Here is a 72,089-nt window from a genome sequence, read left to right on the forward strand (position 1 = left end):
ATTTATTGATGTGAAAAGGATGCTTATAAGAAGATACTATGAGTTTGCACATGCATGAAAGATCACATGACAACCTTTAGAAATTTGCAGGGGATATGGTATGGGATGCTGCTGTCAATGCTAAGGAGCTAGGATTTACTTCACAAAGGACTTTCATTCATTGATTAGGTTCAATATGTACTTCTGCAGGAACGTCAATGAAGTCTTCTACTAGGCTGTAGTAAGCCAAGTAAAAAAGTTTTGACTACTCTTCTGGACATGGGGAAACTAGGCAAATCTGATGTCAAACTGTACTCATAAATTTTAGTATGTAAATGCTATAAATACCTGCATTTATGAAACCACTAAACTTTCACATTCATGTAATCAAAATGGTAAATGTAAAATATTATATAACATCAACTATACGTACTGTTAAGTTTAACAATGGAAATATACGTATAATGTACATACGTAACAAAAACACATCTTTGACCAGCTTCTGCATCTTTCATCCAGCAGCGGGCAGAACGAGTCTGTAAATGAAAAACAATATATCATGTACATGTATCTGGAAACATAGACATTTGTGAAATGTGCCTTGTTCTGTATTTATTAGGGATGAAAAAATTACTCGCTAAGGAAATTCACTCAGACAGTCTTTCTAGAATCCACTCAAACTAGCTCATTATGTCACACGACCATACAAATCCCCTTCTAGCCTGAGTATTCCTAGGGTTTACAGGTCGAGACATGGTCGGGGTTTACATTGTCAGTGCTTACCCGGTAGGTGGGAAACTATAATTTTCAGTGATGCAAATCCCCACCTTGGCCAGGCAATAAGAATGTAAAGCTTCTCTAATTGCAAGTACTGATTTTGACTTGAAAGGCAAGCCATGCAAATGGTAACCCAGAACCTTTGCATTATGCAATATTTCAGAGTCTAACTGTTATGCTTTAATTTATAATACAAATACTGTATTGCCTTGAGTTATGCACCTATCAGTGTAATCCCCGACTATACCACTGATACGGGATGAGGTGGAGGCAAACAGGCTGTGTGAAATAGTTCACTTGTGAAGGTGGGTTGATATTTCCCTGGTTGAGAATATGTAGCTGACACAGATAGATAGTCTGGGCATGTGAAACTATGTTGGGTGGAGGTGCATGTGTGTAGAGTATTTTCTGTCCAGCTTTAGACTATAGAACAAGTGCCCGCAAACAACATATGTGACCGGATTTGCGAAAAGGTACCTTTTTCACACATAAAATTTGACCCATTTTTTCAACTTTCAAACTTTGTAACTTTTGTATCATTGCAAGCATGTGTCTGTAATATTTCATGAGTATGCCTACATTATGTGGCTACAGTTTGATACAAAAAGAAAGCCAATCAGTGCAAGGAGTCAACAGTTATGGCATTTTGTCTGCTGGTATGTCAAATGTGTGAAAAAGGTACCTTTTCGCAAATCCGGTCACATATATGTGACCAGATTTGCGAAAGGGGGTCTTCCATACATCTAATTTACCAAATTTAATGACTCATAACCAGACCTCTTAACTATCACAATTTGGTCATGAGACGCATGATTTCAGCCTTCATATCACGACCACTTGTTGATCTCACGATTTCCAATAAAATTTTCTAAGGCACGCTAAACCTCCTTGATTTAAGCCCCAAAACGTCTTGTAGCAGGTGTCACGTGATCAGATAATTAGAATAGTGGGGTGCCTCTGTATTTTGAGCTGAAAATTTTGGCAGTTTCCCATACTTTTGAATGTGTCACAATCAAGTCACTTTGCTGCCAAACTCAATGAACTGACCCCTATTTAAAGGTGAAATCCTTTGAGAAAAGACTCAGTACACTGAAGAATTAGGTGAAATCCTACCAGTTGTGTTATTACAAATGTTTATTGCTTAATTTCGGTTGTTGTGAGATGTACTTGTGCGGAAAATCTGTGCTGAACACTAAATCCACAGCTGGATACTGATTACTCAAGAGATGGGAGGTGATTTCAACAACGAATCACTGGTGAACCAGTACATCAGCTGAGTTGAAAGACTGATATCACGTGATTCAACGATGGAGCAAAATAGTAGGTTCTTGTCATATAGTAAGCTACACTATAGTATAGAGATATTATAAGCTGCAGTAAACAGCAGTACTGCGCTCACATAGCTAGCTAGTTGTGCCTTTTAAAACATTTTTTTGTTAAAACAAATGTAACTATGTGCATGAGCCCCAGCACAAAGATGGTAGGCTTCACAGCTGCATGGGGATGGGTGGCTGGCTTTCTCACAACCAGATCTGCTTCCAGGTTGAGAGGTCTGTGATATCTTTAGACTGAAAAGGCTATTGATTAAAAAATTGGACAGTAGTGAGCACTAACATAGTTTAGTGGATGGACAAATTTTCAAGTTAATACATTCCTTGAGCAATGAGTTATGGACTTCTGAGTTCATAGAATTGGATGTGTGTGGAAGACCCCTTTTCATAAATCCAGTCACATACCGAGTAACCATTAATTATCTATGAAGGAACACACCTAACACTCACACTTAAGTTTCATGATGATTCTGTATAAGGCCACCCCATGTAGTTTCCCATCATCTGTCCAGCATCATCATGACTTAATATATGCACTCTCATAGCGTATTCATTTACACATACTTTTGATATGTACTTTCATAGTGTATTCATATTAGTAATAATGTACAGTACTCATGTAAACTTCACACTAACGTATTTTAAGGAATATACAGGATTTTACGCTACTACGTAAATAAACCACATATAGTCTAAAATTATAGTACCTTAACATCTAAGATAATAATGCTGAGTATCTGGTTATGTTTTTAAATACAACGTAGCCACCCTGAAGACACATCCTTTGCCAGCTTCTTTCCAAGTTCCAACTTCTTTTTTATCTTTCATCACGCAGTGGCCATTACAGATCTGCAATAGAAAACAATACTTTAAACTGAAAAGATATAATGAAATAATTGCACATATTTTGTGACTTTGCGTATGTGATTGGCTGAGCAAAGACCGGTTATTTTTGCCCATTCCTTGGATTCTATTTTATTGCTTCTCCGTTATCTATAGTAACAAAAGGAGTGGACAAAGAAGAAGACCATTCCAACAATGAAGCGACCATGGTAAACTTAATTTTTACCGCATCACCCATAACTCACATGGCTTCTGATGTATATACATGAAATAAAGATTGTCTTACTCCCCATGAAAAGGCAAATCTGATGGTTTATATAGGTTTTATTGATTCGTGCTTTGTTTCAGTACATTAAAACTAAAACATGCATAATTTTTTATGTAGCATGCATATTTTTATACTCAATACTTTTTTACTACAAAATAGAACCATACAAAAACAGCTGGTTTTCGCTCACTATTATAACTGTGGATACTCGACTCTGCTATATCTGATTACTAGAGATCCATTAGCTACAGTATTAAGTAACTCTTGATACCTCCAAGTTTACCCTTAAAGCTTCTGAGAAAGCTGGTACGTGTCTCAGTGACACTATCATTTGGCAGTGTTTCATGTAGGGTTGGTGGTGAGAGTATTCATGGCAGCAGGCAATCACATATTATATGCATAATTCAATTATTTGTGAATGGTTATCGCTATCATACAGAAGCGATCATGGAATTGAATTGAATAAAAGCCGATGGCATATAACAGGTTTAGCATCATCCTGTTTCTTGCAGTATTGAAATGTTAAATATTTGCTCAGCACTTGCATTTGCTGGAAGTGATACAATACAGACTGGAAATACGGTTGGTCAAGTATAAACACAGGGGCAGATCCAGGGAGTTCAAAGGGTTCCATGGAACCTCATTCTGGAAATTCCCCATGCTAAATCCGCCATTGCTTTGGTTCCATTCCAAGAAGCCAAAATGCTCCAAATGGCTCTCTATAAATTCTCTCTTGAAAAGCACCCTAGTGATATGACTATGGTTGACAGTCTCACAGTAAACAATGAAGGTGCAAGATACTCTAATAGAGCATACCAATACTACAAGAACAATGGCTGGTCTCCGTAGTCAAGCGATGAATAGATGTTTGGTTCCCCTTTTGCATTGATCCCATCAGCAGCATATGGAGAATATAGTAATTGTTTAAACAGAACGACTTCAGAATTTACTTCTGGGGGCCGCACAATGTAAGGATTCCACCCATACCCTACTAGAAAGAGTACTACCCTGGCAGCACCCACTCCTTCACAAAAAGAGGAAGGGTCTGGTCACTCTCACTATAGCATTACAGAGTTGCAACTATGGAAGATAATTATACAATGAGATCACAATGGCAGCAAGAATGGCATGTTTAACAACCATACGAAGTAAGCATAGTTATAGGTTAAACAAACTCAACCAAAAAGCACAACCAAAAAATAGTTTTTATATTGATTAGGCATCACGAGTACATCAGCTCCAACTACATGGCCCTCTACCTCCATCTTTTGTTCTTTTAAAGAACACCCTATTGTTGACTACAAGCAGCCATTACATCTTCACAAAACATATTACATAATTCCAAGAGCTATTATTAACTCTTGATAATTCTATAGTATCATGCAATGCATGATAACTTAAAAAAAATTGTGAATACCAACAACATAATCTGATTGGCACAGCCTGTTTTCTGTAACATGCTACTGATTTGAATGCTAGAGTAACCGGACCAGGATGGGCACCGGCACATTATACAGTAACTGAATTAAAATAACTTGACCAGAAATGAAAATCTTCCAGCACTTGCAAAGTCGAGGCTTCATATTCTGGGAATGGCATTACAAGACCAGTGAGCTCTTTAGAATGTCTTTGGAGTGAGCTCCATAAAAAAAGTTATCATAAAATGATCTCAGTAGTATTTCTGACCCTTTAAAGAACTCTTAGATAACAACGGAAGAACAAAAATTTTGGTCTCAACAGTTATGGTTAATACATTTTTTACCCCTGAAAGAGGAAAACCTGCAAAAAATGGATAAAAATTCTGGGTCCCAAAATGTCCAAAATAGCACATGAATAAATAGTACATGAAATCAGTCAATAGTGAGGACAAACCTTTCCATAAATATTAATTGAGGTCTGGCTGACATTGACCACAGTTGCAGGTCGCACAGTGGACTGGCAGCTAGTATCCTAATTAATGCCTGCATATCCACAAACTTTGGCACAGTCGCAATGTGTCATTGGGTTCAGAAAAGAAAAGAATGCCATAAATTCATTTTCCAGGTCAGTAGTTTGGCCATGCAAGTATATATATAATAATAATAGTGAGAGACTATTGACCCCGGGCCATCAATAAATAATGTCAGTAGTATATAGACCCTTTGCAGGTGAGCTGCTGCCATAGCAACATTCACCATTTTGGAGTACAACCTGATTTGCAACCCTGATAGCCAGTGTTGGGCAAGTTACTGTGTAAAAGTAACTAGTTACATATTACATATTACTTGCAACTGAACTATTTAGTTACAGTTACATATTACTCATAAAATAAAGTTACTATAATAATATTACATATTATATTACTTTGTGTCCACAGCCTTAAGCTGTCACGTGTGAAACTACCACTTTATCACGTGACATGATTGCGTTGTTGGAAAATGTGCAAATCTTGGTTTTAAGTAAGAAGCTGGTGAATAAGCTTCATTCAGTAGGCTTCGTTACTTCGTTGTGGCTAGGCATTACTCAGAGGACAATGAACGAGATTAGTAACTTCGTTACTTGTAGTAATAATATTACGTAATATTACAGTAACTATATTACATAGGTAACGTGTTACATTTGTAAGCAAAGTAACTTGAGTTATATTAATCATTTTTATAGCGTATTTCATTATATTTAGTTACCACAAAAGTAATAATATTACGTAACGCGTTACTAATGTAACGTGTTACTCCTAACACTGCTGATAGCATAGGGGAGAGTGTACATTTAACCTACATGGTCAACCTTTGCTGTGGAATGCAGGAGAAGCAGCCCTAGGTATTGTTTTACTCTTATGAAAAGCAATGCTATCAGGTTTGCAAAACTGGTTGTACTCCAAGATAGCGGATGCTGCTATGGCAGCAGCTCACCTGCGAAGGGTCTATAGCCATACCAGGGATGGCGATGACCAGGGTTAGAGCCCTGGTAATCAGTCAAAGCACCGGTAATTTGTCAGTGTAAAGTGCTATTAGCCCTGGTAATAACATCTTAAAACCTTCGTAATTATGAAAGGCTGGCCATAGACAGTATATTGTACGTAGAATATACTATCTATGGGCTGGCTAACGCCCATTAATTCAAATGTGTGTTTACAGTTACAGCTTGTTTACTTACGATTTTAAACAGACTAATCAGGAACGGTTGATTACAGACGATAAACACTATAGATCTTCAGATACAGAGTGCATAGCACTAAACAGTAGCACCCGGGTAGCACCAGAGGTAGCACCTCGAGTAGCATCATGTCAAGGAAACTCTAAATAATGCTACATATAATTGATGATGTCATCTACTTGGTAACATCTTGGTAACATCGTTGCTCACTTAGTTACGTGCTGTAGAAGTCGTGTAAGTGGAAGATTAATAATTGTTCTTTTACTTCTGTTTTCTATTGACTAGGGACTGTTTCGTAACTGTGACGTGCGGTCAGGTGGCCGCAGCGAGTGGTCTCTCGAGTCAACTGAGTAGGCTAGGCAGCTTAGCACTGCGTACCTAGTAGCTGTTGCATTTAACAAGTGGTTAACAATTCAGAAAAGTAAGTCTTAAATTGTAATTATTTGTTTTACACTTTTGCACACGTAGACTACCCCAGCCTGCAAAGTTGGCTGCCCGCCAATTTCCCGGCGCGGGCACTGTAGTACCAGAGCTGAGAGGTGATGAAGTTTGGGGCTTTCATTTTAATATACCATAAGGTATAGCACATAGTAACTGAATTGAGTGATGGAGTACTGACACTTATGGTGTGACTGGCGGTTGCTTACAAACTGGATTGTCACAGTGTACACTGACGTATTTTAGCTTTCTGACATACCTGAGCTTCACGGTTTTACCACTACTAGCTAATCACTTTTTTTTTGTTTTCTGTATGTATGCATGTTTGTCAGTTTTGTTCTTGTATTTACCTTGCCGTTCCCACGCAGATCTTTTACTACGATCTGATTGTGGTTGCATGAGACCGAGGTCGCACATACTGTAAGCTAACTCTACTTATTGTGTTTTCTCATTTATAATAATGATGGTTCTCTCTCCATGCAGTAGCCGATTGATATTCATTGCAGTGGTGTATACCTGTGGGGTACTGCTGTGTGTCTGCAAGTGTTTAAGGTTTGTAGCTTTAAACAACCATTCTGCAGTTAAAATGTTGTTTGGCAGTTTAGGTAATACTGACTTTCCATTGGTAGCAGTTTTAAACAGGTAAATGCTTTAGCTTATTACATTGGAGATCGTTTACGATCTTTGTTTCTTGATATAGCGAATACTGCAAGACTAGCAAATGAAACAATTTGCTATCACTATACTGTGGTTACTAATAGGAACTGATCTAACATATCAGATGGTTATACCATGCACCCATCCCTTACGCACAGTTGTGCAATAGTTGGTAAGTGCATATATGTTTATCTCATATTACATATCAACAATTATTTTATCACAGCATAAATCATGTACATCTGCTCTATTGTAGCTATGCTGGTAAGATTTATTTAGCTACCATAGTTTGTATTATATTGTTATATATATCTTGCAGTTCAATGAGAAAACTTGCAATATACACTGCACAGTATCTGATGCATCTTTGCTGCTGCAGAATCTTCTCACAAGAAATTTCTGGACTAACATGTATGCACCTATACAAAAAAAAACTGACATTTTGTATACATGTATTTTTACTTGTATGCAGTATTGTTTTTAATGGATTCTATGGTGCATGAATGCATAAACTGGATGCAAATGCGATGTAGTGAAATCACTGCAAATAAGTAGTGACGTTCACTGTAAAACAGTAGTGAAGTTCACTACTAATGGCACTGCAAGTAGTGGCGTTCACTACAGTTAGTAGTGACGTTCACTACAGTTGGTAGTGACGTTCACTACAATTAGTAGTGACGTTCACTACTTTTTTGTAGTGACGTTCACTACAAAAAAGTAGTGAACGTCACTACACAAAAATAGTGAGTATTGTGGCAGAGGTTTCACTACTAATTAGTAGTGACGTTCACTACTTTGTTTTTACTGTGTGGAGTCCCACTTGTCAGAGTAACATGCTGGCTGTGTTACTCTGCTTTTTCTTTTGTTTTTTACAGTTGTCCAGCACGTGCCTTTGTGCTGGGGGTGGTAGGCAAGGGCAGTCCATCAAGCCCGGGTAAAAAAAAAAAAAAGGTACTGGGCCCTTCAGGGCTCGGATGATGATGAAAATCCTCTTTTCCCCTAGTAATAGTTTTCCCCCTGTAGCTAGCTGTAGTTTATGTAGTTGTAATAGTTGCTTGTAATTGTAATAAGTTTCAGGCGGTTAAAAAGTATTTGTTGGATCGCGGAGGAATTTTTCGCTAAATCTGGCGAGGTTGGTCTCAGCCAGATGGTCAACAAACTTCAATCCACACCATATTCTGCACACAGGTACTTGACTTGGAGGTGATCATTGCAGTAAATGTTGCAGTATTTCCTGCAAGTCTGCTGTGTTCCAGATCACGAAACGTTTTTTTTTTCGCCGATCGGCGATGTTCGCGACGCCACCACCAAATATTAATTAATTATATTAAACTACCTATACTCCATAGTAAGAGTGGACAACCTCTCCAAGCTTGGGAGAGAGAGTTTTGGCCCAAAAGAATAACATTTCAAATTACGACGACGAAAACTCGATTGAATTCAAGGTATTTCGCGTTATTTTCACTAGAAGAGATGGACCAAATTTGCTGCCACTGTAGTGTTTTCTTGATTAGATCTACCCCTACACATGACTATAGTTTGTAAGTCGATTTGAAGATATCGATTTTTCGGTTTGCGGACCCTAGCATAGGGTGATTATACGCTCTTAACTTCCTAAGTAGTTCCTTCACTTCTTCGAACGAGTTGAACTTTCTGCCAACCTGAACATCATTCATCAAGTCACCATTGCTGTCCACTATTTCTTCAACATCATTTCCTAAATTCGCTGGGTCGTCCTCAAAATCCGCCGACAAAGACTCCAGGTTATTGTTGAACTGCCAACAATCAAGTGTGGGCCAGATAATTCACGTCTGTACACATCACGTGATTTACTTCCGGTGTCACAGTGATATATGTTTCCCCGGGTAACGTGTTTCCCGCACACATATCCCTAGGGATCCGTGTTTCCCCGCACACATATCATGATATCACTAGGGATCCGTGTTCCCCGCACATATATCCCTAGGGATTCGTATTTCCCCGCACATATATCACCAGGGATCCGTGTTTTCCACTAAGATATAGCCATTGTGCAGTAACTCCAAGGTCCTATGGCTAGTTGCAAACAGTACGCGATCCAACCATTCAGTAGATATATTGCTATATCTAGCTAATAGGCACCCATGCATATTGCATGTATATAGCTATAGTTAGCTAACTAGCTATATAGCTACTATATAAGCTAATACAATAATTATACTAGCTAGCTATACTAATAATCAGAACTATAGTCATTTAAAATAAACTTTGTTGCTCTTCTCTGGACCTGCTCAATAAGTGTGATGTCCTTGACAGGGACGGATCTAGGATTTATAAAGGGGGGGGGGGGGGGGCTAACTCAAGGTACTAATCTCTTGGGTAGAGGTGTGCAAAGCACACTTCCCAGCAAAAGCATACTGGAACTAGAGGGGCCTGGGGGCATGTCCCCCCCAGGAAATTTTGAAAATAGATGCTAAAATACTGCAATTTGGAGACATTCCCACATAAAATTCATAATATTTTCTGCCTGTAGATTATATATACTGCCTTTAGATTATAGGTATGGCTCTAGTTTGGGTAGGTACAGACAACCAAGTACATGATGCACCCCTCTCACAATTGCACAACACTGAATAGGTGCATGTTAGAATAATAATGTTGAAAGTGGAAAATTTTGAAATTTGAACAATACAAGATAGAATCTGAGAGCATTTTCAATGGAAATTGTGTACCTGAATTAAGTATTGTCATACATATTAACTACACAAGTGGATGAATGAAGCCCTTTAAACAGACCAATACACTTCAATGTATGTATAGGTGTAGGCAGATTTGGTAACAGAACCAACTACAAGTTTCCAGTGAATGTTCTATTAGAGTAGTTAGCTGACTGCTCTATTAGAGTATCTCGATCTTGTACACCTCCAATGCTGATCCAGGTCCTTGTCAGGGGCGGATCCAGAGTCTGGAAAGAGGGGGGGGGGGGCACCTTGCTGAAAAAGTTGAAGAGCAAAAAAAAAGGAAAAAAAAAGGTCACAACAATAATAGCTAATTATCCTTTACCAAATATATTATATCACGTATGTTATGTAAAATGAAATCCTATTTATAGCTTCATAAGTAAGTTGCACTGCCTCATAAACATTGTGACTGCTTTATTAGAGTAATTGACTGCTCTATTAGAGTATCTTGATCTTGTATGCAATTTCTTGAAGGGGGGGGGGGGGGAATTTGCCCAAAATGCCCCATCCTGGATCCGCCATTGCTTGTTGCATAAACTTTAGCATAAATCCACTGATAATACCTTGGAAAGATGTTTATAAGGTGATTTTATGAGTATTTGCATTATTATAGTGATCATATAATTATGCTAAGACAAAAAAAAGTCTTTGAGCAGGCTGTTTTTAAAGTCTTTGAGCAGGCTGTAGGGCCAGGTGTCCTACAGACCTTCAGCACTTGTGCTGTAAAGCATTAATAAATAAACTAGTGTCCATTTGGTTCTATTTGGGGTACTTAGAGATAATGAGTTACTCTCTAGAATTCCTATTCCTATGGATATAATTACATGAAAATAACAAGGAGAAGACATCCTGACCACCTGGTAGACTCCTGTAAGAGTTTGAGCGTAAACCGGATGGCTGCAGGTTCGAGGCTACCTAGGTCCAGTCATGGATTTTTTCTCCTTTCTCCAACTTTTCAAACACACCTTAAGTAGCTAAAGTCTTTGAGCAGGCCGTAGGACCAGGTGTCCTACAGACCTTCAGCACTTGTGCTGTATAAAGCATTAATAAATAAATAAAAAATAAATAAATAAATAAATTTCATTATAATTCTCAGCATATTGATCAAGTAAAGCCTAAATATGAAGGGGGGCTTCAGACCCCAAAGCCCCCCCCCCTCCCCCTGGATCCGCCCCTGCTTGATATGGTTAGGTTTCCAAATCACTGAACCGTATATAACTTGCGATCTCACTAAGGAAATATACAAAGTTCTCTTGGCTGTCACTGTTTGATGTTTGCTAAAGCTGCGATGGAGCAGTCCTAGCATTCTGTAGGTCTTAGGGATTATGTTTTTGTAGTGTTGATCCCAAGATAGGTCTGATGATATTATAATTCCGAGATTTTAATGTGAACTATTTGTTAAAACCTGTGTGTCAGCTATTTTGTAATTAGTGATGACTTTTGCATTAATATAAGTGGACACTCTTTTTTTGGATTAAAGGACATATTATATCTCGTACTCCACAAAATTGCTGAGTCTAAATCATTTTGAAACAGTGAAATATCTCCAGGACTACAAACAGTATTATAAATCTTGGTGTCGTCAATGAATAGTAAAGTTTTACTGATGGTAACACAAGATGGTAAATCATTCATGTAAAAATACTCCCTTGGGGAACCCCAGATAGAACCGGCAAGGGGGTAGATAATGACTGACTGCATGCCAAAGCTGTAGCTACATTGATTAGTTATACATAGCTGCAATCACATGATTTACTCTATATAGCTAGAGATAGTATTTTATTGTATATACATGTATATACTTGTAGCTACTGTTTTATTAAAACTGATGCTATAGCTACATAGCCAAATCACAGCACAGTTTAGCAGTTATAGTTGAATGCCAGTGAATGGCTTGATTTCCTCCATCAAAATGTATAATTATAGTATTAGTTGTATAGGTATGGCTAGCTATGATCCGAGGGGTCCGTCACTAGCGAAATCATCGACGATATTTGGAATATGGGCATTGTATTCCATGATATTCCATATTCCTACATATTTCAGATTATATTTCAAATATTCGCGATATTCTTGCATATTCCATATTTCAATTGGATTCCTCAATATTCCTGAATATGATTCCTCTACATTCCATCCATGTATTATTTATCTAGGCTACTGGTTCATATCAAATGAAGTACTTTTCACACAGTTGGGAAGATTACGCCGAGGATTACGCAGTACGAGCAATGATGGTTAGCCGGCATGTTGCAATGGAGCCAGCGAGGAGCGGGCCATTTTATATAGACTCAATCAGTAACTGAGCTGGCCGAGACGAATGTAAGTATAACCCCTCCAGCCAAAACAACTGCTTACCAACAGAGCTACAGCTACTTTCCGCAAACCATCAAGCAGTGGAATAACCTTGAGAATAAGCGAGGAGTGGTAAGATAATTCTGAGGGAAGCAGCTACTTTCCAAAGCAACAAGTGAAGTCAGCCAACTCCAAACAACATGTACCTGTAAAACCATGTGATGAACAAAATTAACGAAATCAAGCTTGATGTTGTGTTTCAACATCTACCACTCTGTAATTATAGAACTCATTTGTACCATTATCTGTGTTATATATTCTCTGTGAGGTTTACACAGTAATAATAATAATAAGAACAAGAAGTTTGATATAATTGACGCCCGCCGCAGATTATTAAATGACGTAATCTTATATCACGTGATAAGAACAATATACGAAAATACACGTACATATACGGAAATATGATTTGAATATATTCCACATTCCATATTTCAATTCTGATGTTCGACGATATTCCTGCCAGTGACGGACCCCTCGCTATGATCATTAAAAGTGCATGCGCGCCTATATGCTATAACACTACGTACGTTGCACATGACTTTATAAAGGGGAAACATATTACCCGGGGAAACACATATCACTGTGACTTGTAGGTCGCTTGCGAGTTAGTGATATGTGTGCGGGGAAACACGGATCCCTAGGGATATGTGTGCGGGAAACACGTTCCCCGGGGAAACATATATCACTGTGACACCGGTGTCAATAGTTCGTTGTTACAGTCTATTTTTTTAAAAATTTATTTATTTTATTTATTTATTTATTTTAAATTTTTCCCGGGGTGCCTGCACCCCTTTCCACCACCCCCAGCACCAGATGGTAAAAGTGCTAGACAAAAAGACCGTAAACTCAATGAGATGGCAACACTTGGCCTTCCGAAATAGCAAGGTCAAGTGCTCCAATAGTCACAGGGCTGCTTACAGTCTATTTCAGGTTGGTTGTCCACGTAAGCTAAATGCAAAAATATCACGTGAATAGAAATAACCAATGAAATTTCACGCCAGGCGGACGGCGCTAGTTTAAACTGAAGGCTACTGATCTAATTTTTTTAATTTTTAAATTTTTTTTTAAAGAAAGAAGAACCGGCCCAAGTTGGCACTCCCATCCACCACAATCTACTCTACGCTAAGATGTTCTATAAAATGGGTTTAGCCTATTCCTACACCTACAGAGCTACTGAAACAGAACCTACAGGACATAGAATAGAAAAAAAAGGAAATGGGGCTCAAACGGCCCCAAGACGCCCCTCCCCCAGTGCAAGGTCAACTGATGCTGGAACATGACCCTTAAAGGGATGACCAGAGGAGGAGCGAGAACCCCTTATGCACATGATGGCAGAGTGCAAAGTGCTACTGATCGCAGTGCAGAGTGCTACTGATCTCATTGGCTACTTTCAAGCACGTGACTTTTAACACTTCGTTTCTCTAGTTAACCAACCGGAAATAGACTGTACTACAGTCTACTGAGGATTTCCAAATCTTTGCAACACGTCTGAAACGCAAAGCGGAAAAACGTGATCCAGTACGTCACTTCCTGCCTTATACTCATTCGACGGTTAAGGGTTTAGACCTCGCTTTATACCAGACCAACGGTTGTGATTCAACCAAGTGGCTTGTTGATAGATTTTGTACTCGTGTGTCAGTGTTTCACTGGTCTCATGGCGCGTTATAGGAATTTTAAACTTCACGTGATAGGCGTGCACGTGAACGCATTGCGCTTTGGCGTTACAAAGATTTGGAAATCCTCAGTATCGCGGATTGCACATCCGTGGTCACCAGTGTCTATGGTGTCACGTGAAAATGGGCCAATGAGAACGAAATTTGAATGGAAGTCCTCAAATTTGATTGGCTATTTGGTCAAATCAAAAAAAAGGTTAAAAACGGATGCGCAATCCACGATATTTCCGGTTGGTTGACTAGAGAAACGAAGTGTTAAAAGTCACGTGCTTGAAAGTAGCCAATGAGATCAGTAGCCTTCAGTTTAAACTAGCACCGTCCGCCTGGCGTGAAATTTCATTGGTTATTTCTATTCACGTGATATTTTTGCATTTGGCTTACGTGGACAACCAACCTGAAATAGACTGTATTAGTTTTCACGCCTACCAGGCAAACCGCTTAGAGCAATGAGCTGAAAATCGGTATGTTGCTGGAATAATCATAATAGAAGGTCCTTGCAGTAGTAAAGAAGAATCGGATTACAAACCACTGAGTTATGATTTGAAAGGCAACTACGTGTAGCAAATGCGAGATCGAGATACTCTAATAAGTAATAGAACAGTCACCCTAATAGAACATTCAGCTACGTTTATAACTTACTCCATTATAGAATTATATTACATTGCAAATTATACTGTACGGAATTCAGCTACAAACAGTTAATCTGATAGACAATTCAGCTACACCAAGTCATCCTGTAGAAAGTTCACCTAGAAACAAGTCACCCCGTAGAGAGATCAGCTAGAAGAAGTTACCTTGTAGAGAGTTCAGCTACAAAGAAACCACCATGTAGAGAGTTCAGCTGCAAACAAATCACCCTGTAGAGAGTTCAGCTACAAACAAATCACCCTGTAGAGAGATCAGCTAGAAGGATCACCTTGTAGAGAGTTCAGCTACAAATAAATCACCAAGCAGATAGTTCAGCTACAAACAGATCACCCTGTAGAGAGGTCAGCTAGAAACAAGTCACCTTGTAGAGAGATCAGCTAGAAGAAGTTACTTTGTAGAGAGTTCAGCTACAAAGAAACCACCCTGTAGAGAATCAGCTGCATTTCAAGTCACCCAGCAGAGAGATCAGCTGCAAACAAGTTATCCGGTAGGAATTAATTGGCATGCAATAAATATATGTAATTTGTATAATATTACTGATAAAATCAAAAATAGTTGAAGTATTAAAAATCTGCTTTAAATCTTGATTATGATTAATCTTTTTATTCTTCCTGTGGTAAAGAAAAAAAGATTGGCTAAAAAAGCCCCAAAGCCAGCCATAGGCTGGATTTGGGGTATGCAAATACAAAAAGAAGTGATATCTAATCGAAAACAGCCAAGCGGTAAAAAAAGAGTGTGGCCCCCAAAAAGGCTACGGTGAAAAAAGATGTGAAATCCAAGGTGGTGGCCAAGAAATGTCTGTGATGGTAGGTTAATGGTAACAATTGTAATAACAACAATTCAGGTGAATTTTGTGCCAATTAGACCAAGCGGCATTGTCGTTATTAAAAGTTTTACCATTAACCTACCATCACAGCCATTTCTTGGCTGCCACCTTGGATTTCACACCTTTTTTCATCATAGCCTTTTTGGGGGCCGTACTCTTTTTTTACAGCTTGGCTGTTTTGGATTAGATTAAAATTTACTGAACTCACAATAAACATGCGCTAAAACACCTGAAAGGTGTCCCAATTTTAACTGTACATTTAGGCTATGCCTTTTGGTGTCACCCTGTCTTTTTGACAAATTAGGTAACAAATAAATAAATAGAACTACATGCAATCCAGATGCATTCACGTGAGAAATCCATTGTGCATATGTGACCCAGTCTGCAAAAAGGGGTCTTATAGCCTTTCCAAATTGTCAAGTTTGACTAATCATAACTCCTCATGTTTTCAACCTATCACCTTCATATTACACCAAGCCATAGTGCTATGTTAGGGGTATAAGGGGACTAAATTTCAGGGTGATACCACATTCACAAGTCAAGTTACAGGTTGCCAAGTACATGTAATTGAAAAGGCTATAAGACCCCTTTTCGCAGACCGGGTCACATATTGTGATTTTGAACACTTAGTAACATTTACACATTTTTATTCCCCAAACTTTCACTATATATGAATAATCATCTATATAGTAATGATCATTTTGTGATGTTATTTAGCTCTTGCAAAGTATTATTTGGATTTATGCAATAATTTTGGTATATGTCTAATAAAAAGTTCATAATGTTTAACGAAACATTAAAATTAGCTGAGTTGTCAATACATACACATACATGTATAATTTTTATACAAAATACATACTATGATGCAGAGTTATAATACTTGTATATTGGCATATCTCTGCTGGATGCATGGATGTTTCTCAATGGTAATATGTATAGCTGAACGGAGCAGAGAAAAACCAAGACAACACCGAAGCCAACCTAGGAAAATCTTGAACTCCGTACTTCATCCATAAATGATTCAATAGGCTGCACTGACTAAAACATTAAACTCATGTAACTGAAATATTCCATGGATATGTCCATTCGTTGTAACCAGAATGTACTAGCTGCTGGCCATAATCAAAAATTTTAGGTATGCGTCTATAATACATCCAGTGGCTGCACTCGTATTGGTTTGGGCGACTGATTGTCCTGTACAGGCTATCAGCCTGATAAGTATTACATATTATTAGCTGTAACACGGGGAATTCGGGCTTTGCCTGATATGTATGCCCTCTGCCCTCGAGAAGTCGGGCATACAATCAGGCAAAGCCCTCATATACCCGTGTTACAACTATTACATGTGTAATGTCTAATAAAAGTACATGATAACATTAAAAAAAAAGAAGAAAATTAGCTGTGTTGTACATGAATAGCAATATATATGCGTACATATAGAATTTTGTACAAATGAAAGCACAGATGCATACAGCTATACACAACATATCCAGATATCCTATTATACTAAGAGTATTTGACTGCTAGGACATACATCAAGAGTTATCTTCAGCATACATACTATGATGCAGAGTTATGTTGGGATATGGCAGTTTTGACCTTCGCTGATGTTAAAAATATTATCAAAAGAATGGACATCTGTATACATGTTCCAATAGAGGTACCTAGAAAAGCAACGTTAGTACTGCAATCTGATAATTTCATCCCAAGAAATAAGAATGCATTAAGTCCAGGAGTTGAACCCAGTGTGAGACAGACTCGTGTGTTTATTGACCTAAATGCACAGCACTTTTCATTGACCAAATAATAAAGTATCATGCCTATAACAAACACTACTACTTGCATGACAAGAACTGATGCTAACTGTGCAACAAATAGTATAAAACTGCCATCCTTGTTATAAAATTCAGTTGTACAATATCCATTATCTGTATTAGAAGCAGATCTGGTCACAGCTAAATCATATGATATGGCTATTGCAGAATAGATGACAGTAGTTGAAATGATAAAAGTGACATATTTTAATATCAACTTATTATTTCTACTGAATTTTCCTGATCTTACTCTGTAAGTATTATACATGAGGTATGCAAAATGAAACAGAATTGTCAATCTTGTAAACTGATAGAGTAAACTCAAAATTCCCCTACTAAATACAAGCGCAGCACACACCACACCAGCATCATTAATTTTGTGTGTAAACTGGTATCTGTTGTGGACAAATGTTACTACACTATCCATATTAAAAAAGAAGCAGAATATAATGGTTAGTATACCGAACACAGTTCGCAATTCTTTGATGTACAAGTGTAGGACAATGATGCAGTTTGTCACTAAAAAGATAACAGCATAGATGGAGGTCTGTAAAGCATATATAACAATGTCAGGATTGTAGGCGTCATCTTCACAATTTGGTCCGTTTGAAGGGAACACAAACAGATTACTGCCATTTGTCACTAGAAGCCAACCTCCAGTGTCATTTACAATAATCAACAAACCATCACCAGTCTTCTTTTGAATAACAGAATGATTAAGAATGCAATACTCTAATTGATCTAGTAGTTTCTTCTCAGTAACATTGTTGTTATTAATCATTTCAGTACTCCACACTGAGTGAATACTATCTAATAGTAGCAAGCTTACAATTGTTACTAACAATGACAGCTTTATCATTTTGAAACTACTTCAACTTCGAATTCCAATGATTGTGACAAAATGTGTCAGCTACAGGTGTTCTTACAGTACATAGTCTTGTCACATTTCTTTAATATTTATTGACTCCTTTGTTACTTACCGACCGCTATATATATACATGGTGACCAGTAGACAGGCTTCCCCTTTGAAACATACAAAACTACATGCACATGAAGTCCTACATTTTCAACTACACCAATTATATACTGGTGTATAGTTCCAGAGTCTTGCTAGTGTTGTAATGTTACCCAGTAGTCTTGTTGAACTATCACACAATGTACTATGAAATGTACAATGCACACTTGTGCTGTCTTATCCATACCACCGTACAAATAATAGACAACGGAGACCATATTCCTTCTTATTTTGGTGCAGGATACATACATGGAAGAGTTAAAAGAACTGGTCTAGGTAGTTATATAGCGATTATTAATAATCCATATGCGTAGAAACATAACAATTGGGTATAATTTGGTTGGCATTAATATTTACTATAGTATGTACACATTGAGTTGGATCCTCAAAAACATTTAATAACTCATGGATGCAATTACACATGACCTTGAAATTTGGCTCATTTGTAGTATTGTTGACCCGCTAAAAATATTTCAAAATATTTCAAAAGCTCAGTACAATGTAAGTGTATCTTAGCAAACATTCCAAAAAATAATACTTCAAATGATTCATTGCTTTATCACATTGCTGTAGTAATGTGATAAAACAATGAATCATTTGAAGCATTGTTTATTGGAACGGTTGCTAAGATACACTTACACTGTATTGAGCTTTCAATTTAACCAAATATACCTGTTTCCTTCATGGCTAAACCTGTGATGGAAACAGATTCAGACTTGTATATATTGGCATATCTCTGCTGGATGCATGGATGTTTCTCAATGGTAATTATGCTTACATTGGTACAGCTCTTATGAAAGTTGTGCAATTTTGTTTGTAAATTTTCACTCCTGATTTTACCACCAAATGTGAGACAATGTATTTGCACTAAAGACTTAAAAATTTTAATGTCAACTTATTATAGTTATACCAGACTGATATATACAAGTACATATTACTACAACATAACATATAGCTAGAAAAAACACAGCATGATAATTAGGATCCTTGACACAGTTTGTAGGCCTTTGAGGCACAAAAGCACAACAATAATGTAATTAATTACGACTGAGGCTAATAAGGTGGTATTGAGTGTTCTTACACTTTAGATACCATTTTTCTACACAATTTCACTGTCACAATCGACCAGAGTAAAGTGGTCTTCTTTTGCTAGCTGCTTTTTTCAAGAACAGTAGCAAGCGGTTCATGGGGCCTTGATAGAGCCCTGGCCAACCAGGGGATGGCTTTGTGTGGCTGTACAGCTTCGTGGTATTGGATAATTCCCTGTGCTGTAAGTTTCTTTTAATTTTAGCCAGTTTTGAGCCCTGGATGGTGCCTAATTCATCCTTACATGTTCCTCTTTAATTTTTTTAAACAGCCTCTTGCCCACCTGCCAGGTCCCCGCCTCACACCAGTTTTAGAGGTTGCCTGATACAGTCAACCTCGGTTTAGAAACTATCTTAAAAGGCAGGAAACTTAGCTATTGACTACTTCAGTGGAAGGTAATAAATTGTAAAACGTGTGAAAATTTGGTACGCTAGCTACCACCATTGGTAATCTAAAACAATCTGAATATTTAAAACCAACGTTTCTCGATACTTTTAAATGGGCGATAAGACCAGTTTTCCCAGAGACAGTCACATAAATTATATTGATGTTATGTTTAATTGGAACAGATACATTAAGTCAATGATATAACAGTGAAATCTGTGCTGTGCTTATAGGTATGCTTGAATCTCTATCTGTAGCATGACTGAAAGGAAAATATGTAAATGTAGCTGAAAGAATAAAATGCATCTTTTATTGATCAGCTTATTTTGAACTTGTGTGCCTCTGACGAAAACCAAACCATATTTTCAGCTGAAGATGCCTTTGTCAAGATAAAAAACACAACTGAACTGTTTTTTTCTGGATTAGATAATACTGCAGCTGTGTGATTATGAGTAGTTACTGGCATTTGTTGAGTCCACCGAGTGTGAAGAAGCAATTAAGCTACTGGATAATTTTCAAAAGAGTTGCACTCTTCTACTTTGAAGGACCTAGACTTGTTGTCTGAGGATGGAGAGTTACGAGATATCAAGAGCTTCATGCCAGCTATGACAACCATAGAATATGTAAAAGAATTGAGGATCAATCATTTTCTAAGGTAGAAGGTTGTGTTACTTTTATATATCAAATCTCAACAACAGTGAAGTCTCACTTGGCACAGTATCACATGTAGGATGTTAAAAAGCTGGTAGATTTTAAAATCAGATACATATAAGTTGATGATACTCAAACAGAAATATCTCCTGGAATAAAGCAGGTATGTAGAGTATGTACTCCAATTGTGTATCAGTTGTGCAGATGATCTAAATCATAAGAAAACTGTAAACAAGTCGTTGGTTATGTTACTGCTGCAATAGGTGTACATCTAAAACTGTTCAGTACTTGTTAACTATGATCAATATTTCATTTACAAAAGAGTTGACTCAATACATTACAAAAAGGTCATTCAGTGATCAAACACTGGGATTACAGAAATCAGAGCAAGCAAGGCATCTTGTTTTATCTTTTAAGCGTATCAATATTAAACAACTCTTTATAACAGTACAGTGTGCATACGACAGTTATGGTATCAGAAAAAATATGTGATTGTAAATTTAAGCACATAATTGCAGAAATCTTATTTACATACATGGCATTACTTTTGTGATTACATTATGTGTAACAGAGTACTTTTAAAGTATGGAGTAGCTAGTAATATAATCATTTGTAACTAGGAATAACTGTCCAAAAGTAACTGGTAACTATTCATGATAGTTATGTAAGTGCTAGTAACCATAGCTACATGTTTTAAACTGAAGCATTCTGCACCATTCATGCTACAACCAAAATAAGTAGACACATTTTATGTATGTATTGTACTCCATGATTAAAATTGTGTATATTAGCTGATATTCAGCTGAAATGGCTACTTTGCTTGGCAACTAATAGTTCTATCCTTCCCTTCATAACACATATCTGAGTGGAATAAACATACAAACATGTGTAACTTGTCTACTAGTTACTTTTGCATAAGTCAGTAAGTACAGTAACTATAACTAAGCTACATGGGATAAGAATAATGGGTAACTAAGTAACTATCCCAACTCTGTATGTGCATACCAAAATAGCTTAATAGTTGTAATTGGTATGTACATGGCTACATGTCACTATCATTACACTGTTAAAATTCAGGTGGTCATAGCACACTTGACCAGCAGCACACCCTTGGGGTGCAGTCACACTTTCAGGATATGGTGTGTAAAGCACATAAGACAAGCAGTGTGACTGTACATTGGTGTGTATAACACCAGTATTTATACATGAAAAGCTATTCTCTGCCATTATAGATGATTCTAGTATTTAAAAGTGGTATTTTGTGGCATCCTTTATCATTAAGGGGTTGTAAGAAGGATCGCAAAGTATCAATTTCATTGAATTTATATGTGTTATTAAATTCATTTTCTGCTAAGCCATTACACACAGACAGTTCAGATCAATGCACAAAGCTGGTATATATGTTTGTATCAACAAAATTAATTTCCATTAGCTCATAGCTAAATACAATACACTCAATTATGTCATCAGACATCAGAATGTAAACAACAGAAAAGGGATAACAATACTGTGCACTAATCATCAGTGGGGCCAGTACATAACATACTGTAGAACATGAAAGCCTTGGTTGAGTGAAATTAAAACCCAAAATCAAATGCCATGCTAGGTTTTAAATACATTTTGAAAACAATGTTAAAGTAGAGATGTTAAAGTAGGTAAGTTACTGACTAATGCATAGTGTTGTGTACTGTTTGTAGATTGCTGACATTCCAGGATTGTAACACCAATTGCAAAACTGTAGATGATGCAGCATTTCACAAATAATACTGAGATTAGTGGTTGACTTTGATAATAGCATGTCATGAAATGCCTCCCACTCCTAAATGCATAAAGTACTCCTAAATGCATTAAGTGCTTTTTATCAGTTGTAAATTTATGGTCACACTATTATTAGTGTGATTGATGTGGTGTGCATACTACCCTTGAAAAGATGTGCCAGTTTGGACAGCAATATCACACCTATGCTGGTGTGTTATGACCACTTCTGTATTAACAGTGTATTATCTGTAAAGAATGTGGCCTTCCTTTAGTTCGATGCATACACTTTTGAGATTATTATTATCATCATTATTATTATTAAGGCTGAAACAAATAGTATGAATATTCGTTATTCATTAATTTTGTTAAGAAATATTTGCTATTCGTTAAATATTTGTTAATTAGACAATTACATATTTAATCTTGAAAAGCTTCTAAAAACTGAAATCTGTCATTTTAAAACAGTAATTCATCATCTTTTAAAGACAAACACATGTATGTAAAGGACTTTAAAATCTTTACTTGTAGTCTAGTTATTTACTAATCATGTAGACTTTATTCAATTTGAGGTCTATAAATTATACAATGATAAGTTGTGGTAGCAGTCAAGGTGATTTTGTCCCTTTTGAGCATCTGGTTAGACAGGAAATTCTTAAAGAATAATTCGTTAATTCGTTCGTTAATTTCAAGAATATTAGGATTCTTTAATTTGATATTCATTTCACCCCTAAGTATTATTATTATTATTATTATTATTATTATTATTATGCATTATTGCCTATGGTAGTGCCTTAAGCATTTAATCAGGGCCGCCCAGAGAAATTAAGGGGCCCATGCAGAGCAAAGAGTTAAAGTGGGGCCCTTCACCCAAGCTGTAAGTTGAAGACCAAAAAAAAAAAGAAAAGGCCACAACCTGCTGACAATGACAATAACTACCCATCACCAACCATATCAAGACACACGGTAGTGTGTCGTACGGCCCAAGTAGCCGGAACGTAACACCCGTGAGTATATTGACAGGAAGAAAGAAAACGCAATTTTCGCACCTCCGTAACTCTGTGCTTCCTTGATGAAACAAGACGATTTTTGCTGTGGACATGCTCTCCAACTTCAGCACTCCACATTACAAATTTGAGCGAAATCGCTTCACGCGTTAAATTCCCGAGATATGCGACTTCAAAAATTAGCTTAGTTTCTTCGTTTTTTTCTTCTTATTTTTCTTCCTCTTGTCGCACACTTCCAAAAACTGCTATAAAACGCGAACGCCACATCCAATTTCCTTGAAATTTGGCACACAGAAGGGGGTATAAAGGCGCATTTCGGTACTAACTTTGGCTGGAATACGATAAACAGGCAAAGAGTTATGAGCGATTATTCACGAAAAATAACGCCAATATGTTGTCACGCCTACAGGGTAAACCGCGTATGGGAAGATGCTGAAAATCGGTGAGTGAATAGGTTAACTATTGAACCTCAAACCTTTTGTGGTTTGAAAGAAATCGAGCCAAAAAACAGGAAGATACAACGAAAAAACTAACAGTGTGTAACAATTACGCAATCGAGATTAGCTAATAAAAAACGACTGCTTGCCACGCCTACCAGATAAACCGCTTGGGGTAATGCTTTGACAATCGTTGTACAGATGGAGTAACCATCTTAGAAAGGGTCATCAATGGTGTAGAAGAATCAGACTTAAAGCCACGGAGTTATAACATGAAATCCAACTTGGTGCAGCAAGTGCGAGATCGAGATACTCTAATAGAGCAGTCATCCTAATAGAGCAGTCACCCTGAAGAGAATTCAAGAGATCAGCTAGAAACAAGAAACCTGTATAGAGATCAGCTACACACAAGTCACCCTGTAGAGAGATCAGCTAGAAGAAGTTACCTTGTAGGGAGTTCATGCAACTATGGAAAGAGATAGTTCAGCTAGAAGAAATCACCTTGTAGAGTTCAACTACAAAGAAACCACCATGTAGAGAGTTCAGCTACAAACAAATCTCCCTGTAGAGAGATTAACTAGAAGAAGTTACCTTGCAGAGAGTTCAGCTACAAAGAAACCATCATGTAGAGAGTTCAGCTACAAACAAATCTCCTTGTAGAGAGATCAGCTAGAAGAAGTTACCTTGTAGAGAGTTCAGCTTCAAACAAATCACCCTGTAGAAAGATCAGCTAGAAGAAGTCACCTTGTAGAGAGTTCAGTTACAAAGAAACCACCATGTAGAGAGTTCAGCTACAAACTAGTGACCTTGTAGAGACATCAGCTAGAAAAGTTACCTTGTAGAGAGTTCAGCTACAAAGAAACCATTCTGTAAAGAGCTCAGCTGCAAACAAATCACCTATACAGAATTCAGCTACAAACAAATCACCCTGTAGAGAGATTAGCTAGAAGAAATTACCTTGTAGATAGTTCAGCTACAAACAAATCACCCTGTAGAAAGATCAGTTAGAAGAAGTTACCTTGTAGAGAGTTCAGCTACAAAGAAACCATTTTGTAAATAGCTCAGCTGCAAACAAATCACCTGTACAGAAGTCAGCTACGAACAAATCACCCTGTAGAGAGATCGGCTAGAAGAAGTTACCTTGTAGATAGTTCAGCTACAAACAGATCTCCCTGTAGAGAGATCAGCTAGAAGAAATTACCTTGTAGAGAGTTCAGCTACAAAGAAACCACCATGTAGAGAGTTCAACTGAAAAGAAATCACCCTGTAGAAAATTCAGCCAAAAACAAATTGCCCTGTAGAAAGATCAGTTAGAAGAAATTACCTTGTAGAGAGTTCAACTACAAAGAAACCATTCTGTAAAGAGCTCAGCTGCAAACAAATCGCCTGTACAGAATTCAGCTACAAACAAATCACCCTGTAGAGAGATCAGCTAGAAGAAGTTACCTTGTAGATCGTTTAGCTACAAACAATTCACCCTGTAGAGAGAGCATCTCGAAGAAGTCACCTTGTAGAGTGTTCAGTTACAAAGAAACCACCATGGAGATTTCTGTAATCAATATATGTATTATATATATAATTTGTACATTTACTGATAAAATATTTAAAGTACATCTACTTCATCTTTTCTTCTCCCTGTGGTAAAGAAAAAAAGAATAGGTTAAAAAAGTCCCAAAGCCGGCCATAGGCCAGCTTTGGGGTATACAAATACAAAAAGAAATGAAATCTAATCCAAAACAGCCAAGCTGTAAAAAAAAGTGTGCGGCCCTCAAAAAGGCTATGGTGAAAAAAGATGTGAAATCCAAGGTGGCGGCCAAGAAATGGCTGTGATGGTAGGTTAACGGTAAAAATTTTAATAATGACAATTCAGGTGAATTTTGTGCCAAGACCAAGCGGCACAAAAATTCACCTGAATTGTCGTTATTAAAATTATTACCATTAACCTACCATCACAGCCATTTCTTGGCCGCCACCTTGGATTTCATATCTTTTTTCACCATAGCCTTTTTGAGGGCCACACACTTTGAAGAATACTGTGACTGCTCTATTAGAGTATTTAGATCTGACTGTTCTATTAGAGTATATCGATCTTTTAAACGGGTATTCAGGGAGCCCTTCATGGGGCCTCCTGGGGCCCCTTTCAGGCTGGGGCCCGGGGAAAAATGCCCCAGTTGCCCCCCCCCCCCCTGTGGGCGGCCCTGCATTTAATTGTTCTACATACTGTAGTTACATGACATTCTCAGGTTTATATGAAATGGAACATCGCTATTGTAGGGATCCTGTTCATTACCAAACAGATTTTCACTTCTACTCTTTAGATATGCATGCTTGTAGTATTGTGATACATCATAATTTATAATGGCAGAATAAAAATAACATGTACTCAAAGTCAGTATTGACATCAATACATATGTACAATGTATCCAAATCAAGACACATGACAGTGTGTCATGCAACCAAGTACAGCCAGAGCAGGCATGTGAGACAAGCGTGTATTCCAAATTTTGTGTGCTTACTTAGTCATTGCTGTAAGTACACGTTCTTTTAGTTGCTGTGCACTACTACTATATGCTGTGCATTGCTATGCATTCCTACTTAGTTGCTTGTCGTAAATCCCTCACTGTTTTATTGCCTAACATGCATCTCTAATGGGTTGTTGCTCATTATGCAGTCCTCATTGTTTGCGGTACATCATGCATTGTTCATTGTCAGTTTGTTTGTGGCATGTCATGCATGGCTCATGCATTGTTTTGTTTGCATGTCTCTTGTCATTACTTGTCATGCACTGCTTATTAATTGTTTGTTGCTTATTGCTAATTGTGCTTGTTGCTCATCATGCGTTGCTTACTGTTTGTCGCTTCTCATGCATTGCTCATCATTTGTGATGCATTGCTCATTGTTTGTGGCTTATCGTGTATTGCTCGATTATCATGCATTGTTTATTGCTTGTTTGCCTGTCATGCATTGTTGGTTGCTTATCATGCATCGCTCATTGTTGGTTGTAGTGCTGCACCAAGAGTTCATAATATATATATATAATGAACTCTTGGTTACACCAATAATTGGTTCAATAATCGGTATTGGGCCGATATTGGTTACTAGCTGATGAATCGGTTTTGATTAAATCACAGCCGATGTTAATCTCCACTGTGCTGTGTAGTATAATGATGTGGGGGAGGATAGACATAAGATAAGTTATTTGGCATTTTAATTAAGTCATGTGTTGATGGTTTAGCAGTGACTACAAGCCATGCCCATAATAAACTGTCAGGTTTTAGGCCATGCCCAACAGTAAGCTGAGGTTTTAGGTTTTTATGTAGTACCAGCCACTTGTCTCACATGTATAGCAGTAGCAAAATGTTGTCAACATGAGTAACTTTTTCTAACTTTACATTTTAGCCTAGAATGAGCTGTATATCAATGAATATGTCACTAATATGAGTCATTTAATAATGATGAGGATGAGTGTTAGTGTTCTTAGTGTATATCGGACCGGTTATCGGTATCAGCTAATTTATGTTGCTTAATATCGGTTGTCAGAATAATTGGGTAATTTGGTTATTGGTGCAACACTAGTTGGTTGCTTTCATGTTGTTCATTGCTTATCATGCATTGCTCATTGTTTATAATGCATTGCTCAAAGTTTATAATGCATTGCTCATTGTTTATCATGCATTGCTCATTGTTTGTGGCTTATCACACATTATTTTTTATTGCTTATCAAATATTGCTCACTGTTTGTTGTTTATCATGCATGCTTTGCTCATTGCTTATTGATGCATGCTTGTTAATAGCTGCTTATCACGCATTGTTCATCATTTTGTCGCTTGTTATGCATTTCTCATGTTCATTGCTTATCATGCATTGCCCATCGTTTGTTGCTTGTCATGTATTGCTCATCACTTGTGTCTTACCGTGCATTGCTTATTTATGCTATTTGTTGGTTGCTCATCATGAGTTGCTCGTTTGTCGTGTACTGCTCATAGTTGTTGCTTATCATTCATTGCTCATTGTTTGTTGCTAATTATGCATTACTCATTGTTTGTTGCCTATCATGCATTGCTTAATTGTGACCAGGCCTGCAAAAACAGGGCATGTGGCCACATGATTTTTGCCTACTTTTTCACAATTCTGACTTTTTATACCATAGCCATGGCAATGAAATTTTCCACTCTTAGTAGGCATTAATTGGCTTTATGATGTAAGTTACAGAATACAAATATTCTGTTCCAGTACTGAGATATGACTGGTTATGTGATAGGGTGTAGCTTGTGCCCACATGCCCTGTTTTCGCAAGCCCAGTCACAATTGATTATTGTTTGTCATGCATTGCTCATGTTTGTTGCTAGCCAATTGTTCAGCACTCATGTCTGCCACTTCATTGTGCCTTACTTGGGTTTTGCTATATCTATATCTATATATATATATATGTATATATGTATATAATAGTACTGTACACCTACAAATTTTTTGTCACTGGTTAATTGCCTATCAATAATTGGCAATAACTGGTTAATTGGTTTGTGTGTAATAATAAGTAGTTGGAAGGTTTAGGATGGTACCAAAGTGACCATCAACATCCTGTCTTGCAATAACAGTTATTATAATCACATATTTACACATGCTTTGAGGTTATGCTATGATGTTAACACTGTCAGCAGGGGTAATTGGTTTAAAGGTGTCTTAACCAGTTATTGGTTGACCTAGCCAGACAAGACGGTTAATAACTGGTTATTTTCACATCAGTGCACAGTACTACTACTACACACACATATTTATAGAACATTGCATGGGCGAGATCACAGGGAAAGTGTATAAAGTACACTGTAGGGCAAACTCAGTGCTTTATTGCCCACAAAGCAAGGGCGGACCTAGGATTTATAAAAGGAGGGGCTAACTCAAGGTACTAATCTCTTGGGTGGAGGTATGCAAAGCATACTGTAACTAGGAGGGTCTGGGGGCATGCCCCTCCCCCCAATGAAATTTTTGAAAAATAGATGCTAAAATACTGCAATTTGGAGACATTTCCACATAAAATGTATATTTCTGCTTGTAGATATTTTATATACTGCCTTTAGATATATATGGCTCTCTGCAGCATTTGCTAATGGAAAGGTTTGGATAGATTCAGACAACCAAGCACATGATGCACCCTCTCACAATTGCATGCATGATAGAATAATAATGTTGAAACTGGAAAATTTTGAAATTTGAATGATACAAGATTGAATTTGAGAGCATTTTCAATGGAAATTGTGTACGTGAATTAAGTATACCAGTATCGGTAATAACTACACAAGTAGATGAACAAGCCTTTTAAACAGACCAATGCACTTCATTGTATGTATTGGCACAGGCAGATTTGGAAAAATTCCATAACAGAACCAACTTTTATACTGGATGTTCTATTACAGTAGTTAGGTGACTGTTCTATTAGAGTATCTCGATCTTGTACACCTCCGGGTCCTTGCTGCATACATAGCCTTTAGCACAAATCCACTATTAATTCCTTGGAGAGATGTTTATAAGGTGGGTTTATGTGATAGTTTTAACACGGGCATGAGGGCTTTGCCTGATATGTATGCCCGACTGCCCGAGGGCTGCAGGCCCGAGGGCAGAGGGCATACATATCAGGTAAAGCCTGAATACCCCGTGTTACAGCTAATATGTAACATTTATTAGGCTGATAGCCTGTACAGAGTGGGTGATTTATCACTCTGTACAGAGTGATAAATCACAGAGTGATAAATCACAGAGTGATAAATCTTGTACGCTACTGTAAAAATCTAACTGTAAATCTTAAATCTTCGAATGAAAATTATCCGCAATCTTCATAAATTTACGTAAACGCATCGCACGTGATTATTTTGTCACAGTCACAGCACGTTTTCGAAGGTGTTACCGTGTGCTAGCTGCAGCCGCAAGTGTAAGATTGATAGAAGGTTTGTGCCTTATGTTTAGTTGCTTTGTAATTACACTCTCACTTCGTATTCAGTTGCGGTTGTCTATGAAATAGAGAAAAAAGATTTATCTCAAGATTTATACTCAAGGAAACAAGTAGCAACATCAAGTGATGCATCAAGTTAATGCATGAATTCAACAAGGCTGTTGCTTGCTCGATCATGTGGGGATGAAGGCGTGGACAATCCGAGGGACAATTCGATAGAAGCAGCGAGCGATGGAGTGAATTGCAATGAAAGTGACACCTCAAGTGACCCCACGGCTTTCATGAGAAAATAGAGGTAAATGATTGCAATGATGACAATGAAGTGAAAGATGATGATAACTCAGTTATGTTACAGAAGGTTGGCTGTCTCAGTGGAGATGGTACTTCTGCTATTCAGGATTCTCTGCATGCAACTTACTGAAGACCTTAGTAGTATGGCTGAGCACAAACTTATTGATAGTGCTTTGCAACTAAGACTCCAGGAGCAACGAAAGTTTGTGTATAAGAAATTGTCTTCATTAACAGTACCAGTGCATAGACAAACCAGAGGAGAATCAAAACTAAATGCTTCGACTTCTAAAGTTTACAAAGCTAAGCTTAATCCTTTTGTGGAAGCTGTAACTAGCAGCAATAAGAGCATCTTAATCCACAAAACAACAGTCTTATGGCTGTTACAAGAAGGAGAGCGGATACGTATCTTCTGACCGGTTGTTCAGAGTGAGATGCAAGCAACCATTTTTTGATAATTCAACAGCTGGTAAATCCTGTAAAAACAATGAAACAATTGTAATCGGTGATAAGGATGCTACTTCCTTACCTACTTCACCTCATACAGTACTACATCATCAGATGTAATTGTAATTGATGACACAGGTGATACTGAATTTTCTGAATTGTGGCTACGTATTGAAGGGATTCCACTGTACAATACAGATAAGCAAATAATTTCAAATGGACAGTGGTTATGGGGCACACATCTATAAGTGCTGTTCAGTTTCTTCTAAAGAAGCAGTTTCCAGATTGAAAGGGCTTGAGGATTGCACTTTCGTATTGCGCGAAGGAAATGTTTTAATGCCTGTGCAAATTTTGCATGCAAATGGAAACCACTGGATAACAGTATCTACAATGGATCCAGGTTCTGACATGATGTAACTATATATGATTTATTGCACTTTACATCACACCAAAGCGCAAAATCACTTCTAGCACAATTGATAAAACACCAAAGAAACACATTACAGTAAGATTTGCTAATACTAACAAGCAGGCTGGAGAAAATGACTGTGGTGTGCTTGCTGCTGCATACTGTGCAGTACTTGCTCATGGTGAAAACCCCAGCACTTTTGTGTAAGACCAAAAGGTTATGAGAAATCACATACTAAGATGTTTAGAAGATGATGCTATCCAGCCGTTTCTGTGATAAGACAGAGGAGAATTGGAGTTCCTGATACAATCACGATAGATGTATTTTGTTGCTGTAGAAACACAGATGATGAAACCAAGATGGTATTGTGCAACAAGTGTAAAGAGTGGTATCATCTGAGCTGCATTAGCAGTACAACTAAGAAAGGAAAGAAGTGGCATTGTAGTAACTGTCAAAAGAGCCTGTAGTTTAGTATGTGGGTATTGTTATTATTGATGTACTTTTCAGACTTCATTAATTTAGTTGCAATTAAATATAAAATAATTAATAGGTATATATTTGGGGTAGTATTACCCACAGTCTTGTAGAACCATTTGCAACTGGGATAAAGATTTTTGATTGGTGAAATTGATCACTTAATTTCATCCAAAAAAGTGCTTTGATTGCTTTATGATTTAGCAAAGTCTTGTAAACTCTCGTGTACAAATTAACTAGCTAAGGTGCTTGATCGTCCAATTTCAGGACCTCTTGATTGCTTGATTTAGTGTAAACTTACCATTTGATTACTTGATTTAATTTTAATTGCAGCAAGGATCCTGGTTGCAAATAGTTCTACAAGACTATTTCTTACATATGAAATTATGTGATGATATAAACATGTAGCTTAAGCCTGTCAACAAAACTCTTGATAAATCTGCAGAGTAAGTATCTAAGTAAATCTTGACAAATCTGTAAAAATCAGTAAATTTGAAAATCTACTAAATCTTTATAAATCTCAAGATTTAAAATCTTGTACACGAGTTTTACCCTGTTGCTGACCCCTCGATCACCCAAGCCAATACAAATGTAGCAACTGGATGTGTTATATATGTATACCAAGATTATGGGTCAGCAGTAGTCTGGCGTAGCCGACCCGCGCGCGTAGCGCGAGGGTCTGGTGACAGCCGCATTCAATACCTGTGCAGATGGAATGCAATTATAATTTGAAAATGCGTGCGAAACACGTGTACAATATTTTTATTAATTAATGCACCCGATCTTTCATTATCTGTCAGTGGAGTTACAACAACAACTATAGAAGAAGCCGCATCTAACAAGCAGTTATACACTCGGGGAAGACAAGCATAGTGACAAACTTTTCCCATAGCCTGTGGGAAGAAAGGCGAATACATCACTCCCCAAAACGAATTCCACTATAACGTCTCTTTGTTCTGGTTTCAAGGAAGAATACCCTAGTGATAATGCTGCAGATTCAGCAGCAGCCGGAATTTGATCTGTACAAACGGAAGTCATAGCCCGGCTAGCTGGGCTACATATGAAATGTAGCCCGGACGGCTCCTTTGATCTGAGGTGTGAAAGTGTTACATGAGTATTTGTATTATTAGTGATAATAATATAGATTATAATCCTCAGCATATTGATCAAGTAAAGTGTTGAAGTGAATGGGGGGGGGGGGGGGGGGGGGGGGGGGGGGCAGCCCCCAAAGCCCACCCCCTAGATCTGCTCCTGCAAAGAGTGCTTTATTACAATGAAGTTTTTTTTTGTGGACATATAAAGCACAGTTGGGCAAACAGTGCTTTATTGCCCACAAAGAGTGCTTTAATTTATTGCAATAAAGCACTCTTTGTGGTGCAATAAAGCACTCTTTCTGGGCAATAAAAAGCACAGTTTCCCACGTGCCTTAGTGCAGGCTAATAGTTAACGGACAAGCCCTGGAGATATCGTGGAAATACTTCACCATGTGTCACAATAGAATTGATTGTGGGGTTATACTAAACCTGCCAAAATATGTGATGAACGTCTGCTATGCGAAAATATGATGAACTATGTGTGAGTTACTTTGTTAAACTAGTTTGTGTGCATTCAGGCTGCTAATAATTCATACAACACATGTTAATTACGAAATCCTAGTGTATGGTGAAGCTACACGACTAGAAAGTTCCATACTTAAATCATTTAAAGCCAATTGCCTTGCTCATGCTATATGAAAAATAAAGTACTTGGCTGTGTGCCTCATACTTTATTTTTCATATAGCACTCACGGCAATGCTTTAACTATTATACATTAAAAACTTTGCGTGGGAGGATCAAAGTAAAAAAGTGTTCTATATTTGCCAAGTGTTCTTTCTATATTCGGCAGTTATAGAACACTTTAATAGACCACAGTTCTATATCAGGTAGTTATAGAACCGCCAGGTCTATTTTGCAGGCCGATAACCTATTTTGAGTGAGTAATCACTCATTCTGGCCAGTACAATTGATCAACTAAGCCAACGTAGGCTGATAGCCTGACTGTGCTGGCTGACCAGTCAATCCAACCAGTAAGAGCAAAACCACTGGATTTAATTTATAGACACACTTGAAGATTTCGATGATGGTTGCTTGTATGGTCAGCAGCAGCGAACATTCTTACTACATTTTGTTCACATAAATGGATGAGTCCTAGGAATATCATGGAAATATGCTTATTGAAGTACCACAATCGAAAACTTTTAGTTGCTGAGAAGATGGACTTGACTCACAAAACAACTAATGAAGGCGTAGCACAGTGCAACACAGGTGAAACACAGGTGCAATGCCTATTCTACCAATAATAACACTATTCCATGAGTTTCTAAATGTGTACCTCAAATAAGTTTGAGACTATTATGCTCCAAAATTTGCCTATTATGCTTTTTGGCATTTCCCCAATTTTCTGCCTATTATGCTTGTTTTTATGCTTTTCAGAAATGCATTATGCTTCTATTTTGTGTTTTTTTTCTAAATAAGAGAAGTTCTTCGAACATGAATGAAAAGTGCCACTTCAACATAAAAAAAAAAATTAGCAATAGCTTGAAATTGGGATGTGCTCCAGAGTTTGTAGGCATTTGAGAGCAAGGGATCTAGCCCTGAGAGGAAGGGATCTAGCCTAATCTGGCATGGGGGCAAATCCATAGTCCCTTAGAAGCTATAGAAATTTTATTGTCTAATATCTTTGTGGCTTTGTACGTATGTAAATAATTATTGATAAAAATAATAATTAGTATGATAGATCTTTTGAGTTTTAGCAATTGGTATTCAAAGGACAGCAACTGCTCAGTATAATATTATTTGAACCACCATGCCAAGAACATATTAGCCTCCTGGGGTAAACACTTAATGGTTCTCATTCTCTCTGTTGCATGCGGTGACTGTTCTATTAGAGTGTTTGACTGTTCCATTAGAGATCTCGATCTTTTTGAAACATTCTCCTGGTTTGATATTAACCTCAGCTCATTGCAGACCTGCAGATACTTCACTATTTTCAATGTCCAGACATTCACTAGCTATACTGTCTCATCACTAACCTTATTATCATCAGAACTTCTCTTGTAGCTATTGTCTTCCAATCGAGCTTTCAATAATTATAATCATCATAGCTATCACATTTTATTCAAAATCAGACGATGAGACACATTAGATATAGCTATAAACTACTTTGTCATGCCTTGGTACTAGTTGGCACATGACTGCATGTGTCCTTTAAAACTCAAACCCACAATGAAAAGCACTGACTCGTTCCGTCGAGAGTAAGAAGACTGTAGACGTGCATTTTACTACTTGTAGTCAGGAATCGTTTCACCATTCAAAACAGATTAGCCCTTGACTTTGTGCAGAAGTTATACTAATGGTGATGGAAATTTGCCCATTAGCAGCTCCTTATTATGCTCCATTATGCCAGCATTATGCTCTGTGCTTTTCATCCCCTATTATGCCAAAAATTATGCCGGCATAATCGATGCAAGCCTAACCTCAAGTTGACAGTCTTTATACCAGATAAAGTACTGCCTTCGCTCATGTTTATGGGAAATATAGCACTCAAAGAGTGGTCTTGAGACGAAATAGCCTCGTGCTATATTTGTCTCGCGCCCACTCTTTTTGTGCTATATTTCCCGTATAACACTCGCGGCAGTGCTTATCAGTATAAGGACTTAAGTGTTACACCATTTTGATAGCTGGTATGTAAAATGTGTGGGAAAGGTACCTTTCCACAAATTTCGGTCACACACATATATATATATTTGGTCATATGTGACCAAATTTGTGGAAAGGTACCTTCAGTTCCACACATTTTCCACATTTTACATACCAGCCAACAAAATGATGTAACCCTTAACTCCTTATACTGATTAGCTTGCTCTATAAGTACCAGAATGTAGCCAGATACTGTAGCTACACCCATGGAAAATTTGAGGCTATTACATTCCATGATCAAAAAGTTATGAAGCTTCAAAGTTCAAAAAAATGGGTCAAATTGTGTGTGTGAAAAGGTACCTTTGTGCAAATCTGGTCACACACACACACACACACACACACACACACACACACACACACACACACACACACACACACACACACACACACACACAGAGCAATAGAGATGCAACAATTAGCTTCCTGACTATAAGGCAGATGTAATGCAGGCGTGCTTAGCACCTAGCATCCAGAAACGTCCTGGGCAGCCCAAATTAACCTCACAATATGTGACCGGGCCTGCGAAAACAGGGCATGTGGGCACAAAGTACACTCCATCACTCTACAGGTTATATCGCAGTATTGGAAATGTATATTTCCATTCTGTAACTTGCATCATGATGCCAATTAAATGTTTACTCAGAGCTGAAAATTGCAATGCCATAGCATAATGGTACAAAATGTTATGAGTGATGAAAGTGTGAAAAATTAGGCAAAAATCATGTGCCCACATGCCCTATTATCGCAGTCCCGGTCACATATGCATATAGCATAGGCGCATCCCATTTAGCAGGAGTGCATGCAGCACCGAGCTGTTCTGTAAATTATAAAGTCTGGATGTAGTGATGTGTTATCATGTGTATCAGCTCCTCCATATATATATATGTGACTGGATTTAGCAAAATAAACCATATGGGCACAATAACTAAATGTGAGATAACACCAGCATGAAGGTTGCTGCACTATCAGACTAACAATTTGCAGTCAATTTTCAAACTCGCCTTCAACTTGTCGGGTCTGCTTTGGGTGGACTGTTTCTGGCGGCCTGTATTACCACACCAGATGTCCGTACAGGTCTGTGTACAACAGGGAAGTGCTTTAATTGGGGTTCATACACTCTGGACAGATGAGCAGGGAGCTGAATGTGTGATGTGTGTCTGTTTTGTGAGATTTTGGTCTATTTCCTGCCTCTGACGGGCTGTTTTGTGGTATAATGCCATTCTCATCCATCTTTTAGTCTATGTCTTGCCTGCCCCACCACTCTATGCCCCCAACACCCTCCGCCCCTTTTTTGTAGACTCGTGACACAGCAATACTAGTGAACAACCTATCTAAAATGGTGGGAAACTCTACAGGGATTACCTTGGCCACCAAGTGCCCTTAAAGGTTGTGAATTGCTCCATCTTTGGTTAAAAATCCATACGTGCAGCTTTCAAGGCCAGTGAGTAACAAAGCTTTTAGTTATTAAAATACGTTTATCTCTGAATCAACAATGTGCCCATATGGGTGATTTTCCAAAATCCAGTCACATAATTTGAGAATATTTGACACTGTCACGGTGACAAAGGACAGTAAAGGTTTATTATAGTAATCTAGTACATGTAAACATAAAGTGAGTCACAAATCTAAAAGAACATGTAACATGCAGGTCTGGATGACATCAGATTACAACACAGCAAATTTATTATTATGAAGTGAGATGAGCAGTTATTCAGCATATTGGAGATGTCATTTAACCTCTGATGCGTCATAAATGACACCTCCAGTTGTTTTGATTAAATCTCTCTTCTAAGATCTAGATTTCTGTCATTTTATACTTACTTTGTTACAGGAACCCATACAGTAAGTGCTGAAGGCACTGTAGGTTTTGCTCTGAGGATCAGGTGTATATAGTACAGTAGTTTTGTCATAATAATGAACTCATGTTGTTACTACTCCTGTTAATCCAGTACAGTTTACCTAGTACGTATGTGTTAATTGTCTCAAGGTCTTAATTGTATATACTCAAATTTCTATTTCCTCAACTTTCAATATGAATAATTATTTTAACATAATAAACCATAAATTACCCCTGGTGACAAGTGTTAACATCATAACATACCGTAATTTGCTTTATTTTTGTGCAAAAAAATTTTCATGATAAAAGTTTTCGTGTAAAAATATTTTCGTATGATTTATGTAAATGACTGCTCTATTAGAGTAGTTTGGTCTTGTACAAAAATTTTCGTGCAAGAAATTTTCATACAAATTTTGCATACGAAAATTATTTTACAATGGAAAAAAAACAAATTATGGTAACCTCAAAGTATGTGTAAATATGTGATTGTAATAACTGTTTTTGTAAGGCAGGCTGTTGATGGTCACTTTGGTACTACCCTAAGGCTTCCAACAGGCATGTTGAGAACTATTATGTCTGCTAATCTACAATCAGACAATAACCAGTCAATTCACATTCCAATGACCGGTTTTAGTAAACTCTGCAGGTTCACAGCACTATGGTATGCATATGTATATGTGTAATAATGGTGTATGTGTACAATTGTCTAATAAAAGTACATTATAGAATTTAACAAACATGAAAATTAGCTGTGTCGTACATAGCTATGCGCATGTGTGCATATAGAATTTTGTACAAATGAAAGCACAGATGCATACAGCTATACACAACATATCCAGATATTCTATTATACTAAGAGTATTTGACTGCTAGGACATACATCAAGAGTTATCTTCAGCATACATACTATGATGCAGAGTTATGTTGGAATATGGCAGTTTTGACCTTCACTGATGTTAAAAATATCTAATCCAAAACAGCCAAGCTGTAAAAAAAGTGTGCGGCCCTCAGAAAGGCTATGGTGAAAAAAGATGTGAAATCCAAGGTGGCGGCCAAGAAATGGCTGTGATGGTAGGTTAATGGTAAAAATTTTAATAACGACAATTCAGGTGAATTTTTGTGCCGCTTCACAAAATTTACCTAAATTGTCATTATTAAAATTTTTACCATTAACCTACCATCACAGCCATTTCTTGGCCGCCACCTTGGATTTCACATCTTTTTTCACCATAGCCTTTCTGAGGGCCGCACACTTTTTTTACAGCTTGGCTGTTTTGGATTAGATTTCATTTCCTTTTGTATTTGTATACCCCAAAGCCGGCCTATGGCCAGCTTTGGGACTTTTTTAACCTATGTTTTTTTCTTTACTACAGGAAGAAGAAAAGATGAAGTAGATGTACTTTAAATATTTTATCAGTAAATGTACAAATTATATATACTGTATAATACATATGTGACCGGATTTGCGAAAAGGGATCTTCCACACACATCCAATTTGCTAACTTTGACAATTGATAACGTCAGATTGAAAAGAGCTATTGCCTTGAATTTTGGACAGTGGTGAGCACCACTATAGCTGAAAACGTGGTGAAATGTTCAGGTTAATATGTTACTTGAACACTGAGTTATGGTCTCCAACGGTTACGGAATTGGATGTGTGTGGAAGACCCCTTTTCGCAAATCCGGTCACATAATATTATATTGATTACAGAAATCTCCATGGTGGTTTCTTTGTAACTGAACACTCTACAAGGTGGCTTCTTCTAATTGCTCTCTCTACAGGGTGAATTGTTTGTAGCTGAACGATCTACAAGGTAACTTCTTCTAGGTGATCTCTCTACAGGGTGATGTGTTTGTAGCTGAATTCTGTATAGGTGATTTGTTTGCAGCTGAGCTCTTTACAGAATGGTTTCTTTGTAGCTGAACTCTCTAAAAGGTAACTTCTTCTATCTGATCTTTCTACAGGGCAATTTGTTTCTGGCAGAATTTTCTACAGGGTGATTTCTTTGCAGCTGAACTCTCTACATGGTGGTTTCTTTGTAGCTGAACTCTCTACAAGGTAATTTCTTCTAGCTGATCTCTCTACAGGGAGATTTGTTTGTAGCTGAACTATCTACAAGGTAACTTCTTATAGCTGATCTCTCTACAGGGTGATTTGTTCGTAGTTGAATTCTGTACAGGTGATTTGTTTGCAGCTGAGCTCTTTACAAAATGGTTTCTTTGTAGCTGAACTTTCTCCAAGGTAACTTCTTCTAACTGATCTTTCTACAGGGTGATTTGTTTGTAGCTGAACTATCTACCAGGTAATTTCTTCTAGCTGATCTCTCTACAGGGTGATTTGTTTGTAGCTGAATTCTGTACAAGTGATTTGTTTGCAGCTGAGCTCTTTACAGAATGGTTTCTTTGCAGCTGCACTCTCTACAGAGTGATTCGTTTGTAGCTGAAATCACTACAAGGTAACTTCTTCTAGCTGATCTTTCTACAGGGCGATTTGTTTGTAGCTGAGTTCTCTACAGGGTGTTTGTTTGCAGCTGAATTCTCTACATGGTGGTTTCTTTATAGCTGAACTCTCTACAAGGTGACTTCTTCTAGCTGATCTCTCTACAGGGTGATTTGTTTGTAGCTGAACTCTCTACAGGTGATTTGTTTGTAGCTGAACTCTCTACAAGGCGATACTTCTAGGTGATCTCTCTACAGGATTCCTTGTTTCTAACTGAACTCTCAACAGGGTGATCTGTTCATAGCTGAACTTTCTACTGGGTGATTTGTTTGCAGCTGAACTCTCTAAATGGTGGTTTCTTTGTAGCTGAACTCTCTACAACGTGACTTCTTCTAGCTGAACTCTCTACAAGGTGACTTGTTTCTAGCTGATCTCTCTACAGGGTGACTTGTTTCTAGCTGAACTCTCTACAGGTGATTTGTTTGTAGCTGAACTCTCTACAAGGTAACTTCTTCTAGCTGATCTTTTTACACTGCATATTTGTTTGTAGCTGAGTTCTCTACAGGGTGATTTGTTTGCAGCTGAACTCTCTACATGGGAGTTTCATTGTAGCTGAACTCTCTACAACGTGACTTCTTCTAGCTGAACTCTCTACAAGGTGACTTGTTTCTAGCTGATCTCTCTACAGGGTGACTTGTTTCTAGCTGAACTCTCTACAGGTGATTTGTTTGTAGCTGAACTCTCTACAAGGTAACTTCTTCTAGCTGATCTTTTTACACTGCATATTTGTTTGTAGCTGAGTTCTCTACAGGGTGATTTGTTTGCAGCTGAACTCTCTACATGGGAGTTTCATTGTAGCTAAACTCTCTACAATGTGACTTCTTCTAGCTGAACTCTCTACAGGGTGACTTGTTTCTAGCTGAACTCTCTATAGGTGATTTGTTTGCAGCTGAACTCTCTACATGGTGGTTTCTTTGCAGCTGAACTCTCTACAAGGTAACTTCTTCTAGCCGATCTTTCTACAGGGTGATTGAGTTTTTTGCAGCTGAACTCTTTACATGGTGGTTGCTTTGTAGCTGAACTCTCTAAAAGGTGACTTCTTCTAGCTGAACTCTCTACAGGATGATTTGTTTGCAGCTGAACTCTCTACGTGGTAGTTTCTTTGTAGCTGAACTCTCTACAATGTGACTTCCTCTAGCTGATCTCTCTACAGGGTGACTTGTTTCTAGCTGAACTCTCTACAGGTGATTTGTTTGCAGCTGAACTCTCTACATGGTGGTTTCTTTGCAGCTGAACTCTCTACAAGGTAACTTCTTCTAGCCGATCTTTCTACAGGGTGATTGAGTTTTTTGCAGCTGAACTCTTTACATGGTGGTTGCTTTGTAGCTGAACTCTCTAAAAGGTGACTTCTTCTAGCTGAACTCTCTACAGGATGATTTGTTTGCAGCTGAACTCTCTACGTGGTAGTTTCTTTGTAGCTGAACTCTCTACAATGTGACTTCTTCTAGCTGATCTCTCTACAGGGTGACTTGTTTCTAGCTGAACTCTCTACAGGTGATTTGTTTGCAGCTGAACTCTCTACATGGTGGTTTCTTTGTAGCTGAACTCTCTACAAGATAACTTCTTCTAGCTGATCTTTCTACAGGGTGATTTGTTTGTAGCTGAATTCTCTACAGGGTGATTTATTTGCAGCTTAACTCTCTACAAGGTGACTTCTTCTAGCTGAACTCTCAACAGAGTGATTGATTTTTTTTGCAGCTGAACTCTCTACATGGTGGTTTCTTTGTAACTTAACTCTCTACAGGGTGATTTGTTTGTAGCTGAACTCTCTACAGGGTGATTTGTTTGTAGCTGAACTCTCTACAGGGTGATCTGTTCATAGCTGAACTCCCTATAAGGTAACTTCTTCTAGCTAATCTTTCTACAGGGCGATTTGTTTGTAGCTGAGTTCTCTACAGGGTGATTTGTTTGCAGCTGAACTCTACATGGTAGTTTCTTTGTAGCTCTACAATGTGACTTCTTCTAGCTGAACTCTCTACAAGGTGACTTGTTTCTAGCTGATCTCTCTACAGGGTGACTTGTTTCTAGCTGAACTCTCTACAGGTGATTTGTTTGCAGCTGAACTCTCTACATGGTTTATTTCTTTGTAACTGAACTCCCTGCAAGGTTGACTTCTTCTAGCTGATCTCTCTACAGGGAGATTTGTTTGTAGCTTAACTCTCTACAGGTGATTTGTTTGCAGCTGAACTCTCTAAATGATGGTTTCTTTGTAGCTGAACTCTCTACAAGGTAATTTCTTCTAGCTGATCTCTCTACAGGCCGATTTGATTGTAGCTGAACTCTCTACATGATGGTTTCTTTGTAGCTGAACTCTCTACAAGGTGATTTCTTCTATAGCTGATCTTTCTACAGGGTGATTTGTTTGTAGTTAAACTCTCTACATGATAGTTTCTTTGTAGCTGAACTCTCTACAAGGTGATTTCTTCTATAGCTGACCTTTCTACAGGGTGATTTGTTTGTACCTGAACTATCTACATGATGGTTTCTTTGTAGCTGAACTCTCTACAAGGTAACTTCTTCTAGCTGATCTCTCTACAGGACAATTTGTTTGTACCTGAACTCTCACATGATTGCTTCTTTGAAGCTGAACTCTCTACAAGGTGATTTCTTCTAGCTGATCTTTCTACAGGGTGATTTGTTTGTAGCAGAACTCTCTACAAGGAAACTTCTTCTAGCTGATCTCTCTACAGGGAGATTTGTTTGTAGCTGAACTCTCTATACATGATTTGTTTGCGGCTGAATTCTCTACATGATGGTTTCTTTGTAGCTGAACTCTCTACAAGGTAACTTCTTCTAGCTGATCTCTTTACAGGGTGAATTGTTTGTAGCTGAACGATCTACAAGGTAACTTCTTCTAACTGATCTCTCTACAGGGTGATTTGTCTGTAGCTGAACTCTCTACAAGGAAACCTCTTTTAACTGAGCTCTGTACAGGGTGAATTGTTTGTAGCTGAACTATCTACATGGTAACTTCTTCTAGCTGATCTCTCTACAGGATGATTTGTTTGTAGCTGAACTATCTACAAGGTAACTTCTTCTAGCTGATCTCTCTACAGGATGATTTGTTTGTAGCTGAATTCTGTACAGGTGATTTGTTTGCAGCTGAGCTCTTTACAGAATGGTTTCTTTGTAGCTGAACTCTCTACAAGGTAACTTCTTCTAGCTGATGTATCTACAGGGTCACTAGTTTGTAGCTGAATTCTCTACATGGTGGTTTCTTTGTAACTGAACTATCTATAAGGTGACATCTTCTAGCTGATCTTTCAACAGGGTGATTTGTTTGTAACTGAACTCTCTACAAGAAAACTTCTTCTAAATGATGTCTGAACAGGGTGAATTGTTTGTAGCTGAACTCTCTACAGGGTGATTTGTTTGTAGCTGATCTCTATACAGGTTACTTATTTCTAACTAATCTCTTGAATTCTGTTCAGGGTGACTGCTCTATTAGGATGACTGCTCTATTAGAGTATCTCGATCTCGCACTTGCTACACCAAGTTGGATTTCGTGTTATAACTCCGTGGCTTTAAGTCTGATTCTTCTACACCATTGAAGAGCCTTTCTAAGATGATAACTCCATCTGTACAGCGATTTTCAAAGCATTACCCCAAGTGGTTTATCTGGTAGGCGTGGCAAGCATAATAATAATAATAATAATAATAATAAAATTAGCTAATCTCGATTGCGTAATTGTTACACACTGTTGATTTTTTCGCTGTATCTTCCTGGGTTTTAGCTCGATTTCTTTCAAACCACAAAAGGTTTGAGGTTCAATAGTTAACCTATTCACCCACCGATTTTCAGCTTCTTCCCATACGCGGTTTACCCTGTAGGCGTGACAACATATTGGTGTTATTTTTCGTGCATAAGCGCTCATAACTCTTTGCCTGTTTATGGTATTCCAGCCAAAGTTGGTACAGAGATGCGCCTTTATACCCCCCTTCTGTGTGCCAAATTTCAAGGCAATCGGATAACGGGTTCGCGTTTTATAGCAGTTTTTGTAAGTTTGCGAAAAGAGGAAGAAAAATAAGAAGATGAAAAAAAACGAAGAAACTAAGCCAATTTTTGAAGTCGCATATCTCAGGAATGCCTGAAGCGATTTCGCTCAAATTTGGAATGTGGAGTACTGAAGTTGGAGGGAATGTACACAGCAAAATTTGTCTTGTTTCATCAAGGCAGCACAGAGCTACGGAGGTGCGAAAATTGCGTTTTCTTTCTTCCTGTCAATATACTCACGGGGTTGCGCGCCGGCTTCTTGGGCCGCACGACACACTACCGTGTGTCTTGATTATCAACAGAATGGACATTTGTATACATGTTCCAATAGAGGTGCTTAGAAAAGCAATGTCAGTACTGCCATCCACTAAATGCACCACAACAACAAATAAGAATGTATTAAGTCCGGCAGTTGAACCCAGTGTGAGACAGGCTCGTGTGTCTCTTGCCCTAAATGCACAGCACTTTTCATTGACCAAATAATAAAGTACAATGCCTATAACAAATACTATTACTTGCATGACCAGAACTGATGCTATCTGTGCAACAACTAGTTTAAAAATACCATCTTTGTTATAAAATTCTGTTGCACCATATCATGCATTGTCTGTATTAGAAACAGATCTGGTCACAGCTAAATCTTATGATACGGCTATTGCAGAATAGATGGTAGTAGTTGAAATGATAAAAGTGACATATTTTAATATCAACTTATTATTTCTACTGAATTTTTCTGATCTTATTCTGTAAGTATTATACATGAGATATGCAAAATGAAACAGAATCGTCAACCTTGTAAACTGAGAAAGTAAATTTAAAATTCCCCTGGTATATGCAAGCACAGCACACACCACACCAGCATCATTTATTTTGTGCGTAAACTGGTATCTGTTGTGGACAAATGCTACTACATGTTCCATATTAAAAAAGAAGCATAACATAATGGTTAGTATACCAAACACAGTTCGCAATTCTTTGAGATACAAGTGTAGGACAATGATGCAGGTTGTCACTAAAAAGATGACAGCATAGATGGAGGTCTGTAAAGCATATATAACAATGTCAGGATTGTAGGCATCATCTTCACAATTTGGTCCATTTGAAGGGAACACAAACACATTACTGCCATTTGTAACTAGAAGCCAACCTCCAGTGTCATTTATAATAATCAACAAACCATCACCAGTCTTCTTTTGAATAACAGAATCATTAAGAATACAATACTCTAACTGATTTAGTAGCTCCTTCTCAGTAACATTGTTGTTATTAATCATTTCAGTACACCATACTGAGTGAACACTGTTAGTAGCAAGCTTATAATTGTTACTAGCAATGACAGCTTCACCATTTTGAAACTAGCTACTTCAACTCTCAGTGATTGTGACGATGAATGAGTTAGCTAGCTACAGGTATTCTTACAGTACATAATCTTGTCATGTTTCCTTTATTAATTACCGATTGTATATGGTGACTAGTAGACAGGCTTCCCTTTTGATACAAAATTACAAAACTATGCATGCCAATGATACCGGTGTAGTTCCAGAATCTTACTAGTGTTGTAATATTACCCAGTCTTGTTGTACTATCAATGTACTATGAAATGCATGATTAATGCACACTTTTGGACAGCAAATTAAGTGTACATTAATCATGCATTTCATAGTACATTGATAGTCAATACCACTGTACAAATTAATAGAGATATATGTCCATGAAGAAGAAGGAACTTTTATCTATATTGTACAATCTAAGGAAATCGTGCCATATCCCTTTTCATTTTGGTGCAGGATGTATGCATTGAAGAGTGAAAAGAAGTGGCCTACATGTATGTAGACCAGAAACTATTAAAAATAGTAGGTCAAACACAAACATAATTAGCATGAGAGACTATAACCAACTACAATGAACCAACAAGTTAGTTGGGCATATACTTGGTTGGCACTAATAATCTATGTACAATTCAAGGAAGTATCTAGAAATACCAAAGCAAGTATAATTACCATTGAGAAACATCCGTCCAGCAGAGATATGCCGATGTAAAAGTCTGGTATGTATTGAATCACAGTTTTGGTCATGAAGGAAACTTTATAAGGTTAAATGATATAGGTCAGTACAGTGTAAGCGTATCTTAGAAACAGTTCCAATCAAAATACTCCAAATGAATAAGTAAAACTGAATTTATTGCTTTACCACATCACTACAGCTGTTTATGAAAGTTGTGCAACTTTGTAAATTACCATATGTAATCATGATACTACAGTACATGAAGTTATTCTTCTGATATCCAGCGCACACCCGCAAGCCTCATAATGTGTAGTTCATAGCATGTAATAGCTCATCATCCAATCACTTAGGTATCTCAAAATATTTATTCAAAGAATCCACTAGCTATGAATTTTGCATCATTAATTATCTGACAATTGAACACTTTACTTAAACACAATGTAACCAGCTAATATGGATGTGGTCACAATAGTCAACAACAGATTTGGAAGAAGCATACAGCATTAAAATTTCTTGTAAACAATTGCAATGTGTATTGTACACGCTAAACTCCTGCCATGCTGTAATTCTGTACAGTTGGATAATTAGCTAAATACACTATATAGGTAAGTGAAAAAATATCGTTTCTGCCACCAAATATGAGACAGTGTGTCTGCACTAAAGACTTAAACTGTCACATCTTATAATAATAGGGTTTAGCTGCTTTTGTTTTATGATGTTAAAAGTATCATCATCATTCTTCCAGTGTTTATCTTAGGCTTGCTGATAAATTAGAGTGCCCATATTGGTTATCAAAAAGGTAATATGAATAATGCATGGAGTGTTACACTTATAGAACGTTCTGAGTCATACTTGCTAATGACTCTGTTATCAGTAGGAAAACTGGCAGTTGTTCAGCGCTTACAATCACTAAATTAAATAATACTAGAGATTGGAAATGGTTAGTAGCTACTAATGGCACTGACTGTCTAAAATGAGGAATTTAATAATGATGGCCTTAGCTACCAAGAGTTCATGAACTCTTATGATTACATAAACATAATGCTAGTAGGCATTCCAGTATCCGAGATTTTTTTATAAAAAATTCTCTGTATATTCCCCAATAGAACCCTGGCACAAAATAACAACTCGTGTTTAACTTGGAATTGCTCCGTCATCCTAGCTCCAATGAGGATGAAAATCACTGTGGGGTTTGTCCACACGCTGCTCATCATGAAAATCTTAGTTTTATCATGCGCATTGCATATAAGTTAGTTTTGTGTTGTTTTGTAATCTTTTCAAGCCTTATAATGTATGTAGAATACTTTTAAACTTTTAAAAACGTACTGTCGGGTGGAAGGTAGTCACTGGTGCCTACTTTAAAGTGCGTAGTTACTTCACTCAGTTTAGCGATTTTCAGCTCCAGAGAAGTTTTCTGATGGCTGTGTCATCAGCTCAAAAATATAAACCACTTCAAAGTCAGCATAACAATACCATAATTGAAACCACAACTCTGCCTTAGGTATTGTTGCATCATTGTGGCACCCCCACTTTAGTTGTTTACCTTTTATAAGTTGTTAACTTTATTTACTTACTTGACATGGCCTCTTGCCTATAGGTATACACCATTGTATTGAGAAGTGTGCAGTAGGTGAAACATATTTGCTCACCACAAAGCATACAAAGATTGCTGAGATCTGATACAATCTGAAGTTACTCTCATTATACATGTATAAACTCGCAGCTAGAAGCAACTGCAGTTTCAAGATAGTCCAGATTGCTAGATGGCTTCCTGATTCAATTGTGCCATTTTTATCTTTAACATGTATGGGGAGCCCCGGAGAAAAATGTACCTTTTTTCAGTTTTTAAGCATTGTGCATGCCAAAGTAGCTAATTCCAACCCAACAAACTATTTCGGAGATCGGCAATCAATACTCTATCCCTTGAGCATATAAAAAGCCCATTTTTCCAAAATTTAAAAATCGGGCTGGAATGCCTAGTACTAGTCAGTCATCATTCTCAACACCCGGAGAACTTCATGATGCACGTGAGAATCACAGTCCTGGGAATCGTCAAAAACAGCTAGCCCGGCGGAGACGGCAGTAGCTAGCTACATTGATGTGTTAAACTTTTATCGCGTCAACAAAAAGCCGGGTCATCATCAAGCATCTGATAGAACCAGTAGGACCCCTCGCATCAGCCCGTACATTATCTATGCTCGCGTCGATATCATGGCCTCAGCATCTGACCAAGTTTCCGGCCATCCACTAACAAAAAGGACCGGGGCTACTACTAGCGAAGTACGCGATTTGACGTCGGCATTTGCTTCCCGGCCTATCAGGGATGCTATCAAGCTCAGGGAACAAACCGGTGTGTCCCCAGTTCAAAATCTACGAGTACAAATGACAGATGGGAACGCTATTACTTTGGAGATGTCGAAATGGGACTATATGACGATAGGAGAACTAAAGGACACCATTGTAGGCAAAACTAAGATTCCACGTAATCATCAGGTATTGAAGATAGCAGGAAAACCTGGCCTTGTCATGTCTGACCAAGAGTACATTTACGCTTGCAATAAATGGAATCTCAGAGTGCTTGATATGGTGTTACTCAGTGGAGATGTTCGTTATATTCGCGTGCATGTTTGCGATCGAATCAGGTATGTCGATGGAATTGTGGCGGGGTGGCCTGAACAGCCTGATTATATTACTAAAAATGAATTTATTTTAACAGTGAATGACTATGATACCATCAAGGAAGTAAAAAAACAGATTTTTGGTAAACTGATGTTTGATGATTATCAATTGCTTTTCTGCGAGTCCATACAACTGTGTTATAGTAAGTCTGGACAAGTTGATTTGGAAGATTGTAATGATTACAGTAGGTTGCTTACAGGAAACGCATATCAAAAATTGTCTGATGATGCATGCACATTAAAGGAATGTGGTATAGTAATGTTTCAATACCTGCTCAAATTGAGGGTTTGCTTTTGTCGTATCAAAGATGATGGAGTGAGACGTGTTTATTCAGTAGAAATATTTGATGGCTTGGACACTTCACACCATAATCCTGATGACTATCTTTTAAGTGTAAAGCAGAACATAACAGTAAACAAGCTGTACTCAATAGTTACTAAACATTACAAGGTCTATATGTGGCATGTTGTTCTTACAGTAAATAGCTATGGAATCTCTACTGATGATATGCGGCCATTGTACAAAGTGTTGTGTTGTCCGATCATTATGTATATGGAGAGAAAGCATCCCGTTGAAGCCATATGTATGAAAAGTTTGTTTGTATTTTCTGAGCCTGATGATTGCCCTAATCCAAGGAGTTGTCAGTTGGCAAAGAAAGTGGAGGATGACCCGATCATAAAGCACATGGTTGCTGTAAGGGATGACTCATGGATGGTAATCGTAAACGTGTTCAACATCGCTGATGAGATAAGGAAAGAGATAGAAGAGAACAGCGATGATGATCGCATCAGGTGTATGGATGTGATGCACCGCATGCAGCATAGTGATAATCACCTCACATGGGAATTTGTTGAGATACAAGTGAGAAGAGAAGATCCACAATTAGCAGATACTATAAGCTCACACCTGTAGCTCGTCTTGCTGTACCTTTACATTAGAGTATATTTATTGTGTCTGTATAAATACTTTCAATTGTTTAATTTGTCATGAATGATGGTAACTATTAGCTACAACATTAATTGCTTTATGGAAAAATCTCTACATTGACATGTTATCACCATCTAGCTGTTCAATCAAAGCAGGGATTTTCCAATATAGCTATGCCATTCATGCATGATAATAATTTATTTCTACTCTCTCTTACACAGTATACTTCAAGTGCTATATGCAGTGCAGTTGAGATGTGACTACGTACTTCGGCATTGCAAATGTGTTGTGATCTTTCATGTAGGACTTTAAATTATCAATAATATGTCAACAAACTTGAGATTTTCAAGACTAGAAACTACAATTATCTTCTATAGATAATAGTTAGTCTTCAGAAAAAAATGTTTTAAAACTTACATATCAAGTTAGGTTCTGAACTAGTTAATTGACCAATAAAATTCTGAGCTTTATACAAGGGGGTGCTGGTCGGTTCATTCTATATGTTTTAATTAGTTTTGGCACATGAACACTACTACAAGATGTGTGGTGGAAGTGTTATAATGAAATTGAATTTTGCTACATACCTTTGTGGTTCCACCATGAGTACTATTGCATCAGCGGAAACATTCTGTTTAGTTTTTGTGCTGTATAGATGCTAGCTACTTCATTAAAGTGAATTGAGCTTAGCTACATATTTCCCTTCCCTATCCTGGTAATACCACCACACCTATTTCCCACTCCTGGTCCCGTTCCTCAACTTCCTACAACAAGTTATTTGTCCACTTTACATGCAGGTTGTTGACGTTCTGCTTTCCCTTGCAGTAAACATGCTTGACTTGGCAAGCCAAATTAACTAAAATATCTTACTGGCACCATCCACATGCCAAGTTACAATCCATGTGATATTTTAATTGTACATGTTTTGCAGGCATAGCACATATGCCAACTTTTTGGTTCCATTTTAAATTTCAAATGCATGTCACATGCATGCATCTAAGGAGAAGCACGTGCATAAATAGTTTGAGTCTTATAGGTTACCTGTAACACACTCAGTATTTTGGTGCTGTCCCTTTTTAGACACAATTTACCGCTGTAAGGTTAAGAGACAAGGAAGCCTCGGGTATAGTTGGTAGTGAATCCCAGTTAATAGAACTGGAACCCACAATTGTTAATTAGGGGTGGGAAATACAAGTAATAAAATATCGATACCGATACCAGAATGTCCGATACTTTGGTATCGAGTACTTTTTATGAAGAATCGGAAATTTTGATACTTGGTGATCACGTGATATTTTGCTTACATTGTGTACTATGACAACCATAGAATATGTAAAAAGAATCATTTATGAGTGTTTTCATCTTAAAATAGGATCAGTCATTTTCTAAGGTAGAAGGTTGTGTTACTTTTATATATCAAATCTCAACAACAGTGAAGTCTCATTTTTTGCAGAATCAGATTTCTCCTCAGGATGCTAAAAAGGTGGTAGATTTTAAAATCAGATACATAATACTGTAAGTTGATGATATTCAAACAGAAATATCTCTAGGAATAAAGCAGGTATGTAGAGTATGTACTCCAATTGTGTATCTGTTGTGCAGGTGATTTAGATCATAAGAAAACTGTAAACAAGTTGTTGGTTGTGTTACTGCTGCAACAGGTGTACATCTAAAACTGATACATCTTAAGCAATAGGCTAGGCATCTGGATGTTATTAGAACTGTAATTTGTTTATTTTGTTCGTTATTGCATGGTTATTTATGTATACGTATATTTCAGTACTTGTTGATTATGATCAATATTTCATTTGAAAAAAGTAGACTCAGTACATTACAAAGGTCTTTCAGTGATGAAACATGGGGATTACTGAAGTCAGAGCAAGCGTAGCATCTTCATTTTATCTTTTAAGCTTATTAATAGCTACATTTTATACAACTCTTTATAACAATACAGTGTGCGTATGACAGTTATGGTATCATAGAAAAATATCTGATTGTAAATTTAAGGGTGCTCTGTACAGTTCGTACAAGGCTTCCCAAGACATAGTCTGTTTTGCACTAAAAGAAATATTATGGTCACTTAATTAGTCTGTGACATGTTGATGCATTTTAGTACCTGTAAATTAGGTATCCCATAGCAACAAGCACACGCATCTTTCTATTCTACACCCTCTCACTTAAATTAGAACTACTCTGTCATTTTTAATCCAATAGACATGAAATTTTCACAGGAACTACTTTAGTAATTTTTCCAAAGAAGAGCGTTTGCCATTTTGAAATAGCAAATTCAGATGATGAATAATGTGGAAGTAAAGAAAAAGTTTTCTGGGAGTGTCAATCCGAAAGATAAATATGTGATGATTGAGAAGCTAAAAGACAAAAAAAAAATGCACAATGGTTTGTGCTGTTTAGCATAGTGTATTATAAAAGTATCTAGGCTCTTGTGTGTAAACTGTAGGACTAGTTCATAGTATAAAGGGAAAAACGGTAACTCATGTTCTAAAGCAAATTTAGCAGTTGGGTTTGGACTAAACTGTGTACTAGTGTTAGCTTATATCCAGTAAAAAAGTACAGAACATTTGCTAAAACCATTCGTAAGTTATAGAACAAATTACTTTTGTGACTACATTATGTGTAACAGAGTACTTTTAAAGTAGCTAATAAAGAATTATTTGTAACTAGGAATAACTGTCCAAAAAGTCACTAGTAACTGTTTACAATAGTTACGTAGTTGCTAGTAACCATAGCTACATGTTTTAAACTGAAACATTCTGCAATTTATGCACATTCATGCTACAACCAAATAAGTAGACACATTTTATGCATGTACTGTACTCCATGATTAAGGGTGTGTATTTTAGCTGATATTGAGCTGAAATGGCTACTTTGCTTGGCAGCTAATATCAAGACACACGGTAGTGTGTCGTTCGGCCCAAGAAACCGGCGCGCCACACCGTGAGTATATTGACAGGAAGAAAGAAAACGTCGTTTGCACACCTTTGTATCTCGGTGATACCATATCCGATTTGAACCAAATTTGCTGCAGAGTTGTCTGCCAGCTAGGGGAGTCCACATTCCAAATTTGAAGGAAATCGCTTAAGCCATTTCCGAGATACGAGCAGCCAAAGTTTCGGTTTTTTTTCTTGTTTTTTTTTTTCGTCTTTCGCATACTTGCAAAAATTGCTATAAAACGCAAGCGCGTACTCCGATTGCCTTGAAATTTGGCACAGAGAAAGGGAGTCCAAAGGCGAATCCTATTATCAAATTTGGTGCAAATCCGATGAACGGTTCAGAAGTTATGACCAATTATTCGCGTAAAACAAGATCGATTTGTTGTCACGCCTACAGGGTAAACCGCTCCATGGAATGAGCTAAAAATCGGTTTGTGGATAGATCAACTACTGTAGGAGTGCCGTTTGGTAGTTTGAAAGCAATCGAAATAAAGATCACGGAGATATGACACGAAACCGAAGGTGTGTAACAATTGCGCGATCGAGATTCGTGAATAAAAATACCAAGAATTTGCACGTCTACCAGGCAAACCGCTTAGAGCAGTGAGCTGAAAATCGGTATGTAGCTGGAATACTCATCCTAGAAAGTCCTTGCAGTAGTACAGAAGAATCGGATTGCAAACCACTGAGTTATGATTCGAAAGCTAACTCCGTGTAGCAAATGCGAGATCGAGGTACTCTAATAGAACAGTCACCCTAATAGAGCATTCAGCTTATTCCATTATAGAGTTCTATTACATTGTAAGTTATTCTGTAGGAAGTTCAGTTGCAAACAGTTACTCTTATAGACAGTTCAACTGGAAGCAAGTCACCCTGTGGAGAGTTAAGCTACAAATATATCACTGTAGAGATTCAGAACATAACAAGTCACACTGAAGAGAGTTCAGCTATAAACAAGTCATGCACCCTGTAGAGAGCTCAGCTACAATTAAGTCACTCTCTAGAGAATTCAGCTACACACAAGTCACTGTGGAGAGAGTTCAGCTACAAACAAATTACCCTGTAGAGATCAGCTACAAACAAAACACTTTGTAGAGAGTTCAGCTACAAACAAATCAACTTGTAGAGAGATCAGCTAGAAATAAATCAACCTGCAGAGAGATCAGCTAGAAACAAATCAGCTTGTAGAGAGATCAGTTACACACAAATCAACCTGTAGAGACATCAGCTAGGAACTAGACACAATGTAAGGAGTACAGCTACAAGCAAATCACCCTGTAGAGAGTTCAGCTAAAATAAATCAACCTGCAGAGAGATCAGCTACAAACAAATCACCTTATAGGGAGTTCAGCTACAACAAATTACCCTGTAGAGAGATCAGCTACACACAAATTAACTTGTAGAGAGATCAGCTACAAACAAATCACCCTGTAGAGAGATCAGCTAGAAACTAGACACAATGTAAGGAGTTCAGCTACAAGCAAATCACCCTGTAGAGAGTTCAGCTAAAACAAATCAATCTGCAGAGAGATCAGCTACAAACAAATCACCTTATAGATAGTTCAGCTACAAACAAATTACCCTGTAGAGAGATCGGCTACAAACAAATCAACCTGCAGAGTGATCAGCTACACACAAATCAACTTGTAGAGACAAACAAATCACCCTGTAAAGAGATCAGCTAGAAACTAGACACAATGTAAGGAGTTCAGCTACAAGCAAATCACCCTGTAGAGAGTTCAGCTACAAACAAATCAACCTGTAGGGCGATCAGCTAGAAACAAATCACCCTGAAGAGAAGTCAGTTACAAAAAATCACCCTGTAGAGAGATCAGCTACAAACAAATCACCCTGTAGAGAGTTCAGCTACAAACAACTCAACCTGCAGAGAGATCAGCTACAAACAAATCACCTTGTAGAGAGATCAGCTACAAACAAGAAACTAAGTTCAGCTACAAGCAAATCACCCTTTAGAGAGTTCAGCTACAAACAAACCAACCTGTAGAGAGATCACCTACAAAAAAGCACCTTGTACAGAGTTCAGTTACAAACAAATTACCCTGTAGAGAGATCAGCTAGAAGAACGCACCTTGTAGAGAGTTCAGCAACAAAGAAACCACCATGTAGAGAGTTCAGCTGCAAATAGGCAGGAGTCTATTATGCTTTTAAATCTTCCAATTATTCTTTCTGGCAATTCTTTTTAAATTGACATATTATTCCCAAAATTATTCCTGGATTTTGTGCAAAAGCAAGTATATTAGTTACATATAAGTGACTGCTATATTAGAATTATGGACTGGAAGGTGACTGCTCTATTAGAGTAAGTGACTGCTCTATTAGAGTATCTCAGAGTAAGTGACTGCTCTATTAGAGTATCTCAGAGTAAGTGACTGCTCTATTAGAGTATCTCGATCTTTTCAACTGTTTTTATGCTTGCACTGTTTCAGTGTTGTATACAAAAGATTTTTGGATCACACTACAAGAATTTTGCACTAATTATTCCTAGAAATCATCCGATTATTCCCCAATTCTTTCCACTACCTATTATTCCCGAAATTATTCCGGCATAATAGACGCGTCCCTAGCTGCAAACAAATCACCCTGTAGAAAATTCAGTTACAAACAAATCGCCCAGTAGAAAGATCAGCTAGAAGAAGTTACCTTGTAGAGAGTTCAGCTGCAAAGAGACCATTTTGTAAAGAGCTCAGCTGCAAACAAATCACCTGTACAGAATTCAGCTACAAACAAATCACCCTGTAGAGAGATCAGCTAGAAGACGTTACCTTGTAGACAGTTCAGCTACAAACAATTCACCCTGTACAGAGATCCGTTAGAAGAAGTTTCCTTGTAGAGAATTCAGCTACAAACAAATCACCCTGTAGAAAGATCAGCTAGAAGAATTCACCTTGTAGAGATTTCAGCTACAAAGAAACCACCATGTAAAGAGTTCAGCTGCAAACAAGTCACCCTGTAGAAAATTCAGCTACAAACAAATCGCCCTGTAGAAAGATCAGCTAGAAGAAGTTACCTTGTAGAGAGTTCAGCTACAAAGAAACCATTCTGTAAAGAGCTCAGCTGCAAACAAATCACCTGTACAGAATTCAGCTACAAACAAATCACCCTGTAGAGAGGTCAGCTAGAAGAAGTTACCTTGTAGATAGTTCAGCTACAAACAAATCACCCTGTAGAGAGATCAGCTAGAAGAAGAGTTACCTTGTAGATAGTTCAGCTGCAAACAATTCACCCTGTAGAGAGATCAGCTAGAAGAAGTCACCTTGTAGAGTGTTAAGTTACAAGGAAACCACCATGCAGAGAGTTCTGTAATAAATATGTGTATTACATGTATAATTTGTACATTTACTGATAAATTTAGAAATATTTAAATTATTTAACATCTGCTTCATCTTTTCTTCTTCCTGTGGTAAAGAAAAAAACTATAGGTTAAAAAAAGCCCCAAAGGCCGGCTTTGGGGTATACAAATGCAAAAAGAAGTGAAATCTAATCCAAAACAGCCAAGCTGTAAAAAAAGTGTGCAGCCCTCAAAAAGGCTATGCATATGGTGAAAAAAGATGTGAAATCCAAGGTGGCGGCCAAGAAATGGCTGCATGTGAGGGTAGGTTAATGGTAAAAATTTTAATAACGACAATTCAGGTGAATTTTGTGCCAAGACCAAGCGGCACCAAAATTCATCTGAATTGTCGTTATTAAAATTTGTACCATTAACCTACCATCACAGCCATTTCTTGGCCGCCACCTTGGATTTCACATCTTTTTCACCATAGCCTTTTTGAGGGCTGCACACATTTTTTACAGCTTGGCTGCTTTGGATTAGATAAATGTTAGCTCTGTTCTTCCCTTCATAAGGCATATCTGAATGGAATAAACATACAAACATGTACTATAGTTAACAAACAGGCATATGAAAGTAACTAGCTGGTAACATGTCCACTAGTTACTTTTGCAAAAGTCAGTAAGTAGTAACTGTAACTAAGCTACATAGGATAAGAGTAATGGGTAACTACGTAACTATCCAAACTGTGTATGTGCATACCAAAATAGCTCAATGGTATGTGCGTGGCTACATGTCACTATTATTATCTGTAAAGAATGTGGCCTTCCTTTAGTTCGATACATACACTCTTTGACATTGACACTCTTTGGCATTATTGCCTCTGGTAGTGCCTTAAGCATTTAACTGTTCCACATATTGTACCTACATGACATTCTCAGGTTGATATGAAATGGAACATCACTATAGTAGGGATCCTGTTCAGGATACTCTTTAGATAGCCATGCATGCTTGTAGTATTGTGATATGTATAATGTTGATAGTTTATAATGGAATAAAAATAACATGTACTCAAAGTCAGTATTGGCATCAATGCATATGTACAATGCATCTAAATCAAGACACATGACAGTGTGTCGTGCAACCAAGTACAGTCATGGCAAGCATGTGAGACAAGTGTGTATTCCAAATTTTCACACATCCATCCAGTTGGCCATCACTGAGATATGAGCTATTGAATTTTGACTTCTTATTTTTTCTTATATTCTTGTCACTACAATATGCAGGTAACATTCTCTCATGCTATGGTCCCACTTTGCAAAGTCAAGTATAATGTGGTTCAGGCCTGATCCCCTTAACAAATAATTACCCCACCTGATGTGATGAACATGTTTCTACTGTTTTCTCAAATATGTCATTTTACTTATTCTGGCTAAACAGTGATCCAGAAGCCTTCCATCAGTTGTGAGTAAGATGTTAATTGACTCTATAGTATTATCCTGGCTACAGTATATGCATTAACAGCATGGGGTTCTATGCTCAGATGAACTCTGTCTTCAGCTTTTTACATGATTGGGGTAAGTCACCTTGCAGAGAGTTCAGCTGCATTACAAGTCTCCCTCAGTCACATTACAAGTCACCCAGTGGAGAGTTCAGCTACATTAGTAGAGAATTCAGCTACGTACATCACAAGTCACCCGGTAGGAGAGTTTAGCTATGTCAAGTCACCCAGTGGAGAGTTCAGCTACATTAAAACTCACCCACTAGACAGCTCAGCTACCTAACAAGGCTCGCAGTAGAGAGTTCAGCTAAGTAACAAGTCATCCAGCACAGAGTTTACCTACATTAGAAGTTACTCAGTAGGGAGTTTAAACAACTTCATTACAAGTCTCCCTGTAGATATGGTAGTTCAGCCACATGACAAGTCATCTAGTATAGAATTCAGCTACATCACAAGTCACCCGGTAGGAGAGTTCAACTATGACGAGTCATCCTGTAAAGAGTTCAAAGTGTAGTAGACAGCTCAGCTCTGTCAAACTCAGCTACGTCTCCCTGTAGAGCGTTTAACAACTACATTTCCCTGTAGAAAGTTCAGCCACATTACAAGTCACCCAGTAGAGAGTTCAGTTACATAACAAATTTTGCTATAGAGAGTTCAGCTGCATTACAAGTCACTCAGTAGAGAATTCAGCTATGTTCAAGCCACCTTGTAACTCTGAGTTAAGTTACATTATAAGTCTCCCTGTAGAGAGTTCAGCCCCTTACAGTGTAGAGTTCAGCCATGTTACAAGACACCTTGTAGAGAGTTCAGCTACATTACAAGCCAACCAGTTCAGCTACCGTAGAAAGTTTAACTACATTATAAGTCACCTAGTAGAGAATTTAGCTACATCACAAATCACAAGAGTTCAGCTGTGTTAAGTCAGAGTTCAGCTGCATTAAAAGTCACATTGTCTCCCAGGCCTGTAGAAAACATCAGCTACATTGCAAATCTCCCAGTAGAGAGTTCAGCTAATTACAAGTCATCCAGTATAGAGTTTATTATGAGCTAAACAAGTCACTGTGTAGAGTGATCACAGGATTTATATAACAACCTTTCAGTACATGACATTTCATTACAGCAACTACTGTAGCTAAAATTCAAATCATGTTTTCTTCCTACAGCAAAGAAAAAGTAAAATCATTCTCAAAGCCGGCCGGTTTTGGGTAATTACAATAAGGAGTGATAAATCAGCCTAGCTGTGAAAAAAGGTGTGGCCTCCAAAAAAGCTAGGGTGAAATGTTTTGCAATAAAAGGTGGAGATCTGAGTGATCATTGAAATGATTAACCTTAGCATCATTGCACTCATTACTTGGCCTCCATGTGCCTTTCATTTCAAAACTTTTTTCACCCTGGCTTTTTGGAAGCTGAACCACTTTTTGTAGCTAGGCCATTTTTAGTATAGATTGAGTAAACATAAACAAGATCAAACTACGTACATATATTTCTGCACCAATTACATTACATACAGTTGGAGTTTTTCAAGGGCAATGTCTTCATTGTTATGATCTGCAGTTTTACAGATGCGAACTTCTATTTCAGCATCAGCATTCATTGATAGCTTCCTATGGAACCAAGGCATGCCAATTTGAGCACAACAACCATTGTTAGTAGTGCAACTGAAACCGTCCCATAAAGGGTCTGCTGTATAGTAAATTCTATACTCACTTGAAGGAACAGTACCCAAGTTTCCTGATTCACATGCAGTAAAAGTCATTCCTTACAAAAGCAGGTGGAGAGGGGCCAGGGTAAATGGCACATGGACAGTTATAGCCTCCATTATAATTGTAATTGTCACTTGCTCCTGCAGCATAGGTCCACACATGTTTACATGGTGATCCTAAGGTGATGGAGATGCCATCAACATATTATGGGCTATTGAATGATTGTGTTTTAGCTTGAAAGGCATCTGTTGATCCCTTCTGGTAAGCTTTAGCTAGACCACAAATGTGCTAATGTTGATATTTAACTCCCATTTGGCCAAACCAGGCAGAAGTACATCCAGCTGTATATCCCAAGCACAACCTCCTTGGAGTGGTTGTCATCTGCCAATCTCCTGGGCAACTATCATCATGATTCATGTCTACATCTGCAATCTGCATCCATCCACCCTCAATACCACCACATTGTAATTGCATGTTACAAGTAACTTGAACAAATCCTCTGTCAATCGTTATACAGAATTCCCCAACAAGTCCCCTTGTGTAGTAGGATTGCGCTGGTATATGTCATGACAGGAAGCCCCAGGGTTGGTTCTAGTTCCAACTGTCACATCATCAGCTTTAGTTATAGCTACAAGCAGCAGTACGACTATATACAGTATCATGATTGCTTGTTGATCACTTGAGTTGGCATAATATAAAGTACTTAGGACTACAGCTAATTTTATACCTAGCCATCTATCACCCACTATTAAATTGACCTCAAATTAATAAGCTGCAGGTACAGAGGTCTAAGTCTGATTATTAATACGTAAGTTCATAGTCCATCCACTAATTATAAGTTTAAACAAAATAAGTATACATTGCATAATATAATACTTCACCTTCAGAACTTATGTGGCTAGACCACAATGAGAGGATCACAGAAGTCACTGCCTTGTCTCTACAAAGCAATGTCTCTGGAACCCCTTACTTGCTTCAACTTTGTTGAAAAACTTGAACAAGCTAAGTTTATTTTAGCACCGATTGCTCTTCATACTCTCCCTATGGTGTATGTACGTAATAATACTATGTAGTTATCATGCAAGGAACTAGTATAGTCATCCTACAACTTTGTAAGCCTATACACATGGTTAATAATCACAAGCAGTGGACTGCAGCTGAGTGGAGTAATGTTGATTGTCTAAGTATGCACAATTGCAAAAACTGAACTGAGAAACTCTAACTACACACAGTTGCAAAACCCAAACTATATAGCCAACGATATGTATAATATAATGAAGTCGTATAGTTTGGTGACTTGTAAAGACTGAAGTACATAGGAACTTCATTAAATGAATTTGCAGAAGGCTATGGATTAACAAGTGATTAGCTACTTGGCTCAAAATGCTTCTACCAAGACAAGAGGTTGATGTACTGTATTATACACATTGTTGTGTTCCTTGCGGCATTTATTATATGATCTGCTTCTTTGCTATAGCTTTTGGGCTTGAAACTTGAGCAATTAACTAGGAGTTAACACCATGAACAGCACAGTCTATTTCAAGAAAGTCTACAACAAGTGTATTAAGCAGAGATTACTGATACAGTATCTGCAACCTCTGTAGAGAAAACAATTAGTTGCTTTAATTATTTATTTACTAGTAGGCTTACCATGGTATGTCGTCTGCATTTTGATAAATGTTTAACTGCTTACGTTTGAAAGTGCTACAAAAAGCATACCCGTATATACACTGCTTGAAATTTCTTTGTTTACTACAGTGGTATATCATCAGTATATGGAACATTTAATTGTTTGGTATTTTAGTAGTTTTTCAGTAAACCTGCATTCACTGATGTTTTACTGAGAGTTTAAAACTTAGTAAAATAATTATGTTCCATATACTGACATTTTACTGTTAGTATAACTGGGTACAGCTACAGTAAAGCAACTTAAAAAATTAGTAAACTAAGAACCTTCAAGCAGTGATAATCATGCAGACAACATAAATCCAATGGAAATCATTGTATGGAATACAGAGTACAGAGTGTAGAGCACAGAGTACCCATAACAGGAAAATGGTGTGCACAAGTTCAGAGATGTAAGGTCTTAGTGTGATTACTACCATACTGTGCAAATATACCTGCAAACTGGGTATTCTTTATAATGAATAGCATGACATATTTTGCATGAATAACTTAGGTACCACTAGTGCATCAAGTAGAGACTGTTGGTGTGCTGGTATCTAAAAATTGCGACCTTTACTGAAATAATAACGTTATATATATTCACAGTAGAGAAAAGTTGGTTCATTTATTGTAACTTTATAGTGCTATTATTGTAAATTAAAGTCTGGATTTAGTGGTGTGTATCAACTCCTCCATATTTATATGAGAATACTTGACACTGTCACGGTGACAAAGGACAAGGTTTATTATAATAATCTGGTACATGTAAAGATAAAGTAAGCCACAAATCTGAAAGAACATGTAGTTAACATAGGTCTGAATGACATCAGATTACAAGACAGCAAATAACAGAATTTATTACTATGAAGTAGATATTCAGTGTATTGGAGATGTCGATTAACTTCACCATGACTGAGTACGTACATAATGTATCACTGGTGTTGCTATGGCTACTGCTGCTGCATAATTGCAGTGCTATCTTGTGTGATTCATATACAGCATATCGCAGGGTCACCAAGCCTTGATTACATTTCATTTTGATGGTTCCTGATCCAAATGCAACACAGGATGATTTTTCCACCTGGCTCGATCATTGCATGGAAGGTGATCACTACTTTATATTAATACATCAGTCAAAGACAGATCAATACGGCTGTACGTATCCATCCATGCATCAAGCACTTCTGCATGTTTTGTTCAAGCCAAGCACCAGCTGCAAGTCAATGGCCAGAGTCTCATAGACAAGGTCCACTGTTTTATGTATGCCAGTTCTCCCCTCTCACAAGGAAGAATCTCACAGTTACACTCTGCAGCCTACTGCAGCCAGCGAAGGTAATTTTAATAAGCATCTTTTGCCAGCCATAGGGGCAGCAACAATGGCAGGAGCTGCTGGCTTACCTTAGGAAGATGGATCAATACAACCTCCTTCTTCAATTTTTTTGGTCCATGACTCTTCCCTAGAGCTGACACCAGCCAGCAGACTGTTTAGAGCTCAAATCACCATTATTGTGTAAGATGGACTATCGCATTATAGTATGGCTGCATATACATTGCAAAATACACCATGCTGTACATTGCCAACAACTGTATGCTTGCCTACTTAGTCATTGCTGTACACATGCTTTTGAGTTGCTGTGGATTATTATACTGTGCATTGCTGACTATTGTATGCATGCCTACTTAGTCATTGCTGTATGCATGCATTCTAATTGCTGTACATTGCTGTCTACTGTATGCGTGTCTACTTAGTTGCTCGTTGTACATCATGATCAACTGCTTTATTGCACACCATGCATCTCAGATGAGTTGTTGCTCATTATGCAATCCTCATTGTTTGCTGTACATTGTCAGCTACTATATGCTGTGAATTGCTGACTACTGTATGCGTGTCTACTTAATCATTGCTGTACATGTTGATGTTCTTTTAGTTGCTGTGCACTACTACTATATGCTGTGCATTGATTCCTACCTAGTTGTTTGTCGTAAATCCCTCATTGTTTTATTGCCTAACATGCATCTCTAATGGGTTGTTGCTTATTATGCACTCCTCAGTGTTTGCAGTACATCATGCATTGTTCATTTGTTTGTGGCATGTCATGCATGGCTCATTGTTTTGTTTGTCTCTTGTCATGCACTGCTCATTAATTGTTTGCTGCTTATTGCTAATTGTGCTTGTTGCTCATCATGCGTTGCTTACTGTTTGTGGCTTCTCATGCATTACTCATTATTTGTGATACATTGCTCATTGTTTGTACTTTGTAGCTTTTTTTCATTGCTCAATGCTCATTGCTTGTTGTTTATCATGCATTGTTCATTGTTTGTTTGCCTGTCATGCATTGTTGATTGCTTATCATGCTGTTCATTACTTATCATGTATTGCTCATTGTTTGTGGCTTATGACGCATTGCTAATGTTTTATTGCTTATCATACATTGATCACTGTTTGTTGCTTATCATGGTTTGCTCATTGCTTGTTGATTAACATGCATTGCTTGTTATTTGTTGCTTTCTCATTGTTTGTTGCTTATCATGCATTGCTCATTGTTTGTTGCTTATCATGTATTGCTAATTGTTTGTTGTTTATCATGCGTTGCCCATTGTTTGTTGCTTATCATGCATTGCTCATTGTTTGTTGCTTATTATGCATTGCTCATTGTTTGCTGTTTATCGTGCTTTGCTTATTTATCATGCACTGCTATTTGTTTGTTGCTCATCATGTGTTGCTCACTTGTCATGCATTGTTCATTGTTTGTTGCTTATTGTGCATTGCTCATTGTTTGATATGTCAACATCATGCATTGCTAACTTGTCATGCATTGTCCACAGTTTGCTGTTTACCATGCATTGCTCATTATTTGTTAATTCCATGCTCGTTGTTTGTTGCTTATTGTTCATTCCTAATTGTTTGTTGCTTATCATGCATTGCTAATTGCTTATCGTTCATTGCTCTATGTTTGTGGCTCATCATGCATTGTTCACTGTTTGTTGCTAATTGTGCAGTGTTCACATCTGCCACTTCATTGTACCTAATCACTTGGGTGCAGTTGATATGACTTCAAACTTGCTTTAGATATAGCAATAGAGATGCAACAGTTAGCTTCCTGACTACGGCAGATGCAGGTGTGTAGCATCTAGTATCCAGAAATGTCCTGAGCTGCCCAATTTAACCCCACAATATGCATATACCACAAGCGCATATAGCATCCCATGTAGCAGGAGTGCATGCGGCGCCAAGCTGATCAGTAAATTATAAAGTCTGGATGTAGTGATGTGTATCAGCTCCTCCATGAATATATGAGAATTATACTTGACACTGACAAAGGACAAGGTTTATTATATTAATCTGGTACATGTAAACATAAAGTGAGCCACAAATCTAAAAGAACATGTAACATGGGTCTGGATGACATCACATTACAACACAGCAAATAATAGAATTTATTATTATGAAATGAGATGAGCAGATATTTGGTGTATTGGAGATGTCATTTAACCTCTGATTCATCGTAAATGATACCTCCTGTTATTTGATTAAATCTCTCTTCTAAGATTTCTGTATAAACTGTCATTTTATACCTACTTTGTTACAGGAACCCATACTGTAAGTGCTGAAGGAACTGTAGGTTTTGCTCTGAGGATCAAGTGTATATAGCTAGTTTTGTCATAATAATGAACTCATGTTGTTACTATACTCCTGATAGTCTGATACAGTTTACTTTGTATATATGTGTTAATTGTCTCAAGGTCTTAATTGTATACTCAAATCTTTATTTCCCCAACTTTCAATGTGAATATTTATTATACATATTCGTGATCCTTTTGTGGTGTTATCTAGCTCTTGCAAAATTTATTGGGTATAATATTATGCAGTGATTTAGGGTTTATGGTTTACACACATATGTGTAATAATGGTATATGTGTACTTATGTCTAATAAAATTACATAACATTAACAAAACATGAAAGTTAGCTGTCACGTGTTGTACATGAATAGCAATACATATACATACATATAGAATTTTGTACAAATGAAAGCACAGATACATACAGCTATACACAACATATCCAGATATCCTTACTAAGAGTATTTGACTGCTAGGACATACATCAAGAGTTATCTTCAGCATACATACTATGATGCAGAGTTATGTAGGAATATGGCAGTTTTGACCTTCACTGATGTTAAAAATATTATCAACAGAATGGACATTTGTATACATGTTCCAATAGAGGTGCTTAGAAAAGTAATGTCAGTACTGCCATCCACTTAATGCACCACAACAAGAAATAAGAATGTATTAAGTCTGGCAGTTGAACCCAGTGTGAGACAGACTCATGTGTCTCTTGACCTAAATTCACAGCACTTTTTTATTGACCAAATAATAAAGTACCATGCCTATAACACATATTACTACTTGCATGACAAAAACTGATGCCAACTGTGTAACAACTAGTATAAAAATTACATCGTTGTTATAAAATTTTGTTACACAATATCCATTATCTGTATTAGAAGCAGATCTGGTCACAGTTAATCATATGATAAGGCTATTGCAGAATAGATGGTAGTAGTTGAAATGATAAACATTACATATTTTAATCTAATCCAAAACAGCCAAGCTGTAAAAAAGTGTGCGGCCCTCAGAAAGGCTATGGTGAAAAAAGATGTGAAATCCAAGGTGGCGGCCAAGAAATGGCTGTGATGGTAGGTTAATGGTAAAAATTTTAATAACAACAATTCAGGTGAATTTTTGTGCCGCTTCACAAAATTTACCTAAATTGTCATTATTAAAATTTTTACCATTAACCTACCATCACAGCCATTTCTTGGCCGCCACCTTGGATTTCACATCTTTTTTCACCATAGCCTTTCTGAGGGCCGCACACTTTTTTACAGCTTGGCTGTTTTGGATTAGATTTCATTTCTTTTTGTATTTGTATACCCCAAAGCCGGCCTATGGCCAGCTTTGGGATTTTTTTAACCTATGTTTTTTTTCTTTACTACAGGAAGAAGAAAAGATGAAGTAGATGTACTTTTAATATTTTATCAGTAAATGTACAAATTATATATTCTGTATAATACATATGTGACCGGATTTGCGAAAAGGGGTCTTCCACACACATCCAATTTGCCAACTTTGACAATTGATAACTTCAGATTGGAAAGAGCTATTGCCTTGAATTTTGGACAGTGGTGCGCACCACTATAGCTGAATATATGGTGAAAGTTTCAGGTTAATATATTACTTGAACACTGAGTTATGGTCTCCAACGTTTACGGAATTGGATGTGTGTGGAAGACCCCTTTTCGCAAATCCGGTCACATAATATTATATTGATTACAGAAATCTCCATGGTGGTTTCTTTGTAACTGAACACTCTACAAGGTGACTTCTTCTAATTGCTCTCTCTACAGGGTGAATTGTTTGTAGCTGAACGATCTACAAGGTAACTTCTTCTAGGTGATCTCTCTACAGGGTGATGTGTTTGTAGCTGAATTCTGTATAGGTGATTTGTTTGCAGCTGAGCTCTTTACAGAATGGTTTCTTTGTAGCTGAACTCTCTAAAAGGTAACTTCTTCTAACTGATCTTTCTACAGGGCAATTTGTTTCTGGCAGAATTTTCTACAGGGTGATTTCTTTGCAGCTGAACTCTCTACATGGTGGTTTCTTTGTAGCTGAACTCTCTACAAGGTAATTTCTTCTAGCTGATCTCTCTACAGGGAGATTTGTTTGTAGCTGAACTATCTACAAGGTAACTTCTTATAGCTGATCTCTCTACAGGGTGATTTGTTCGTAGTTGAATTCTGTACAGGTGATTTGTTTGCAGCTGAGCTATTTACAAAATGGTTTCTTTGTAGCTGAACTTTCTCCAAGGTAACTTCTTCTAACTGATCTTCCTACAGGGTGATTTGTTTGTAGCTGAACTATCTACAAGGTAATTTCTTCTAGCTGATCTCTCTACAGGGTGATTTGTTTGTAGCTGAATTCTGTACAAGTGATTTGTTTGCAGCTGAGCTCTTTACAGAATGGTTTCTTTGTAGCTGAACTCTCTACAGAGTGATTTGTTTGTAGCTGAAATCCCTACAAGGTAACTTCTTCTAGCTGATCTTTCTACAGGGCGATTTGTTTGTAGCTGAGTTCTCTACAGGGTGTTTGTTTGTAGCTGAATTCTCTACATGGTGGTTTCTTTATAGCTGAACTCTCTACAAGGTGACTTCTTCTAGCTGATCTCTCTACAGGGTGATTTGTTTGTATCTGAACTCTCTACAGGTGATTTGTTTGTAGCTGAACTCTCTACAAGGCGATACTTCTAGGTGATCTCTCTACAGGATTCCTTGTTTCTAACTGAACTCTCAACAGGGTGATCTGTTCATAGCTGAACTTTCTACTGGGTGATTTGTTTGCAGCTGAACTCTCTAAATGGTGGTTTCTTTGTAGCTGAACTCTCTACAACGTGACTTCTTCTAGCTGAACTCTCTACAAGGTGACTTGTTTCTAGCTGATCTCTCTACAGGGTGACTTGTTTCTAGCTGAACTCTCTACAGGTGATTTGTTTGTAGCTGAACTCTCTACATGGTGGTTTCGTTGTAGCTGAACTCTCTACAAGGTAACTTCTTCTAGCTGATCTTTTTACACTGCATATTTGTTTGTAGCTGAGTTCTCTACAGGGTGATTTGTTTGCAGCTGAACTCTCTACATGGGAGTTTCATTGTAGCTGAACTCTCTACAATGTGACTTCTTCTAGCTGAACTCTCTACAGGGTGACTTGTTTCTAGCTGAACTCTCTATAGGTGATTTGTTTGCAGCTGAACTCTCTACATGGTGGTTTCTTTGTAGCTGAACTCTCTACAAGGTAACTTCTTCTAGCCGATCTTTCTACAAGGTGATTGAGTTTTTTGCAGCTGATCTCTTTACATGGTGGTTGCTTTGTAGCTGAACTCTCTAAAAGGTGACTTCTTCTAGCTGAACTCTCTACAGGATGATTTGTTTGCAGCTGAACTCTCTACGTGGTAGTTTCTTTGTAGCTGAACTCTCTACAATGTGACTTCCTCTAGCTGAACTCTCTACAGGGTGACTTGTTTTTAGCTGATCTCTCTACACGGTGACTTGTTTCTAGCTGAACTCTCTACAGGTGATTTGTTTGCAGCTGAACTCTCTACATGGTGGTTTCTTTGTAGCTAAACTCTCTACAAGGTAACTTCTTCTAGCGGATCTTTCTACAGGGTGATTTGTTTGTAGCTGAATTCTCTACAGGGTGATTTATTTGCAGCTTAACTCTCTACAAGGTGACTTCTTCTAGCTGAACTCTCAACAGAGTGATTGATTTTTTTTGCAGCTGAACTCTCTACATGGTGGTTTCTTTGTATCTGAACTCTCTACAGGGTGATTTGTTTGTAGCTGAACTCTCTACAGGGTGATTTGTTTGTAGCTGAACTCTCTACAGGGTGATCTGTTCATAGCTGAACTCCCTATAAGGTAACTTCTTCTAGCTAATCTTTCTACAGGGCGATTTGTTTGTAGCTGAGTTCTCTACAGGGTGATTTGTTTGCAGCTGAACTCTACATGGTAGTTTCTTTGTAGCTCTACAATGTTACTTCTTCTAGCTGAACTCTCTACAAGGTGACTTGTTTCTAGCTGATCTCTCTACAGGGTGACTTATTTCTAGCTGAACTCTCTACAGGTGATTTGTTTGCAGCTGAACTCTCTACATGGTTTATTTCTTTGTAACTGAACTCCCTGCAAGGTGACTTCTTCTAGCTGATCTCTCTACAGGGAGATTTGTTTGTAGCTTAACTCTCTACAGGTGATTTGTTTGCAGCTGAACTCTCTACATGATGGTTTCTTTGTAGCTGAACTCTCTACAAGGTAATTTCTTCTAGCTGATCTCTCTACAGGCCGATTTGTTTGTAGCTGAACTCTCTACATGATGGTTTCTTTGTAGCTGAACTCTCTACAAGGTGATTTCTTCTATAGCTGATCTTTCTACAGGGTGATTTGTTTGTACCTGAGCTATCTACATGATGGTTTCTTTGTAGCTGAACTCTCTACAAGGTAACTTCTTCTAGCTGATCTCTCTACAGGACAATTTGTTTGTACCTGAACTCTCACATGATTGTTTCTTTGAAGCTGAACTCTCTACAAGGTGATTTCTTCTAGCTGATCTTTCTACAGGGTGATTTGTTTGTAGCAGAACTCTCTACAGGTGATTTGTTTGCAGCTGAACTCTCTACATGATGGTTTCTTTGTAGCTGAACTCTCTACAAGGTAACTTCTTCTAGCTGATCTCTCTACAGGACAATTTGTTTGTACCTGAACTCTCACATGATTGTTTCTTTGAAGCTGAACTCTCTACAAGGTGATTTCTTCTAGCTGATCTTTCTACAGGGTGATTTGTTTGTAGCAGAACTCTCTACAAGGAAACTTCTTCTAGCTGATCTCTCTACAGGGAGATTTGTTTGTAGCTGAACTCTCTATACATGATTTGTTTGCGGCTGAATTCTCTACATGATGGTTTCTTTGTAGCTGAACTCTCTACAAGGTAACTTCTTCTAGCTGATCTCTTTACAGGGTGAATTGTTTGTAGCTGAACGATCTACAAGGTAACTTCTTCTAACTGATCTCTCTACAGGGTGATTTGTCTGTAGCTGAACTCTCTACAAGGAAACCTCTTTTAACTGAGCTCTGTACAGGGTGAATTGTTTGTAGCTGAACTATCTACAAGGTAACTTCTTCTAGCTGATCTCTCTACAGGATGATTTGTTTGTAGCTGAACTATCTACAAGGTAACTTCTTCTAGCTGATCTCTCTACAGGGTGATTTGTTTGTAGCTGAATTCTGTATAGGTGATTTGTTTGCAGCTGAGCTCTTTACAGAATGGTTTCTTTGTAGCTGAACTCTCTACAAGGTAACTTCTTCTAGCTGATGTATCTACAGGGTCACTAGTTTGTAGCTGAATTCTCTACATGGTGGTTTCTTTGTAACTGAACTATCTATAAGGTGACATCTTCTAGTTGATCTTTCAACAGGGTGATTTGTTTGTAACTGAACTCTCTACAAGAAAACTTCTTCTAACTGATGTCTGAACAGGGTGAATTGTTTGTAGCTGAACTCTCTACAGGGTGATTTGTTTGTAGCTGATCTCTATACAGGTTACTTATTTCTAACTAATCTCTTGAATTCTGTTCAGGGTGACTGCTCTATTAGGATGACTGCTCTATTAGAGTATCTCGATCTCGCACTTGCTACACCAAGTTGGATTTCGTGTTATAACTCCGTGGCTTTAAGTCTGATTCTTCTACACCATTGAAGAGCCTTTCTAAGATGATAACTCCATCTGTACAGCGATTTTCAAAGCATTACCCCAAGTGGTTTATCTGGTAGGCGTGGCAAGCATAATAATAATAATAATAATAATAAAAATTAGCTAATCTTGATTGCGTAATTGTTACACACTGTTGATTTTTTCGCTGTATCTTCCTGGTTTTTAGCTCGATTTCTTTCAAACCACAAAAGGTTTGAGGTTCAATAGTTAACCTATTCACCCACCGATTTTCAGCTTCTTCCCATACGCGGTTTACCCTGTAGGCGTGACAACATATTGGTGTTATTTTTCGTGCATAATCGCTCATAACTCTTTGCCTGTTTATGGTATTCCAGCCAAAGTTGGTACAGAGATGCGCCTTTATACCCCCCTTCTGTGTGCCAAATTTCAAGGCAATCGGATAACGCGTTCGCGTTTTATAGCAGTTTTTGTAAGTGTGCGATAAGAGGAAGAAAAATAAGAAGAAAAAAAACGAAGAAACTAAGCCAATTTTTGAAGTCGCATATCTCAGGAATGCCTGAAGCGATTTCGCTCAAATTTGGAATGTGGAGTACTGAAGTTGGAGGGAATGTACACAGCAAACTTTGTCTTGTTTCATCAAGGCATAACAGAGCTACGGAGGTGCGCAAATTGCGTTTTCTTTCTTCCTGTCAATATACTCACGGGGTTGCGCGCCGGCTTCTTGGGCCGCACGACACACTACCGTGTGTCTTGATATCAACTTGTTATTTCTACTGAATTTTCCTGATCTTACCCTGTAAGTGTTATACATGAGATATGCAAAATGAAATAGAATTGTCAACCTTGTAAACTGGGAGGATAAATTCAAAATTCCCCTGGTATATGCAAGCACAGCACACACCACACCAGTATCGTTAATTTTGTGTGTAAACTGGTATCTGTTGTGGACAAATGTTACTACATTATCCATATTAAAAAAGAGGCAGAATATAATGGTTAGTACACCAAACACAGTTCGCAATTCTTTGAGGCACAAGTGTAGGACAATGATGCATGTTGTCACTAAAAAGATAATGGAATAGATGAAGGTCTGTATAGCATATATGACAATGTCAGGATTGTAGGTGTCATTTTCACAATTTGGTCCATTTGAAGGGAACACAAACACATTACTGCCATTTGTAACTAGAAGCCAACCTCCAGTATCATTTATAATAATCAACAAACCATCACCAGTCTTCTTTTGAATAACAGAATCATTAAGAACACAATACTCTAACTGATTTAGTAGTTTCTTCTCAGTAACATTGTTGATATTAATCATTTCAGTACTCCACACTGAGTGAACACTATCTAATAGTAGCAAGCTTACAATTGTTACTAACAATGACAGCTTCACCATTTTGAAACTACTTCAACTCTCGATATTTGTGACAATAAATGAATTAGCAACAGGTATTTAACAGTGTATAGTCTTGTCGTGTTTCCTTAATATTCATTGAATTCCTTGATAATTATTGACTGTATACGACATGATGACCAGTAGACAGGCTTCCCTTTTAAAACACAAAACAACTTGCACATGAAATCCTACATTTTCAACTACATCAATAACTGGTATAGTTCCAGAATCTTGCTAACGTTGTAATGTGATCCAGTCTTGCTGTACTATCAATGTGCTATGAAATGCACAATGCATTTTTGCTGCCTAATTGCATACCACTATACAAGTTGACAATAGAGATACATGTCCATAAAGTAGAGGAATTTTAATCTATTTTACTATCTGTGTAGGAAACCATATGCATGCCATATTCCCTGGAGGCCACATAGAGTGACAAGGACTGGCCAATGTAGTTGTATAAGACTGAACAGCAACTGTTAACAATAGTATATGTGGCTAGGTCATACGTATATACAAACAGCTAGCACAAGAGGACTATAACCAACTAAAATGAACCAACAAGTGGTTAGGTATATAGTTGGTTGGCAACAATAATTATTTTACTATGTACGTTTCAAGGAAGTATCTAGAAATACCATTGTAAGTATAATTACAATTGAGAAACATCCATCCAGCAGAAATATGCCAATTACAAGTGTGGTATATCTTATGTAGAATCGGTTTCCATCACAGGTTAGTCATGAAGGAAACTTTATAAAATATATTGGTTAAATGATATAGTTCAGTACAGTGTATCTTAGCAACATTTCCAATAAACAATGCTCCAAATGATTGAGTACGAATTTATTGCTTTATCATATCACTACAGCTGTTTATGAAGGTTGTGCAATTTTGTTTGTAAATGTTTGTTTACTTTGTTACCATGAAACAGACATGATACTATAACAACGTTATTCTTCAGTTAGTTCTTCAAAATTAAAAGTCACGAAATGTTATTTATGAGTACACAATGCATTTATGTTGTTATACACTACTGGTATTGCTGGTATACTAGTGGCACTGCTGGTACTATTGATACTGCTGGTACAGGTACTGCTGGTACTCTAGTACTAGTGATACTGCTGCCTCTGCTGGTACTGGTTGAACTAGCGAAACTGCTGGTACTCCTGGCACTGCTAATACTAATGGTACTGCTGGTACTACTAGTACTGCTGGTACTAGTGATACTGCTGGTGATAGTGGTACTATAAT

The 72,089-nt window shown here is 37.7% G+C and overlaps 2 long non-coding RNA genes across 4 annotated transcripts; one reads left to right on the forward strand and one right to left on the reverse strand.

The window, feature by feature from the left end:
* Positions 1–347: 347 nt before the first annotated feature.
* On the reverse strand, positions 348–6,500 carry LOC136252251 (uncharacterized). The gene is made up of 3 exons (XR_010699431.1): positions 6,334–6,500; positions 2,795–2,936; positions 348–515 (listed from the first exon to the last, which is right to left on the reverse strand). It is a non-coding gene; the product is annotated as an uncharacterized lncRNA (long non-coding RNA).
* Positions 6,488–7,921, forward strand: LOC136252250 (uncharacterized). 3 transcript variants are annotated; one of them, XR_010699428.1, is made up of 9 exons: positions 6,488–6,567; positions 6,619–6,754; positions 6,802–6,911; positions 7,140–7,191; positions 7,255–7,323; positions 7,372–7,413; positions 7,472–7,600; positions 7,655–7,692; positions 7,748–7,921. It is a non-coding gene; the product is annotated as an uncharacterized lncRNA (long non-coding RNA). The 3 variants fall into 3 exon arrangements; XR_010699430.1 differs by having other exon boundaries at positions 7,377–7,413; XR_010699429.1 differs by lacking the exon at positions 6,802–6,911.
* The last annotated feature ends 64,168 nt before the right edge of the window (positions 7,922–72,089 follow it).

This window comes from Dysidea avara, chromosome 4 (assembly GCF_963678975.1).
Source record: "Dysidea avara chromosome 4, odDysAvar1.4, whole genome shotgun sequence".
Taxonomy (NCBI): domain Eukaryota; kingdom Metazoa; phylum Porifera; class Demospongiae; order Dictyoceratida; family Dysideidae; genus Dysidea; species Dysidea avara.